We start from the raw sequence: 72,089 nt of genomic DNA on the forward strand, positions 1-72,089 counted from the left end.
TTGAATTAATTTTGTAGTATTGGCATCCGTTTTTCTACCATGCGTTAGTCTTGTAATTGAGATAGAAATACTATTAAAATCTGATAAGAAACTTTACGGATTGGTACCGTATTGTTAATGAATCAAGAATTGATTAAGTCCTATTGCAAACTTTTAGTAAACCTCACATTGTTGATTCAAAGAGCTATGGTTTCAATTAGTACCTAAAGTTATCTTGTCTCCTTGAAACTTGAAGTTCAAATCTGTTTGAAAAGTAAGGAGCTGAAAATTTAGTTTTCAGAAATAATCAAGGTATGAGATATATGTGATATCTAAGACCTTATTGCAAGATGATAGAATATAATTTGGTGAGACTACATAAACTCATAAGTTTTATGGGAATGTATGAAGGTTGAAGACGCCAGGCGTCACAATCCTCCAACTATTGGGGCACTAATAATATTAGCATATCCATTTATTTATCATCCTTAGTATGCACCGTTGCTAAGACTCGATCGTTTGAAGCATCACGTGATGATCGGGTGTGATAGATTCTAAGTTTGCATACAACGGGTCCAAGACACATTTGCACATGCAAATACCAAGGTTAAAAAATTATGAGCCTATCATGTACTGAGACATGGTCTCGAGAAAGTCATCATGATACAATGGATAAAATTATGAGTGAAATTGTTCATCATATTACAAGGTTACTAATAGTGAAATCCGGAACACTTATCATATGATGATCAACTTCAAAGTAAGAACCTCAAGGTTATTGGTATTTGACCAACAAACCTAGAAGTTAATGATGTTGAAGTGTTTTCTGAATAATGTGGAAAGCTAAAAGAGAAAGCGCAAAAGATATTTTGGCAAAAAGAAAAGAAAAGACTAGAAGGTCTAGCTCGGGTGTATATCAATGATATACATGTTATAGATGTATTCCTCGTTTGGTCACACAATGAAATTCTTGGGTATTTGTACCATATTGGTTGGTATGAAGTGTCATACAAAACAACGCAATACAAGAATACAATGGCCTAAGTGGTGACAAGGAATATGATAGGAATGCACGTCTGGAACAAAAATAAAGTGTTATTATGTTCATCGTTGGCATTCTATCTAGCCCTTAGAATTTATAATAAAGAACTTAATAATTGTTATTTTGCTCTTGTCAAATAAAAACAATGAGTTGTTCAAATTATGACATTACTCCATGAAAGATGGATAAGTTATTATAAATTTTAATGGTAAAACACACATACATAACAACGACGCTAAAATGCCGTAAGGCAAATGATTTAATTCCACTTATTTGTGGAACCGCCATTTAGGTCATGTTGGAAAGGAACGCATGAAGAAACTCCATGCAAATGGATTTTTTGAGTCATTTGATTTTTGAATCATTTGGCGCTTGCAAATCTTTTCTAAAGAGAATGATTAAAATACCGTTCATAGGCCAAAAGTTGAACGGGCAACTAACTTAGTGGAAAAATACATGATGATGTATGTGGTTCACTGAGCATAGTTGTGTGCGGGAGATTCTTCTACTTCATGAAAACTTTCAACAATGAATTGAGTATATATATGTGGATATATTCAATAAGGAAGAAGTTTGAAACATTTGAATGGATTCAAATAAATTTCAGCATGAAGTGGAAATCATCGTAATAGAAAAGTCAAATATCTATGATTGGATCATGGTGGAAATATTTGAATTACGAGTTTTAGCGAACATCTAAGAGAGTTATGAAATTGTTCTACAACTCACATTTCTTGGAGTATCATAATGATGATATAGTATCCAAGATATGTATCCAAACCTTGTTGGATTAATGATGAGATAAAAATATTATGACGCCATTATATTTTTGTGGATTATGCTTTAGTGACTACCGCTTTTTACACTAAATAGAGCATCATCATGATCCGTTGAAATGACACCATACGAGTTATGGCATAGGTAAGAAACACGATAGTCTTTTCTTAAATTTTGGTATGCATAGCATAAGTAAATAAGTTTACAACCAAAATCGGATGAATATCTTTGTTGGTTATCCCGAGAGATTTGATTGGGAATTCTTCCCACGAGACAAAGACAAAAGTGTTTGTCAATGTTTCTTATTTCCGAGAAATTGTTTCTAGTGAAGTATTTGAGTGGGAGGACAATATAATTTGATAAGGTTTATGAACCTGAGCATAATGATCAGAGTAGCGCAGCATCGGAATTTGTTTCGGAAGCGGTCACGAGGATCATGGCTCTCATGACTACAAAGTGTTTTAGCCATGGAGATCGAAGTACATATTTGAACCTTGTAGGTATGGTTTACTTTGTGATCAAATAAATGATTTGTGGACAAAGGATTGATTTTGAACAATGATAAACCAACTACAAAACAAAGAAGTTATGATGGGCCCTGACTCCGTTAAAATGGCCATACGCCATGAAATCCATAATAGATGAATACTTTTTGAAAGTAAATGGATCTATAGACTTAGATGAAATATCCTTAAAAGAAGCTCGACTTGTCGAAAAATTGTTTACGACAAAGTTCAAAGAGTTGACTACGATAAGATTAGATCTTCCGTAGTAATGCTTATAGTCTATGTGGATTATTCTAGTAATCACTACATATTTCTTTTATGAGATATGCTAGTAGGATGGCAAAATACACTACTTAACAGAAGTATGTATACAAGATACAACCAATTATTTTGCTAGTCCGTAGAATACTAGATAGGAATACGAACTTCAATTGGATGAAGTGAGTATTACGGAGTTGGAATCTTCACCAGATGAAATAGTCAAAGAGTTTTTGATTTTATCAGAAATGATGAAGAGGCTTGCTGTGGCACCCCGGACCAACTGTCCGAAATACCCGTTATGCATTCACTCATGATCCCATGATCAGTGTAACATGAGCACATAACCGAACTGATAAACAGAGTTACAACATCCATTACATAGTACCGAAATAATAAATAGTCTTACAAACGGTCTTATGACCAAGTCTTACACAAGTGGCCACATCGGGCTGAATTCAAACATCCAAAAGCAGCGGATACAAATCAACTTCGTCGGGCCCAAGTCATGCCTTAAACCCTACAGGCAGCTGACAGGGAAACGTCTAAGTCGCATAGTCGTCCTGATAACCACCATCATCTTCGAAATCCTCCTCATAGTCTGGCCAAGTAAATAGCCAGGGACAAAGCCGTGAGTACATTTTGAATTGTACTCGCAAACCATTTACAAAGTAACATATTAAAGGGAACAAGGTACCGAGAACTAAACTAGGAGATCAAGAGGGAATATCTAATTTCAATTAAGAATATGTCATGTAGGAGAGAAGAAGTGTTTTGGTGGAGTTAGCATCTCAACTTCATGGGCGAAGGAGACACTTAAAGATTCGTCTAAGACATCTCTACATGAATTAATTTAAGAAGACTCTTCACGACATAAACACCTAGGAAGGGTAGACCCAAATTTTATTTCCTTTCCGACCATCTCATCATGGCCCACATTATTTTTCCAGTACTCCACGTACCAACACAAATCCCGTGTTCTTTCCTTAAGCATTTTCATAAACAAAACACATCAGGCTAAGCAACAGCCAATCCAACCGTCCATGACCGCGGACACGGCTATTCGAATAGATTTAACTCTGCAGAGTGTGCGCACTTTCCCCACAAGATCTGATAAATCCGCCGGGATCATCCCCGGGCCATCATACGAAAGTATGTGGGTATCGGATAACCAGTCGAAGCCTTTCGCCCATTCTAAGTAGCAAGAGGTCCTACCCTATGGAGTATGTACCTCCCGGCACCGTGGCAGCTCACCTCCTTTTGAGCGTGGCTCCACCGCCAAGCCAGGAGACCCATAGTGTCTTCCGGACGGGTCAGCCCCGAAGGCCTCCCGTTATACTATTGCCCCAACTTTGACAACCCGGACTCGGGGGTAACCTTACCCTTGTATAGTTATGCGGTGCCTCATGCTAAAGAGAACGAACGTCTAGCTAAGCCCCGTGCCCATGTTGGAGTAATGTGGTTGCGCTAGTTTGTTGTCATGGGTGAGTACTTAGGCGCCAAAGTTTTCATAACATCCCCACCACTTTCTCATTCCCAACATTTTTACCAAAGCCTTTCCTTTCTCAAATTCTCACTTGGGCACAACATTATACCCAAGGTTTTAACAAAAACTTTTACAACAAGGTAAAAACCTTGAGGGTTTTCCCAACCTAAAGTTTATGTGTGAACTAAGATGTACAATAGTATCAAGGTTGCCCTCATACTATAAAGGTGTCAACAACATCCATACTTACATGGAGCATGGATGAAGATAATCAAAAAGTGGAGCAAAAACCATGATGTTAACCCAAAGTTTGAACTAGAATAAGGAGGTGTCAAATGAGTGAGTTTTAATCCACATACTTAGAGTAAGTACGCGAATCTACCGAGAGGGAATAAATACATACTTGGCGGCGAGTATGTCAAAGAAGAGAATTATCCAACCGAAAGACGCAAAGGATCAAGATGGGGAAGAATAAAAGATCTCAACCAAAAACATAGATAATCAAGGAGTCAAGGTAAATGGCTTGCCTTGGCCGGCTAGCCCCTGGTCTTCTTCAACACCTTCTCCAAAATCCTCTCCTTCGGCTTCTCCCACGTTCGTATCTAGCGTCGCGGAAACAAAAGGGCAACATACAATCAACACATAACTCAAGAATCAAGTTTTTGAGAGAATAAGACAAAGCATGCAGGGGTATATGTTGTATTAAAGTGAAAACATGATTTGGCCAAATTTATGATGGAAAAAGGGTTGAGGTGGAAATCAATTAAAAGAACAAGTGCTTAAATGGACAACATTTCATGTGACATAACATTTTTATAAACGATCCAAAATTAATCTTAACGGGGACCAATGGTATTTTTCTGAGATGGGCAACATTAAAACAAGATCATTACAATTGGAATCGGTCAAAAATAATAATTCTACGATTTTAGGAAATTAGTGGAGTATGCAGAATACATAGAGCAAGTTTAATACACTAAAATTCGTATAAAAATCCTAAAAATACTGGGTCAGTGGCATGTGAAAGGTATTAAAAATATCTTTCTAACGCAGTTGGATTCACTAGTTTTCGATTTGTAGAACTCCGGTTATAAGAGATTTGGTTCACTGGTTTTTAGATGCAAAACTGAAAAATTTAAAACGATTTTCAAACGAAAATCTGGGCGGGAAAGGTCTTGGGTCGCGCTGTGTGTGAAACGGGCCGGCCCGGAGTGAATTGCCACGCGGGCGAGAGAAGAAAAAAGGAAGAAAAACAAAAAGAAAAGGGGAGGGCCCGGGGTGGGCCAGGCTGTGCATGGCCACCTGGCCTGCATGGCCCATGCGAGGGCGTCGGATGGGGATCCGATGGCCCATGGCCATCGTCTCCTCCACGCGGCGCGGAACGCGGCCGGGGCGGCCGGACTGGGCGAGAGAAGGGGCGGGGACGGCCATGGGGCTCACCGGCGGTGTCTGCTTCCGGCGGCGAGGTCGAGGTGGTCGGCGGCGTCGCAGAACGGGCGGGCGGCGCCTTCTTCTTCTCCCTGGTCTCCGGCAACACCGTCCTCTTCACGGCGTCCGGCAGCAGGTTGTGGAGCGGCGGCGTCCGAGCGTCTGGCACGGCAAGGGAAAGGTCAGGGCAAACGTAGGAGATGGCAGGGAGGGCTGGGCGAAAGAAGAGAGGACGGCGGCGGTTGGAGCTCTTGCGGCACCTCCCCGTCTTCTCCAACGGCGGTGATCACCGGGGCAGGGCTCCGCCGCTGCAACGAGCAGCAGCCCGAGCAGCGCCCTGGGTGCTCTCCGAGGAGAGTGTGGAGGTGGAGGGGAAGGAGTGGGGTGGTGTGTGGGCGGAGTGGGTGCGGGGGTGGGTTTTTATAGGCCAGGGAGGGCAAGGGACGGGCGACGGGCGGCGGCCGGCCAATCCCGCGAGGGGACGGTGGCAGCGGCGGGAGGGAGTCGAGGGGGCGTGCGGGCTCTCGAGGCGTCAGGGAGGGATACGAGGAGGCGAGCGTTTTCCCGAGGCGAGGGCGGGCGTCGAGGCGTCGCTGCTCGCCTGGTGACTGCGCGCGTGCGGGAGGGTGTCCAGGTTGAGCACGTCCGTGGCCAGAGTTTCGGGTGGGCTTTGTGGCTGGCCTTGGGCCGAGTTGGAGGAAAGGGAAGTCCTGGGAGGGGTGTAGTGCGGGCCAGATTGAGGTGGGCTTGAGGGGTGGGGAGTGGGCACCAAGTGCCGGCCATAAGAGAGACATGGCCTCCCAAACTCGGCCATGCACAAGGGAAGAAAAGAGGGAGGGGTAAGAGAGGGGGTGGTTGCCCTCTAGGGTTTGTCAAAAAGAGAGATCAAAGTGGTGGTGAGAAAAAGAAAGAGAAAATAAGAGGGGTCCATGGCCACGGCCATATGCCAAGAAAAGAGAGGGAGATAAAAAGAATAAAAGAAAAGTGAGGGCTAAGTGTTCCCCCTTCCTAGGGTTTTCTCCAAAAGAGAGAAAGAGTGGGTGTCATGGTGAGTGAAGAGAGGGGAATGTCATGCTAATGCATGTGCACACATGCACCCACATTTTTGATGAAGAGGGAAATTGTTTTTAAAGAGAGAAGTTGGGTGTGGGGGTGTTTTACACTTGGTGTCAAAAGGAGTTTTTTCCCCTATTTAATTTTTTGGTACACAAACTTGTTGCTAGGGGTTTTAGTGTGGGAAGTTGTTTATACACACTCACTACCAACAATCTAAACAAAACTACAAGCTATGCACACCAAGTAGCAAGATAAATAAAAGTTTTTGTTGGCCCAAAATTTTAAAGCTAGAAAATATGCAGGGTTTGAAAAGTGGGTTGTTACAGACCTTCCCCCCTTAATAGAATCTCGTCCCGAGATTCCGGATCTAAGAGCTGAAGAGATAAGGGAACTCGCTCCTAAGATAATCCTCCCGTTCGGTGGCTTCCTCCTCGAATGATTACTCCACTGGACCTTGAAAAACTTGATCTTTCTTCTGCGAGTGACCCTTACGGCCTCTTCCAGGATTCGAAGTGGCTTCTCACGGTAAGTTAAATCCTGGTTTAGGTTGATAGAGCGGTGGTCGATGTTCTTGAACACTTCGGGCTTATCGGGCACTTGGAGGCATTTCCGGAGTTGGGAGACATGGAAGACATCATGAAACTACGACGATTCTGCGGGTAGCTCCAATTGATATGAGACTTCTCCGCGGCGACCAAGGACCTTGAAAGGACCAATGTACCTTGGTGCCAACTTGCCCTTGACGTGGAAACGTTGCATTCCCTTGAGAGGGGTGACACGGAGGTACGCAAAGTCTCCGCTGTTGAATGTCACTTCCACGGCGTTTGGGGTCGGCGTAGCTCTTACGGCGAGATTGGGCAGCCTTCAAGCGATCTCGGATAAGTTGAACTTGTTCTTCCGCTTCACGAAGTATATCAGGTCCGAACACTTGACTTTCTCCGGTCTCGGACCAATTGAGAGGGTGCGACATTTGCGCCCATAGAGTGCTTCAAATGGTGCCATACGGAGGCGGCCTGGTAGCTATTATTATAAGAGAACTCCGCAAAGGGAGACAGTCTTCCCATTTGGCACCATAGGCTAGAACACATGCGCGGAGCATGTCTTCCAGAATCTGATTCACTCGCTCAGTTTGTCCTCCGGTTTGTGGGTGGTAAGCGGTGCTGAAAAAGAGTTTGGTCCCTAAGGCCTCGTGTAACTTGCTCCAGAATCTAGAGGTGAACTGTGTGCCGCGATCAGATACAATCCTCTTGGGAACTCCATGGAGACTGACGATCCGTGAGATATAAAGATCTGCCAAGCGACGTCCATTGAATGTGGTCTTGACGGGAATAAAATGGGCGACCTTGGTAAGGCGATCCACAATTACCCGGATGGAATCGTGTCCGCGACTTGACCGAGGAAGTCCGGTGATAAAATCCATTCCCACTTCGTCCCATTTCCATACGGGAACTTGCGAGAGGTTGGAGTAGTCCATTGGCGTTGATGTTCGGCTTTAACTCGTTGACAAACGTCACATCTAGCAATGAAGAAGGCAATGTCACGTTTCATTCCGTGCCACCAGAAAGTCTCCTTGAGATCTTGATACATCTTTGATCCGCGAGGGTGGATGGAGTAAGGAGTATTATGAGCTTCCTCCATAATCAGGTTCTTCAATTCGGGGATAGTTGGTACACAAAGACGCCCATTGTACCACAAGATTCCTTCTCCGTCCACGGAAAATCCAGCTACTTCCTCTTTGTCCATACGGCGTTTGATACCTTCAATACTCTCATGATCTTTCTGAGCTTCCTTGATTTGATCCCGGAGAGTCGGTTTAACTTCCAAGGTGGCTAGAAAACCATGGCTAACAAGTTCCAGGCCGAACTCTTCAAACTCTTGATATAGCATCGGTTGTTCCATTTTGAGACGGGCATTCAGCGAACATGGTTCTCGACTAAGGGCGTCGGCGACTACATTCGCCTTTCCAGGGTGATAGTGAATACTCAGATCATAGTCCTTTATTAGCTCTATCCACCTTCTTTGTCGCATATTCAACTCCCTCTGAGTGAATATGTACTTGAAACTCTTGTGGTCGGTGTAAATGTCACACCGATTTCCGATGAGATAATGACGCCAAGTCTGAGTGCATGAACTACGGCAGCTAACTCCAGATCATGGGTTGGGTAGTTCATTTCATGTGGCCGCATGTTGTCGAGAGAGGTAGGCGATAACTTTCCCTTCTTGCATCAGAACACTACCAAGTCCGAGCTTGGAAGCGTCGCAATAGATTACAAAGTCTTTGGTGACATCCGGCATGGTGAGGATGGGGGCAGACACAAGACGCTTCTTGAGTTCTTGAAAACTGGCTTCACATTGTTCCGTCCATTCAAATTTCTTACCCTTCTTGAGCAACATGGTCATGGGCTTGGCGATACTTGAGAACCCTTCTACAAACTTACGGTAGTAGCCTGCTAATCCGAGGAAGGATCTCACTTCGGTCGGGTTAGTTGGCGGCTTCCGATCCATGATAGACTTGATGAGAGAGGGGTCGACGGAAACTCCTCCAGCGGACAAAACATGACCAAGAAATCCAACTTCCTTGAGCCAAAACTGACATTTGCTAAATTTAGCATAGAGTTGGTGCTTTCTCAAGGTTCCCAAAACTAGTCGTAGATGCTCTTCATGTTCTTCTTCACTCTTGGAGTAGACTAAGATGTCATCGATAAACACTACGACGAACTTGTCGAGATAATCCATGAAGACTTTGTTCATCGATTCATGAAGTAGGCTGGAGCATTGGTTAAGCCAAAAGACATTACGGTGTACTCAAACAATCCGTAACGGGTGGTGAAGGCTGTTTTGGGGATATCGACTCGCGTACTTTGAGCTGATGGTAACCGATACGGAGATCAATCTTGGAGAAAACTCGGGCTCCATTCATTTGATCAAACAAATCTTCAATCTTGGGAAGGGGATACTTATTCTTGATGGTTACATCATTGAGCCTTGATAATCCACGCACAGGCGGATGGTACCGTCTCGTTTGTCCACAAATATCACGGGAGATCCCCATGGTGAGGCACTAGGTCGGATTAGACCTTTGCTCAACATATCGTCCAACTGTTTCTTGAGTTCTATCAGCTCTTGGGGGTTCATGCGATAAGGCCTCTGCGCTATGGGTGCTGTTAGGGAATAAGTTCGATGATGAACTCGATATCCCTATCGGGGGCATAGGAGCAACTCTTACGGGAAAACATACGGATACTCACAAACGATTGGGACAAGATCGATGGGGGTTCGGCGACACTTTGCTTCTGAAGGCTTTAGATGAAGGCATAGTGGCGGTGTATTTTATTTGGATTCCTTCGCTATTGGTTAAGGTGATAGACTTACGGGCACGATCAATGTGGCCTTGGTACTTGGTCATCCAATCCATTCCCAGAATTACTTCCAATCCTTGGGCTCCTAGGACGATGAGGTCGGCTTGGAAGGGAACACCTAGGATTTCTCACCGGAACTTGTTTACAAGATAAGCGAGTTTTAGCGGTGGATCTGGTATTTGAACTAACATGAGTCTATCCATTAGGGTGGGTGTCATTTCGCTTTTCTTGACAAAGGGTTCGGTAACAAAGGAATGAGATGCACCGGAATCAAAAAGAACTTTGGCGGGGGTGGAGTGGACTAGGAACGTACCCGGCACAATGTCGGGGAGATTCTTGACTTCTTCGGCATTGGCATGATTCAGGTGTCCTCTAACGGTATTAGCCTGCTTCTTAGGTGGGGGCTTCCTTCCGGTTGCGGCCACGAGCTTGGCCTTGATTTGGTCTTGGCGCATTGGTGCGGTGAGCCGGGTTCATCGTAGAGGGGCATTCACGAGAGAAATGTCCAGGCTGTCCACAAGCGAAACATCCTTCTCCTTGAGGGCGAGCATTCGGGTTGTTGCGGGGGTTGTTGTTGAAGTTTCCTCCTCCGATGCGAGGCTGCACATTACGGCGGTTGGTGTTGTTGTTGGAGGGACGATAAGCGAGGAGCTGGCGCTCGGCGAGGCTGGGGCGCCGGCCTTGGTGGAGGCTGGCCGCGGAACCTAGCATTGCTGGGTCCACTCTGCTTATTCTTCTGCTGCATCTTGCGCTTGCGGGTTTCATAAGCTGCCTTGCGCTTGGACTCCACCATGATGGCGGCATCCACCGAGTTTCGGATCAGGGTAAGGAACGGCCACGAGAATACTACGAATCTCTTCATGAAGACCATTAAGGAAGCGGTCCCTCTTCTTCTCATCGGTATCGGTGTCTGAGGTGCATATCGAGCCAAGGTGTTGAACTTGTCCAGGTAGTCAATCACACTACCATTGTTAAGCTTAAGGTTGAAGAACTCATCTCTCTTGATCTTGATTAGTCCAGAAGGGATGTGGGCTTTGCGGAACTTAGTGGTAAATTCCTCCCAAGTGATCACATGGTCAGCAGCTTGCATTGCCTTGATATTCTCCCACCAAGCTCTTGCGGGTCCGGCGAGAAAGTGAGTTGCAAGGACCACCTTCTCATTTTCGCCCACGGCGCGACTTCCAGATTGTTCTCGATTGTACGGAGCCAATCATCCGCATCAAGAGGGGCGGTGCACTTGGTGAATACCGGTGGATTAGTATTACGGAAGTCCCTAAGCTTGGACCTTGGGCCGTCTTCACCATCTCCTCCATTGTTGTTGTATCCCGCGGCAAGCTGCGCAAGGTTCTGCAGACCCGCAATGTACGCTTGGCTTTCAAGCGCGGGCGGCTTGACGGTCTTCCATAAGGATGCGAAGGATTTGAGCCATATTGGGTTCAGGTGGAGGTGGTGGAGGGTCATTGTGCGCGCCTCGGCGAGTGTCAACCATCTGATAAGATGAAGGCGTAAGACAAAAAGGGAACAACTTTGATAGGCGAGTTCTTTCTAAGGGAAGGGTGACATGATGCATAAAAACTTGTTGAAAACAAACTTGAAAGATAAAGAAAGCATGAAAACCAAAAGCATCCATCATCATAACATAAGCATCACCAAAAGCTCAAAGTTCACACATCAAGGTCACCATAGGACCAACATCGTCTACGCGATTACATCAAGGACATCATAACATAACATAGCTAGCGATAGTGCGGTGCTCAAACTAGTCGTCGTCAAGGATGATGGTGTCATCCTTGGTCGGCGGCTCCTCAAGCAGCGGCTCCTCGGGGTCTTCTTCCTCGAACGACTCGCGAGGGGTAGGGGGTGCTGGCTCTTCGGGCTCGTCATTGATGAAATCCATATCATCCTCATCTTCCTCTTCGGATGGGTTGTTCCAATCATACCCTTCCTCATCCATGTAATCATCATCGTCACTAAGGAGGGCAGCGTTCTCCTTGCGGAGATCCTCGCCATCATCCTCCAGCTCCTCTATCTTGGTCTCGGCCTCGCGGAGTGCCGTCTTAAGGTGCTTCACCTTCACCTTAAGCATGTACTTGGCCTCTCTTGCCGGAGCTTGAGCTTCCGGCTGGCGGCTAGCCCTCTTCTTCATCTCCTCAAGGTCTTGCTTGACCTCGCCCAACTCATTCGTCGGCATCTCTTTCTCCATCCTGCGGATGTCGAGGCTGTTACGAGTCTTGCCGAGGAGGAACTCCATACGGCCGGCGTGACGACCGAGGGGGCAAACATAAGGCACAATGGTGGGAAGGCCCTCCTCGTCACGCCGCCCAAAGTGAGCGTAAGGGAGGTTCCTCTCCTCGAGCTCCGCACGGTGGTGGAACGCGAGGTGAGCAAGGGCTGCACAGGTGCGCGAACCAAACCATCCTCCCAAGTGCGCTCGAACAGCTGGATCTCGAACTCCGGGAGCTGCTTGACGTGGGAGCCCCCGGACGGTGCGGACGATCATCCAGGACAAGTCCTCGTTCTCGATATCGTTCATCTGTCCGCCCTTCACCTCGGGGCGGAGGCGACCGACGGTGTTACAAACGTCGATCGGGGCGGTCTCGAAGAGGAACAAGGGCTGCGACTCTCCCACCGGACGGCTCCGGGTGTACATAACTTCCTCCATCTACACAAAATTTTAAAGTTAATATAAGTAGTAATATGACAAGTGTGCAAAATTTTAAGGTACATAATGTAAAACAGTTAAGATTAATGCAAGTAGTTTATCTCTAAGGGGAAAAATTTAGGGGAGAGACTAGGCATTCTTTCAGCTTAGAGTCATCTCGTTTTTGATATTGAAAAATAATTTTATTCTAACCTTAACGTCCATGCTAACTAAGGCTTTCCCTAGAGTCGGGATGGCTCACGATACCAGCTCTGTGGCACCCCGGACCAAGCTGTCCGAAATACCCGTTATGCATTCACTCATGATCCCATGATCGGTGTAACATGAGCACATAACCGAACCGATAAACAGAGTTACAACATCCATTACATAGTACCGAAATAATAAATAGTCTTACAAACGGTCTTATGACCAAGTCTTACACAAATGGCCACATCGGGCTGAATTCAAACATCCAAAAGCAGCGGATACAAATCAACCGTCGGGCCCAAGTCATGCCTTAAACCCTACGGGCAGCTGGCCGGGAAACGTCCTAAGTCGCATAGTCGTCCCGATAACCACCATCATCTTCGAAATCCTCCTCATAGTCTGGCCAAGTAAATAGCCGGGGACAAAGCCGTGAGTACATTTTGAATTGTACTCGCAAACCATTTACAAAGTAACATATTAAAGGGAACAAGGTACCGAGAACTAAACTAGGAGATCAAGAGGGAATATCTAATTTCAATTAAGAATATGTCATGTAGGAGAGAAGAAGTGTTTTGGTGGAGTTAGCATCTCAACTTCATGGGCGAAGGAGACACTTAAAGATTCGTCTAAGACATCTCTACATGAATTAATTTAAGAAGACTCTTCACGACATAAACACCTAGGAAGGGTAGACCCAAATTTTATTTCCTTTCCGACCATCTCATCATGGCCCACATTATTTTCGATTACTCCACGTACCAACACAAATCCCGTGTTCTTTCCTTAAGCATTTTCATAAACAAAACACATCAGGCTAAGCAACAGCCAATCCAACCGTCCATGACCGCGGACACGGCTATTCGAATAGATTTAACTCTGCGAGTGTGCGCACTTTCCCCACAAGATCTGATAAATCCGCCGGGATCATCCCCGGGCCATCATACGAAAGTATGTGGGTATCGGATAACCAGTCGAAGCCTTTCGCCCATTCTAAGTAGCAAGAGGTCCTACCCTATGGAGTATGTACCTCCCCGGCACCGTGGCAGCTCACCTCCTTTTGAGCGTGGCTCCACCGCCAAGCCGGGAGACCCATAGTGTCTTCGGACGGGTCAGCCCCGAAGGCCTCCCGTTATACTATTGCCCCAACTTTGACAACCCGGACTCGGGGGTAACCTTACCCTTGTATAGTTATGCGGTGCCTCATGCTAAAGAGAACGAACGTCTAGCTAAGCCCCGTGCCCATGTTGGAGTAATGTGGTTGCGCTAGTTTGTTGTCATGGGTGAGTACTTAGGCGCCAAAGTTTTCATAACATCCCCACCACTTTCTCATTCCCAACATTTTTACCAAAGCCTTTCCTTTCTCAAATTCTCACTTGGGCACAACATTATACCCAAGGTTTTAACAAAAACTTTTACAACAAGGTAAAAACCTTGAGGGTTTTCCCAACCTAAAGTTTATGTGTGAACTAAGATGTACAATAGTATCAAGGTTGCCCTCATACTATAAAGGTGTCAACAACATCCATACTTACATGGAGCATGGATGAAGATAATCAAAAAGTGGAGCAAAAACCATGATGTTAACCCAAAGTTTGAACTAGAATAAGGAGGTGTCAAATGAGTGAGTTTTAATCCACATACTTAGAGTAAGTGCGAATCTACGAGAGGGAATAAATACATACTTGGCGGCGAGTATGTCAAAGAAGAGAATTATCCAACCGAAAGACGCAAAGGATCAAGATGGGGAAGAATAAAAGATCTCAACCAAAAACATAGATAATCAAGGAGTCAAGGTAAATGGCTTGCCTTGGCCGGCTAGCCCCTGGTCTTCTTCAACACCTTCTCCAAAATCCTCTCCTTCGGCTTCTCCCACGTTCGTATCTAGCGTCGCGGAAACAAAAGGGCAACATACAATCAACACATAACTCAAGAATCAAGTTTTTGAGAGAATAAGACAAAGCATGCAGGGGTATATGTTGTATTAAAGTGAAAACATGATTTGGCCAAATTTATGATGGAAAAAGGGTTGAGGTGGAAATCAATTAAAAGAACAAGTGCTTAAATGGACAACATTTCATGTGACATAACATTTTTATAAACGATCCAAAATTAATCTTAACGGGGACCAATGGTATTTTTCTGAGATGGGCAACATTAAAACAAGATCATTACAATTGGAATCGGTCAAAAATAATAATTCTACGATTTTAGGAAATTAGTGGAGTATGCAGAATACATAGAGCAAGTTTAATACACTAAAATTCGTATAAAAATCCTAAAAATACTGGGTCAGTGGCATGTGAAAGGTATTAAAAATATCTTTCTAACGCAGTTGGATTCACTAGTTTTCGATTTGTAGAACTCCGGTTATAAGAGATTTGGTTCACTGGTTTTTAGATGCAAAACTGAAAAATTTAAAACGATTTTCAAACGAAAATCTGGGCGGGAAAAGGTCTTGGGTCGCTGTGTGTGAAACGGGCCGGCCAGGAGTGAATTGCCACGCGGGCGAGAGAAGAAACAAGGAAGAAAAACAAAAAGAAACGGGGAGGGCCCGGGGTGGGCCAGGCTGTGCATGGCCACCTGGCCTGCATGGCCCATGCAGGCGTCGGATGGGGATCCGATGGCCCATGGCCATCGTCTCCTCCACGCGAGCGCGGAACGCGACCGGGGCGGCCGGACTGGGCAGAGAAGGGGCGGGGACGGCCATGGGGCTCACCGGCGGTGTCTGCTTCCGGCGGCGAGGTCGAGGTGGTCGGCGGCGTCGCGAACGGGCGGGCGGCGCCTTCTTCTTCTCCCTGGTCTCCGGCAACACCGTCCTCTTCACGGCGTCCGGCAGCAGGTTGTGGAGCGGCGGCGTCCGAGCGTCTGGCACGGCAAGGGAAAGGTCAGGGCAAACGTAGGAGATGGCAGGGAGGGCTGGGCGAAAGAAGAGAGGACGGCGGCGGTTGGAGCTCTTGCGGCACCTCCCCGTCTTCTCGAACGGCGTTGATCACCGGGGCAGGGCTCCGCCGCTGCAGCGAGCAGCAGCCCGAGCAGCGCCCTGGGTGCTCTCCGGGGAGAGTGTGGAGGTGGCGGGGACGGTGTGGGGTGGGGTTGGGGGGGTGTGGGTGGGGGGGTGGGTTTTTATAGGCCAGGGAGGGCAAGGGACGGGCGACGGGCGGCGGCCCGGCCAATCCCGCGAGGGGACAGTGGCAGCGGCGGGAGGGAGTCGAGGCGTGCGGGCTCTCGAGGCGTCAGGGAGGGATACGAGGAGCGAGCGTTTTCCCGAGGCGAGGCGGGCGTCGGCGTCGCTGCTCGCACAGTGACTAGCGCGCGTGCGGGAGGGTGTCCGGAGTTGAGCACGTCCGTGGCCAGAGTTTCGGGTGGGCTTTGTGGCTGGCCTTGGGCCGAGTTGGAGGAAAGGGAAGTCCAGGGAGGGGTGTAGTGCGGGCCAGATTGAGGTGGGCTTGAGGGGTGGGGAGTGGGCACCAAGTGCCGGCCATAAGAGAGACATGGCCTCCCAAACTCGGCCATGCACAAGGGAAGAAAAGAGGGAGGGGTAAGAGAGGGGGTGGTTGCCCTCTAGGGTTTGTCAAAAAGAGAGATCAAAGTGGTGGTGAGAAAAAGAAAGAGAAAATAAGAGGGGTCCATGGCCACGGCCATATGCCAAGAAAAGAGAGGGAGATAAAAAGAATAAAAGAAAAGAGAGGGGGAAGTGTTCCCCCTTCCTAGGGTTTTCTCCAAAAGAGAGAAAGAGTGGGTGTCATGGTGAGTGAAGAGAGGGGAATGTCATGCTAATGCATGTGCACACATGCACCCACATTTTTGATGAAGAGGGAAATTGTTTTTAAAGAGAGAAGTTGGGTGTGGGGGTGTTTTACACTTGGTGTCAAAGGAGTTTTTCCCCTATTTAATTTTTTGGTACACAAACTTGTTGCTAGGGGTTTTAGTGTGGGAAGTTGTTTATACACACTCACTACCAACAATCTAAACAAAACTACAAGCTATGCACACCAAGTAGCAAGATAAATAAAAGTTTTTGTTGGCCCAAAATTTTAAAGCTAGAAAATATGCAGGGTTTGAAAAGTGGGTTGTTACACTTGCATTTGCAAGAAATTAAGTGGGAGCGCTGAGACATATTTATAATACTTTATGTAGATGACATATAGTTGGTTATAAATAATGTAATTATATACTTGATTAAAATGTTTCATTGAAAATTAACTTCAATGAAAGGATATGGACTAAAACATATTTAGTGTCAAGATCTATGAAGATAGATTGAAACACATGATAAGTTTAAGTCAAAGTACATAGAATGGATATTGAAATAGTTCAATATAGAAATATTAAGAAAATGTTCTTATCATGTGAAGGTTTAACAAAGACTTGAGTGTATCTGACACTCGATGAGTAAAAACACATGAGTGATTTTAGATCACGAATAAAATGTACAAAATCAGATATCTTGTGCTCTAAAATGTTATGAGCATATACCGGAATGATTCATAAGATGATCATGGGACGACAGTAAGAATATCCTTGAGTACTTTAGAAGAACTAAGGATATATATATATATATTTGTATGACGAAATGACAAACAAATCGCTGTAAGGTGTTACACCGATATTGGTTTTGTCACATATAAAATATAATTTCAATCTCAAATTAGACTAAGTGTTGTTTAAAAGGTAGCACAATGAGCTAGAAGTTGTCTATGCTAGATTTAGAAGAGTTCTAAATATTGTGACGGATTCTACAAAAGAAGGCGAGTATGTCATTGTTTTGACAATGACAAAGGATGTTAAGTCAAGAGGTTCTTTGAGAACATGGTGTAGTTCCGACGGAATCAGAACTTTGAAGCTATATTGTGTATGACAATATTAGTGACATATTTCAGACCGCGGAATTAAGGTTCCACCAGAAGACCAAACATATTTAATGCCGACTCATTTGGAAATGAGTAATGCGTTGAGACGCAAATGAATTACAAAATACATACGTTTACGGCGTGTCAGATCCGTTGACTAAAAACCTCTCCCGTGAGCAATACATGATAAAACACCTGAAGGCCAAGGTGTTATATCTTTACAAATGTAATCTAGATTATTGACTCTAGTGCAAGTGGGAGACTGAAGGAGATATGCCCTAGAGGCAATAATAAAGTGGTTATTATTTATATCTTTATGTTTATGATAAATGTTTATATATCATGCTAGAATTGTATTAACCGAAACATTAGTACATGTGTGATATGTAGACAAACAAGAAGTCCCTAGTATGCCTCTTAAACTAGCTTGTTGATTAATGGATGATTAGTTTCATAATCATGAACATTGGATGTTATTAATAACAAGGTTATGTCATTGTGTGAATGATGTAATGGACACACCCAATTAAGCGTAGCATAAGATCTCGTCATTAAGTTATTTGCTATAAGCTTTCGATACATAGTTACCTAGTCCTTATGACCATGAGATCATGTAAATCACTTATACCGGAAAGGTACTTTGATTACACCAAACACCACTGCGTAAATGGGTGGCTATAAAGGTGGGATTAAGTATCCGGAAAGTATGAGTTGAGGCATATGGATCAACAGTGGGATTTGTCCATCCCGATGACGGATAGATATACTCTGGGCCCTCTCGGTGGAATGTCGTCTAATGTCTTGCAAGCATATGAATGAGTTCATAAGAGACCACATACCACGGTACGAGTAAAGAGTACTTGTCAGGAGACGAGGTTGAACAAGGTATAGAGTGATACCGAAGATCAAACCTCGGACAAGTAAAATATCGCGTGACAAAGGGAATTGGTATTGTATGTGAATGGTTCATTCGATCACTAAAGTCATCGTTGAATATGTGGGAGCCATTATGGATCTCAGGATCCCGCTATTGGTTATTGGTCGGAGTAAGTACTCAACCATGTCCGCATAGTTCACGAACCGTAGGGTGACACACTTAAAGTTGGATGTTGAAATGGTAGAACTTGAATATGGAATGGAGTTCGAATATTTGTTCGGAGTCCGGATGAGACCCGGACATCACGAGGAGTTCCGGAATGGTCAGGAGAATAAGATTCAGGTATAGGAAGTCATATTCCAAGTTTGGAAATGATCCGGTGCATTTATGGCAGGTTCTAGAAGGTTCTAGAAAAGTCCGGAAGAATGGCACTTTGGAAAGTGGAGTCCCGAAGAGACTCCACTTGCATGACCAGCCAACCCTAAAGGGGAGGAGTCCAAGGTGGACTCCCCTAGGGTGGCCGGCCAGCCCACCTCAAGGAAAGGTGGGAGTCCCACCTTGGGTAGGACTCCCTCCTTGAGTAGGTTTCCCACATATGGGAGGTTTTAGTGTTGGGGTCTTATTCGAAGACTTGGACTAGAACTCTTGGGGCTTCCACCTATATAATGAGGGGCATAGAGAGGGGGCTGACCACTTCAAGCCTCAGCCTTGGCCGCACCCCTTAGAGGGCCGGCGCCCAAACCCCCTCTCTCCCCAAACCCTAGCGGTCTCTCTCCTCCACCATATCCCGCACGCTTAAGCGAAGCTCCGCCGGATTTCTCCACCACCACCGACACCACGCCGTCGTCTTTGTCGGATTCAAGAAGGAGCTACTACTTCCGCTGCCCGGCTGGAGCAGGGAGGTGGACGTCGTCTTCATCAACAACCGAACGTGTGACCGAGTACGGAGGTGCTGCCCGTTCGTGGCGCCGGAACCGATCGTGATCAAGATCTTCTACGCGCTTTTGCAAGCGGCAAGTGATCGTCTACCGCAGCAACAAGAGCCTCCTCTTGTAGGCTTTGGAATCTCTTCAAGGGTGAGACTCGATACCCCCTCGTTGCTACCGTCCTCTAGATTGCATCTTGGCTTGGATTGCGTGTTCGCGGTAGGAAAATTTTTGTTTTCTATGCAACGTTATCCTACAGTGGTATCAGAGCCGTGTCTATGCATAGATGGTTGCACGAGTAGAACACAATGGTTTGTGGGCGTTGATGCTCTTGTTATCTTTAGTTTGAGTACTTTGCATCTTTGTGGCATAGTGGGATGAAGCGGCTCGGACTAACTTTACATGATCTCATGGTCATAAGGACTAGGTAACTATGTATCGAAAGCTTATAGCAAATAACTTAATGATGAGATCTTATGCTACGCTTAATTGGGTGTGTCCATTACATCATTCACACAATGACATAACCTTGTTATTAATAACATCCAATGTTCATGATTATGAAACTAATCATCCATTAATCAACAAGCTAGTTTAAGAGGCATACTAGGGACTTCTTGTTTGTCTACATATCACACATGTACTAATGTTTCGGTTAATACAATTCTAGCATGATATATAAACATTTATCATAAACATAAAGATATAAATAATAACCACTTTATTATTGCCTCTAGGGCATATCTCCTTCAGTCTCCCACTTGCACTAGAGTCAATAATCTAGTTTACATTTGTAAAGATATAACACCTTGGCCTTATGGTGCTTTATCATGTATTGCTCATGGGAGAGGTTTTAGTCAACGGATCTGACATGCTCAGAAACGTATGTATTTTGTAATTCATTTGCGTCTTAACGCATCACTCATTTCCAAATGAGTCGGCATTAAATATGTTTGGTCTTCGGTGGAACCTTAATTCAGCGGTCTGAAATATGTCACTAATATTGTCACACACAATATAGCTTCAAAGTTCTGACTCTGTCGGAACTACACCAAGCTCTCAAAGAACCTCTTGACTTAACATCCTTTGTCATTGTCAAAACAATGACATACTCTGCCTTCTTTTGTAGAATCCGTCACGATATTTAGAACTCTTCTAAATCTAGCATAGACAACTTCTAGCTCATTGTGCTACCTTTTAAAACAATACTTAGTCTAATTTGAGATTTGAAATTTTATTTTCATATGTGACAAAACCAATATCGGTGTAACACCTTACAGCGATTTGTTTGTCATTTCTTCATACAAAAATATATATATATATCCTTAGTTCTTCTAAAGTACTCAAGGATATTCTTCTTTATCGTCCCATGATCATCTTATGAATCATTCCGGTATATGCTCATAACATTTTAGAGCACAAGATATCTGATTATGTACATATTATTCATGATCTAAAATCACTCATGTGTTTTTACTCATCGAGTGTCAGATACACTCAAATCTTGTTAAAACTTCACATGATAAGAACATTTTCTTAATATTTCTATATTGAACTACTTCAATATCCATTCTATGTACTTTGACTTAAACTTATTATGTGTTTCAATCTATCTTCATAGATCTTGACACAAAATTTGTTTCGATCCATATCCTTTCATTGAAGTTAATTTCTCAATGAAACCTTTTTAATCAAGTATATAATTACATCATTTATAACCAATTATATGTCATCTACATAAAGTATTATAAATATGTCTCAGCGCTCCCACTTAATTTCTTGCAAATGCAAGCCTCTTCATCGTTTCGATGAAAATAAAAAACTCTTTGACTATTTCATCTGGTGAAGATTCCAACTCCGTGATACTTACTTCATCCAATTGAAGTTTGTATACCTATCTAGTATTCCACAGACCAGCAAAACTCTTGGTTGTATCTTGTATACACCTTTAATACATACTTCTGATAAGTAATGTATTTTGCCATCCTACTAACATATTTCATAAAGGAAATATGTAGTGATTACTAGAATAATCCATATAGACTTTAAGCATTGCTACGGAAGATCTAATCTTGTCGTAGTCAACTCTTTGAACTTTGTCGTAAACAACTTTTCGACAAGTTGAACTTCTTCAAGGATATTTCATCCAAGTCCATCAATTTTATAGATCCTTTTACTTTCAAAAGTATTCATCTATCTTGGATTTCATGGCGAATAGCCATTTTAACTTAGTCGGGGCCCATCATAACTTCTTTGTTTGTAGTTGGTTTATCATTGTTCAAAATCAATCCTTTGTTCACAAATCACTTATTTGATCACAAAGTAAACCATACCTACAAGGTTCAATATGTACTTCGATCTCCATGGCTAAAACACTTTGTAGTCATGGGAGCTATGATCGTTGTGGCCGCTTCCGAAACCAATTCCGATGTTGCGCTACTCTGATCATTATGCTCAGATTCATAAACCTTATCTAATTATATTGTCCTCCCACTCAATAACTTCACTAGAAACAATTTCTCGGAAATTAGAAATATTGACAAACACTTTTGTCTTTGTCTCATGGGAAGAATTCCCAATTAAAACTCTGGGATAACCAACAAAGACATTCATCCGATTTTGGTTGAAAACTCTTAGACCAAAATTTAAAGAAAGGACTATTAAGGTTTATACCTATGCCATAACTCGTATGGTGTCATTTCAACGGATCATGATGATGCTCTATGCAGTGTAAAAGCGGTAGTCACTAAAGCATAATCCACAAAAATATAATGGCGTCATAATATTTTATCTCATCATTAATCCAACAAGGTTTGGATACATATCTCGGAAACTATATCATCATTATGATACTCCAAGAAATGTGAGTTGTAGAACAATTTCATAACTCTCTTAGATGTTCGCTAAAACTCGTAATTCAAATATTTCTGCCATGATCCAATCATAGATATTTGACTTTTCTATTACGATGATTTCCACTTCATGCTGAAATTTATTTGAATCCATTCAAATGTTTCAAACTTCTTCCTTATTGAATATATCCACATATATATACTCAATTCATTGTTGAAAGTTTTCATGAAGTAGAAGAATCTCCCGCGCACAACTATGCTCAGTGAACCACATACATCATCATGTATTTTTCCACTAAGTTAGTTGCCCGTTCAACTTTTGGCCTATGAACGGTATTTTAATCATTCTCTTTAGAAAAGATTTGCAAGCGCCAAATGATTCAAAAATCAAATGACTCAAAAAATCCATTTGCATGGAGTTTCTTCATGCGTTCCTTTCCAACATGACCTAAATGGCGGTTCCACAAATAAGTGGAATTCAAATCATTTGCCTTACGGCATTTTAGCGTCAGTGTTATGTATGTGTGTTTTACCATTAAAATTTATAATAACTTATCCATCGTTCATGGAGTAATGTCATAATTTGAACAACTCATTGTTTTTATTTGACAAGAGCAAAATAACAATTATTAAGTTCTTTATTATAAATTCTAAGGGCTAGATAGAATGCCAACGATGAACATAATAACACTTTATTTTTGTTCCAGACGTGCATTCCTATCATATTCCTTGTCAGTTACTTAGGCCATTGTATTCTTGTATTGCGTTGTTTTGTATGACACTTCATACCAACCAATATGGTACAAATACCCAAGAATTTCATTGTGTGACCAAGCGAGGAATACATCCATAACATGTATATCATTGATATACACCGAGCTAGACTTTCTAGTCTTTTCTTTTCTTTCTGCCAAAATATCTTTTGTAGTTTCTCTTTTTAGCTTTCCTCATTATTCAGAAAAACATTTCAATATCATTAACTTCTAGGTTTGTTGGTCAAATACCAATAACCTTGAGGTTCTTACTTTGAAGTTGATCATCATATGACAAGTGTTTCAGATTTCACTATTAGTAACTTTGTAATATGATGAACAATTTCACTCATAGTTTTATCCATCATATCATGACGACTTTCCGAGACCATGTCTGTACATGCTAGGCTCGTAAAGTTTTAACCTTGGTATTTGCATGTGCAAATCTAGCTTGCACCCGTTGTATGTACACGTAGAATCTATCACACCCGATCATCACGTGATGCTTCGAAACGACGAGTCTTAGCAACGGTGCATATTAAGGATGGTCACTTCATGGATATGTGAATATCGTTAGTGCCCCAATAGTTGGAGGATTGTGACGCCTTGCGTCTTCAACCTTCGTACATTCCCATAAAACTTATGAGTTCATGTAGTCTCACCAAAATATATTCTATCATCTTGCAATAAGGTCTTAGATATCACTTATATCTCATACCTTGATTATTTCTGAAAACTAAATTTTCAGCTCCTTACTTTTCAAACAAATTTGAACTTCAAGTTTCACGGAGACAAGATAACTTTAGGTACTAATTGAAATCATAGCTCTTTGAATCAACAATGTGAGGTTTACTAAAAGTTTGCAATAGGACTTAATCAATTCTTGATTCTTTAACAATACGGTACCAATCCGTAAAGTTTCTTATCAGATTTTAACAGTATTTCTATCTCAATTACAAGACTAGCGCATAGTAGTAAACGGATGCCAAGTGCAAGTGGTATCAGAGCCGTGTCTATGCATAGATGGTTGCACGAGTAGAACACAATGGTTTTGTGGACGTTGATGCTCTCGTTGTCTTTAGTTTGAGTACTTTGCATCTTTGTGGCATAGTGGGATGAAGCGGCTCGGGCTAACTTTACATGACCGCGTTCATGAGACTTGCTCCTCGTTCGACATGCAACTTGTATTGCATAAGAGGCTTTGCGGGTGTCTGTCTCTCCTACTATAGTGAAGATTCAATTTACTCTTCTATTGACAACACTAGTATCACCGTTGTGGTTCATGTTCGTAGGTAGATTAGATCTTACTCGAAAACCCTAAACCACGTAAAATATGCAAACCAAATTAGAGACGTCTAACTTGTTTTTGCAGGGTTTGGTGATGTGATATGGCCATGATGTGATGATGAATATGTATGAGATGATCATTATTGTATTGTGGCAACCGGCAGGAGCCTTATGGTTGTCTTTAAATTTCATGTTGAGTAGTATTTCAAAGTAGTTGTAATAGTTGCTACATGAGGTGAACAACCATGAAGACGGCGCCATGAACCTTGACGCTACGCCGACAATGATGGTGATCATGCCCGTTGATGATGGAGTTCGAATATTTGTTCGGAGTCCCGGATGAGATCCCGGACATCACGAGGAGTTCCGGAATGGTCCGGAGAATAAGATTCATATATAGGAAGTCATATTCCAAGTTTGGAAATGATCCGGTGCATTTATGGCAGGTTCTAGAAGGTTCTAGAAAAGTCCGGAAGAAACGCACTATGGAAGGTGGAGTCCTGGAAGGACTCCACAAGCTTGACCAGCCAAACCCTAAAGGAGGAGTCCCAGGTGGGCTCCACCTAGAGGTGGCCGGCCACCCCACCTCAAGGAAAGGTGGGAATCCCACCTTGAGTGGGACTCCCTCCTTGAGTAGGTTTCCCACATATGGGAGGTTTTAGTGTGGGGGTCTTATTCGAAGACTTGGACTAGAACTCTTGGGGCTTCCACCTATATAATGAGGAGGAGAGGGAGGGGGGCAGCTACTCTTTGGCTCAGCCTTGGCCGCACCCCTTAGAGGGCCGGCGCCCAACCCCCCTCTCTCCCCAAACCCTAGCTTCTTCTCCTCCTCCACTTCTCCCGCATATGCTTAGCGAAGCTCTGCCGGAGATCTCCACCGCCACCGCCACCACGCCGTCGTGCTGCCAGATTCAAGGAGGAGCTACTACTTCCGCTGCCCGCTGGAACGGGGAGGTGGACGTCGTCTTCATCAACAACCGAACGTGTGACCGAGTACGGAGGTGCTGCCCGTTCGTGGCGCCGGAAGGGATCGTGATCAAGATCTTCTACGCGCTTTTGCAAGCGGCAAGTGAACGTCTACCGCAGCAACAAGAGCCTACTCTTGTAGGCTTTGGAATCTCTTCAAGGGTGAGACTCGATAAACCACTCGTTGCTACCATCTTCTAGATTGCATCTTGGCTTGGATTGCGTCTTCGCGGTAGGAAAATTTTTGTTTTCTTTGCAACCTTATCCTTCAGAGCCGTGTTGGATTCTCCACCATAGGGGGCCGGCCACCCCCCACATGGGAGGTGGGAATCCCACCTTTGGGTGGGAGTCCTAGTTGGGCTAGGTTTGCCCCCTCCTATGGAAGGTTTTGGTTTCGGGTCTTATTCGAAGACTTGGACACCAACACTTGGGATCCACCTATATAATGAGGGGCCAAGGGAGGGGGCCGGCCAACCCCAAGACCACAAGCTGGCCGCCCCCCATAGAGTGGCCGGCCACCCCCTCCCAAACCCTAGCCGCCCCCTTCTCCTCCATATCTCCCGCGTAGCTTAGCGAAGCTCCGCCGGACTTCTTCACCGCCACCGACACCACGCCGTCGTGCTGTCGGATTCAAGAGGAGCTACTACTTCCGCTGCCCGCTGGAACGGGGAGGTGGACGTCGTCTTCATCAACAACCGAACGTGTGACCGAGTACGGAGGTGCTGCCCGTTCGTGGCGCCGGAACCGATCGTGATCAAGATCTTCTACGCGCTTTTGCAAGCGGCAAGTGATCGTCTACCGCAGCAACAAGAGCCTCATCTTGTAGGCTTTGGAATCTCTTCAAGGGTGAGACTCGATACCCCTCGTTGCTACCGTCTTCTAGATTGCATCTTGGCTTGGATTGCGTGTTCGCCGTAGGAAATTTTTTTTGTTTTCTATGCAACGTTATCCTACAGTGGTATCAGAGCCGTGTCTATGCATAGATGGTTGCACGAGTAGAACACAATGGTTTGTGGGCGTTGATGCTCTTGTTATTTTTAGTTTGAGTACTTTGCATCTTTATGGCATAGTGGGATGAAGCGGCTCGGACTAACTTTACATGACCGCGTTCATGAGACTTGTTCCTCGTTCGACATGCAACTTGTATTGCATAAGAGGCTTTGCGGGTGTCTGTCTCTCCTACTATAGTAAAGATTCAATTTACTCTTCTATTGACAACATTAGTATCAACGTTGTGGTTCATGTTCGTAGGTAGATTAGATCTATATCGAAAACCCTAAACCACGTAAAATATGCAAACCAAATTAGAGAGCGTCTAACTTGTTTTTGCAGGGTTTGGTGATGTGATATGGCCATAATGTGATGATGAATATGTATGAGATGATCATTATTGTATTGTGGCAACCGGCAGAACCTTATGGTTGTCTTTAATTTTCATGTTGAGTAGTATTTCAAAGTAGTTGTAATAGTTGCTACATGAGGTGAACAACCATGAAGACGGCGCCATGAACCTTGGCGCTACGTCGACGATGATGGAGATCATGCCCGTTGATGATGGAGATCATGTCCGTGCTTTAGAGATGAAGATCGAAGGCGCAAAGACAAAAGGGCCATATCATATCACATATGAACTGCATGTGATGTTAATCCTTTATGCATCTTATTTTGCTTAGATCGCGACGGTAGCATTATAAGATGATCCCTCACATTAATATCAAGATAATAAAGTGTTCTCTCCTCGTATGCACCGTTGTAACAGTTAAGTCGTTTGAAGCATCTCGTGATGATCGGATGTGATAGATTCAACGATTCACATACAACGGGTGTAAGCCATGTTGCACACAGCGGAATACTTGGGTTTGCTTGACGAGCCTAGCATGTCTGAGACATGGCCTCGGGACAACGGAAACCGAAAGGTTGAACACGAGTCATATGGATGATATGATCAACATGTTGATGTTCACCATTGAAGCTACATCATCTCACGTGATGATCGGTTTTGGTGTAGTGGATTTGGATCGTGTACCACTTAACAACTATGAGGGATGTTGTATTAAGTGGGAGTTCATTAGTAATTAGATTAAAACATGAACTAATTATCTTAAACATAGTCTGAGTAGTATTTTGAATTAATTTTTGTAGTATTGGCATCCGTTTTTCTACCATGCGTTAGTCTTGTAATTGAGATAGAAATACTATTAAAATCTGATAAGAAACTTTACGGATTGGTACCGTATTGTTAATGAATCAAGAATTGATTAAGTCCTATTGCAAACTTTTAGTAAACCTCACATTGTTGATTCAAAGAGCTATGGTTTCAATTAGTACCTAAAGTTATCTTGTCTCCTTGAAACTTGAAGTTCAAATCTGTTTGAAAAGTAAGGAGCTGAAAATTTAGTTTTCAGAAATAATCAAGGTATGAGATATATGTGATATCTAAGACCTTATTGCAAGATGATAGAATATAATTTGGTGAGACTACATAAACTCATAAGTTTTATGGGAATGTATGAAGGTTGAAGGCGCCGGGCGTCACAATCCTCCAACTATTGGGGCACTAATAATATTAGCATATCCATGAAGTTATCATCCTTAGTATGCACCGTTGCTAAGACTCGTCGTTTGAAGCATCACGTGATGATCGGGTGTGATAGATTCTACGTGTGCATACAACGGGTGCAAGACAGATTTGCACATGCAAATACCAAGGTTAAAACTTTATGAGCCTAGCATGTACGGACATGGTCTCGAGAAAGTCATCATGATACAATGGATAAAATTATGAGTGAAATTGTTCATCATATTACAAGGTTACTAATAGTGAAATCCGGAACACTTATCATATGATGATCAACTTCAAAGTAAGAACCTCAAGGTTATTGGTATTTGACCAACAAACCTAGAAGTTAATGATGTTGAAGTGTTTTCTGAATAATGTGGAAAGCTAAAAGAGAAGCGCAAAAGATATTTTGGCAAAAGAAAAGAAAAGACTAGAAGGTCTAGCTCGGGTGTATATCAATGATATACATGTTATAGATGTATTCCTCGTTTGGTCACACAATGAAATTCTTGGGTATTTGTACCATATTGGTTGGTATGAAGTGTCATACAAAACAACGCAATACAAGAATACAATGGCCTAAGTGGTGACAAGGAATATGATAGGAATGCACGTGCGGAACAAAAATAAAGTGTTATTATGTTCATCGTTGGCATTCTATCTAGCCCTTAGAATTTATAATAAAGAACTTAATAATTGTTATTTTGCTCTTGTCAAATAAAAACAATGAGTTGTTCAAATTATGACATTACTCCATGAAAGATGGATAAGTTATTATAAATTTTAATGGTAAAACACACATACATAACAACTGACGCTAAAATGCCGTAAGGCAAATGATTTGAATTCCACTTATTTGTGGAACCGCCATTTAGGTCATGTTGGAAAGGAACGCATGAAGAAACTCCATGCAAATGGATTTTTGAGTCATTTGATTTTTGAATCATTTGGCGCTTGCAAATCTTTTCTAAAGAGAATGATTAAAATACCGTTCATAGGCCAAAAGTTGAACGGGCAACTAACTTAGTGGAAAAATACATGATGATGTATGTGGTTCTTGAGCATAGTTGTGTGCGGGAGATTCTTCTACTTCATGAAAACTTTCAACAATGAATTGAGTATATATATGTGGATATATTCAATAAGGAAGAAGTTTGAAACATTTGAATGGATTCAAATAAATTTCAGCATGAAGTGGAAATCATCGTAATAGAAAAGTCAAATATCTATGATTGGATCATGGTGGAAATATTTGAATTACGAGTTTTAGCGAACATCTAAGAGAGTTATGAAATTGTTCTACAACTCACATTTCTTGGAGTATCATAATGATGATATAGTATCCAAGATATGTATCCAAACCTTGTTGGATTAATGATGAGATAAAAATATTATGACGCCATTATATTTTTGTGGATTATGCTTTAGTGACTACCGCTTTTACACTAAATAGAGCATCATCATGATCCGTTGAAATGACACCATACGAGTTATGGCATAGGTAAGAAACCTGATAGTCTTTTCTTAAATTTTGGTATGCATAGCATAAGTAAATAAGTTTACAACCAAAATCGGATGAATATCTTTGTTGGTTATCCCAGAGATTTGATTGGGAATTCTTCCCACGAGACAAAGACAAAAGTGTTTGTCAATGTTTCTTATTTCCGAGAAATTGTTTCTAGTGAAGTATTTGAGTGGGAGGACAATATAATTTGATAAGGTTTATGAACCTGAGCATAATGATCAGAGTAGCGCAGCATCGGAATTTGTTTCGGAAGCGGTCACGAGGATCATGGCTCTCATGACTACAAAGTGTTTTAGCCATGGAGATCGAAGTACATATTTGAACCTTGTAGGTATGGTTTACTTTGTGATCAAATAAATGATTTGTGGACAAAGGATTGATTTTGAACAATGATAAACCAACTACAAAACAAAGAAGTTATGATGGGCCACGACTCCGTTAAAATGGCCATACGCCATGAAATCCATAATAGATGAATACTTTTTGAAAGTAAATGGATCTATAGACTTAGATGAAATATCCTTAAAAGAAGCTCGACTTGTCGAAAAATTGTTTACGACAAAGTTCAAAGAGTTGACTACGATAAGATTAGATCTTCCGTAGTAATGCTTATAGTCTATGTGGATTATTCTAGTAATCACTACATATTTCTTTTATGAGATATGCTAGTAGGATGGCAAAATACACTACTTAACAGAAGTATGTATACAAGATACAACCAATTATTTTGCTAGTCCGTAGAATACTAGATAGGAATACGAACTTCAATTGGATGAAGTGAGTATTACGGAGTTGGAATCTTCACCAGATGAAATAGTCAAAGAGTTTTTGATTTTATCAGAAATGATGAAGAGGCTTGCATTTGCAAGAAATTAAGTGGGAGCGCTGAGACATATTTATAATACTTTATGTAGATGACATATAGTTGGTTATAAATAATGTAATTATATACTTGATTAAAATGTTTCATTGAAAATTAACTTCAATGAAAGGATATGGACTAAAACATATTTAGTGTCAAGATCTATGAAGATAGATTGAAACACATGATAAGTTTAAGTCAAAGTACATAGAATGGATATTGAAATAGTTCAATATAGAAATATTAAGAAAATGTTCTTATCATGTGAAGGTTTAACAAAGACTTGAGTGTATTTGACACTCGATGAGTAAAAACACATGAGTGATTTTAGATCACGAATAAAATGTACAAAATCAGATATCTTGTGCTCTAAAATGTTATGAGCATATACGGAATGATTCATAAGATGATCATGGGACGACGATAGAAGAATATCCTTGAGTACTTTAGAAGAACTAAGGATATATATATATATATTTGTATGTGAAATGACAAACAAATCGTATTTGTAAGGTGTTACACCGATATTGGTTTTGTCACATATAAAATATAATTTCAATCTCAAATTAGACTAAGTGTTGTTTAAAGGTAGCACAATGAGCTAGAAGTTGTCTATGCTAGATTTAGAAGAGTTCTAAATATTGTGACGGATTCTACAAAAGAAGGCAGAGTATGTCATTGTTTTGACAATGACAAAGGATGTTAAGTCAAGAGGTTCTTTGAGAACATGGTGTAGTTCAACGGAATCGAACTTTGAAGCTATATTGTGTATGACAATATTAGTGACATATTTCAGACCGCGGAATTAAGGTTCCACCAGAAGACCAAACATATTTAATGCCGACTCATTTGGAAATGAGTAATGCGTTGAGACGCAAATGAATTACAAAATACATACGTTTACGGCGTGTCGAATCCGTTGACTAAAAACCTCTCCCGTGAGCAATACATGATAAAACAGGAAGGCCAAGGTGTTATATCTTTACAAATGTAATCTAGATTATTGACTCTAGTTCAAGTGGGAGACTGAAGGAGATATGCCCTAGAGGCAATAATAAAGTGGTTATTATTTATATCTTTATGTTTATGATAAATGTTTATATATCATGCTAGAATTGTATTAAGCAAAACCTTTGTACCTGTGTGATAGGTCGACAAACAAGAAGTCCCTAGTATGCCTCTTAAACTAGCTTGTTGATTAATGGATGATTAGTTTCATAATCATGAACATTGGATGTTATTAATAACAAGGTTATATCATTATATGAATGATGTAATGGACACACCCAATTAAAGCGTAGCATAAGATCTCGTCATTAAGTTATTTGCTATAAGCTTTCGATACATAGTTACCTAGTCCTTATGACCATGAGATCATGTAAATCACTTATACCGGAAAGGTACTTTGATTACACCAAACACCACTTTGCGTAAATGGGTGGCTATAAAGGTGGGATTAAGTATCAGGAAAGTATGAGTTGAGGCATATGGATCAACGGTGGGATTTGTCCATCCCGATGACGGATAGATATACTACGGGCCCTCTCGGTGGAATGTCGTCTAATGTCTTGCAAGCATATGAATGAGTTCATAAGAGACCACATACCACGGTGCGAGTAAAGAGTACTTGTCGGGGAGACGAGGTTGAACAAGGTATAGAGTGATACCGAAGATCAAACCTCGGACAAGTAAAATATCGCGAGACAAAGGGAATTGGTAATATATGTGAATGGTTCATTCGATCACTAAAGTCATCGTTGAATATGTGGGAGCCATTATGGATCTCCAGATCCCGCTATTGGTTATTGGTCGGAGTGAGTACTCAACCATGTCCGCATAGTTCTCGAACCGTAGGGTGACACACTTAAAGTTGGATGTTGAAATGGTAGCACTTGAAATATGGAATGGAGTTCGAATATTTGTTCGGAGTCCCGGATGAGATCCCGGACATCACGAGGAGTTAGGAATGGTCGGAGAATAAGATTCATATATAGGATGTCATTTTATGTGAAATAAAATGTCGCGGAAGGTTCTATGGAAGGTTCTAGAAGGTTCTAGAAAAGTCCGGAAGAAACCACCAAGGAAGGTGGAGTCCACAAGGGACTCCACCTCCATGGCCGGCCAGCCCTAGTGGGGGTGGAGTCCCAAGTGGACTCCACCATAGGGGGCCGGCCACCCCCCACATGGGAGGTGGGAATCCCACCTTTGGGTGGGAGTCCTAGTTGGGCTAGGTTTGCCCCCTCCTATGGAAGGTTTTGGTTTCGGGTCTTATTCGAAGACTTGGACACCAACACTTGGGATCCACCTATATAATGAGGGGCCAAGGGAGGGGGCCGGCCAACCCCAAGACCACAAGCTGGCCGCCCCCCATAGAGTGGCCGGCCACCCCCTCCCAAACCCTAGCCGCCCCCTTCTCCTCCATATCTCCCGCGTAGCTTAGCGAAGCTCCGCCGGACTTCTTCACCGCCACCGACACCACGCCGTCGTGCTGTCGGATTCAAGAGGAGCTACTACTTCCGCTGCCCGTGGAACGGGGGAGGTGGACGTCGTCTTCATCAACAACCGAACGTGTGACCGAGTACGGAGGTGCTGCCCGTTCGTGGCGCCGGAACCGATCGTGATCAAGATCTTCTACGCGCTTTTGCAAGCGGCAAGTGATCGTCTACCGCAGCAACAAGAGCCTCATCTTGTAGGCTTTGGAATCTCTTCAAGGGTGAGACTCGATACCCCTCGTTGCTACCGTCTTCTAGATTGCATCTTGGCTTGGATTGCGTGTTCGCCGTAGGAAATTTTTTTTGTTTTCTATGCAACGTTATCCTACAGTGGTATCAGAGCCGTGTCTATGCATAGATGGTTGCACGAGTAGAACACAATGGTTTGTGGGCGTTGATGCTCTTGTTATTTTTAGTTTGAGTACTTTGCATCTTTATGGCATAGTGGGATGAAGCGGCTCGGACTAACTTTACATGACCGCGTTCATGAGACTTGTTCCTCGTTCGACATGCAACTTGTATTGCATAAGAGGCTTTGCGGGTGTCTGTCTCTCCTACTATAGTAAAGATTCAATTTACTCTTCTATTGACAACATTAGTATCAACGTTGTGGTTCATGTTCGTAGGTAGATTAGATCTATATCGAAAACCCTAAACCACGTAAAATATGCAAACCAAATTAGAGAGCGTCTAACTTGTTTTTGCAGGGGTTTGGTGATGTGATATGGCCATAATGTGATGATGAATATGTATGAGATGATCATTATTGTATTGTGGCAACCGGCAGGAGCCTTATGGTTGTCTTTAATTTTCATGTTGAGTAGTATTTCAAAGTAGTTGTAATAGTTGCTACATGAGGTGAACAACCATGAAGACGGCGCCATGAACCTTGACGCTACGTCGACGATGATGGAGATCATGCCCGTTGATGATGGAGATCATGTCCGTGCTTTAGAGATGAAGATCGAAGGCGCAAAGACAAAAGGGCCATATCATATCACATATGAACTGCATGTGATGTTAATCCTTTATGCATCTTATTTTGCTTAGATCGCGACGGTAGCATTATAAGATACCACTGTAGGAGAACGTTGCATAGAAAACAAAAATTTTCCTACGGCGAACACGCAATCCAAGCCAAGATGCAATCTAGAAGACGGTAGCAACGAGGGGGTATCGAGTCTCACCCTTGAAGAGATTCCAAAGCCTACAAGATGAGGCTCTTGTTGCTGCGGTAGACGATCACTTGCCGCTTGCAAAAGCGCGTAGAAGATCTTGATCACGATCGGTTCCGGCGCCACGAACGGGCAGCACCTCCGTACTCGGTCACACGTTCGGTTGTTGATGAAGACGACGTCCACCTCCCCGTTCCAGCGGGCAGCGGAAGTAGTAGCTCCTCTTGAATCCGACAGCACGACGGCGTGGTGTCGGTGGCGGTGTAGAAGTCCGGCGGAGCTTCGCTAAGCTACGCGGGCAATATGGAGTGGAGGAGCAAAGCTAGGGTTTGGGAGGGGGTGGCCGGCCACTCAAGGGGGGCGGCCAGCTTATGGTCTTGGGGTGGCCGGCCCCCTCCCTTGGCCCCTCATTATATAGGTGGATCCCAAGTGTTGGTGTCCAAGTCTTCGAATAAGACCCGAAACCAAAACCTTCCATAGGAGGGGGGAAACCTAGCCCAACTAGGACTCCCACCCAAAGGTGGGATTCCCACCTCCCATGTGGGGGGTGGCCGGCCCCCTATGGTGGAGTCCACTTGGGACTCCACCCCCACTAGGGCTGGCCGGCCATGGAGGTGGAGTCCCTTGTGGACTCCACCTTCCTTGGTGGTTTCTTCCGGACTTTTTGTAATATCCCAGGTAATGGGGTTACAAAAATAGAGGAATCAGATGTGTGCATTGCATTCATGCATAGAAAATCTGGGGAATTTTCGCGCTTTAAAGTAAAACGATCCACGATGGCTGAAGTTTCACTTGACCTTGGTGGAATTGAAGTAGCTCATCAAGTCAAGCACTATAAACCTCAATGTGACTTTGTTAAAACTTTGTTTTGTGAAGAGATGATTTGATCTAAGGGGTTAGATCAAATGGAACTAATAATAAACACAACAACACTTTACTCAATGATCAACTACTTGATCTTATAACAGATCATAATATAGTAATCATTGCAATGACATAAGAACATCTGTTCAATTACAAACCAACTAACAATAAAATGAAGAAAACATTCTTGACTCTTCCATGTCTCTAACAAATAAATATTCCTACCATGAACTTCATGGTAATTCTTGAACTAAACTCTTGAACTTAACATCAACAGAAGCTTATCATTAAACCCTAGAGATGGGAGAGGTATATAACCATCAAAGAGAAAAGAAGCAAACTCTAAATTATTAACACTTAAAAGTTAAGTAACTACCTTGTGGAACAATTGAATTCACTTTAAAAATAAATACCAAATATAGCAAAACACAAGGACCTAAGTGCATAAAAGCCACACATTCTTATTGCAATCCTAACTTATTAAATATGTGGAATATTACAAAACTAAATTCGTTTGCATTACGAATTATAGTTCAAACTATTTGAATAAAATAAACTATGAGTACTTTGAAACTTATATGATCATGCCTTGGGGAAATCAAAATCATCATTCAAAATTGGGGTATAATTCTTATTCTTGACATTTTGATCCCAATTATAATATTAATACAATCACATATGATATAGTGACTCAACCACAAGCATAAAATCATTCCCAAAATGTTTAGTAACAAAAGCCACTTGGCTATCCATAAATAAATCACATGAGAGGATAATACCAATGCCACATAGGATCAAAATATCTACATAGCTTGAATCCTAAGCTATGCCACCTCATGCTTAAAGGATTGCTATGGATGAGAGCATGACAACCAAGCACCTTACTCACCAAATCAAAACAAGAGTCACCATCTATGTGTCATGGTATTAGAGCTTGCTCAAGCCTATAAAAAGGAAGCCTCACACTTCATTCATCCCATCATCTTGCACCATGATGCAAGAAAACCAACACATTGAGACACCCCATAAAATAGTTAGGATCAAGATGAAGCAGCTAGGAGGTGGAGGCATGCCACAAGATGCAGGTTTATCAGATTTCTGAAGAACAAGCTACGAGAAGATAGCAAGGTAGAATTCTTAGGAAAACTATATATTTAGATAATCACATCAGCATTCCTTGAGTAGAACCCTGGATTATAATTAAAGTCCTTGTGGAGTGAGAGGGTAATTGGTACAACCATATCTAAATATTTCTAGTAATACCATAGGAAGCTAAACCTTTGATCATTATAAATTGTGTAGTGATCATAAACCCTAAGAACTAGAAGTAGAAGATATAAGCCCATAAGAACCAAAGTGAGAAACCATCCATCATTATAACCAAAGTTAACTATAAAAAGAAATATAACTACTTTAGTTATCTTAATAACAAGTTAAGGATAATAATAGAAGTTGTTGGTAAAAGATAAAACCAATTCTCAATACCTTAGTAACTAGAGGAGAACATAAAATATTAAGCAAGTAAACCCTTATCATGGTTAGGGGAGATTAAACCCTAGCACATGCAATATGGTGTTATCCCATCTCTATAACCTAGAATTAAATCTCAACCCTAGTTTGAGTATCACTTGGGTGATCATAACTAAAACCTAAGCCACAACTAAGTTCCAAACCATATGTCATTTGGTAAATAACATTAGAACCCTAGTATTGCACACTAATCAATTCTTATGCTTCAATTCTTGAACATAAGAAAAACCATGTGCTACATTATATGGTTCAAACCATATATGTAGTGATCAACTATTTATCCTTGTAACCAAGACCAAGCCATTATGGGGAAGAGATCTACTTTAGACATTTTCAAATATAATAATAGTGTTAAACTCAGAAGGGGGTTAAAATAGAAACTATTAAACCTTAAAAAGTTGGTGATCACACAAAATCAAATGTAAGTCATCCACTTCTCAAATGGGAACCAAGTCTTAATAATAACCTCTGAAATATTTTGAGTTGCAATTATCAACTCTCATAAATCCTGACAGAATTAATTCACAAGAAAAAGAAATTAAAAAAATAAGAATTGAAACCCATGCCTATTTGCTAGTATGAACAACCCACAACTATGCATTATAACCCAATACAAAATATTTGTTTCAAATAAAGAATGAAGTAATTGTCCTTGCACTACATCTCAATTCAATTAACATAACAAGAACCCTGCAATTCAAATTTGAGTTTAAATCAGATTCAAATAGAAAATATAAAACAGAAAATAGAAAATAGAAAAGAGGGGAAAAACTTTACCTGGACTTACCTGGCCGTATAGCCCACCAAGCAGCCCAACAATTGGCCCAACAGCACCAGCCCAACTTAGCCCAGATACCCCTTCATCGAAATATCTCCAAACCAGGTCGTCCTCATCCCTTTCCTCTCGCATGCCGGCCAGCACGAAGCCGTGCTTCGATTCTCCTTGCCGCTGGCGAGCTCTCCTCGTTCGGCGTCGTGACGAGGCATGTCTAGGCGCCATATAAAAGCTTCTGCTTGTCGAACCCTGGCTCGTTTTCTTCCTCCTTGCTCCAATTCTTCCCCAATACCGAAACCCTGGCGCCGCTAAACTCCATTACCGCCGGCGATGGAGGCCTTCCCAAGCCAAGCCGTGACCACCACTGTGATCACCGTTCTCGACTTGATCACCGTGTACAAGGAATTAAGCTGAGGCGTCTTCAATCGACCGTGCCAGGTCGTCTTCTCCGACGACGGCATCAAGCAATCCCGGCGATTGCGACCTCCCTCGCCTCTCCAGACAAGCTCTTCGTGTTACGGGTGAGTCAACGACCTTCTGCGCATCCTAGCCTTCTCGTTCATGCCCAACATCGCCGTAGCACCGATCACTGCGAGCGCCGCCGCTCGGGTCTCTCCGACGAGCTTGCTCCGGCGACCATTAGGAGGCGGCGCTACCATCGATCGATTCCACGCACCGCTGGTTCGAATGATACCGATCGCTAGTCTGGGCGTGGCCGAAATCGTCGTCGCCGGCGACAACTGCCCGCCGGTCACCATGTCCTTTACCACGTTGAAGATTTTGACCCAGTCAACCGCCAACGTGGCAGTTGACGTGGCCAAGGCCCACCTATCAGCGACAGAGAGTAGAATAGCCCGGGTGCATTTAGTAATTCACTGTTTAATTTCAAATCCGATATAATTACTGAAACTTTGTAAATTTGTAGAAAGTTCATAAAAACTTAGAAAAATACAAATAAGATATCAAAATTCTTATAAAAGAAAAATCTATCCAATAAAAATATAAAATGAAAATTATATTTTTATTAATAGTTCAATTACTTAATAATTGTTATTTAAGCCTTATTTATTAATTCTAAATTCAATTAAAATTCAAAATTTAGGAAAAAGGTATAAAATAAATAAAAACCAGTAAATAAATAAAGAAAACATTAAAAGTAAATTTTCTTTATTTATTATTTGTAAATCATTATTAGAGAGATTTAAACCACGATTAATAATTACCTTCATTATTAATTCATTAAAAATAATAAAAAGACAAATTGAATATTATTTTATTTTGAAGTTATTAATAACTTCAACTTTATTATTGAAGTTATTAACTTATGAACTAAATAGTAATTATACAACACTAATTCCTTATGGTAGAAAACTAGGAACTCATCATTTCATGTGAAACCCTAAAACCCTAATTCAATTAGGAACCTTAACTCCACTACTTCATATGAACCCTAAATTATTCCCAAACATGAACCCTAAGTAACATGTGATCATGTTACTTCATTAGTAACCATAGATTCATATTTAGCAACTAAATGCTTATTCAAATCCACATAACATATGGGAACCCTATCACTACTAATTAGCATCCCATGTGTTCATCTTAATCAAACCTAGTTCCTATCACAAGGATCTCATCTTTAATTAACCTTAACTAGCATCACACCATTGGGATGAACTCTAATAGCAACCATGCTAATATTGACATCATATCCCATACACACTAAACCCTATTAGTGTGAGATAATTATTAACATCCTATTTAGGAAATCACCATCCCTTACTTAGTGAATCCAATGGCTAATACAAGATAACCTCAACCTTAATTGCAATACTCCTTATTATTTAAGAAGTATGTTCTTCAAAAGTTATTCTTTTGAAGAAAATGAGGAATCACCACCAACCCTGCTTATAAGGACCTATAAACCCTAACCAGCTATCACTAGCAAGATAAACCAACCTTGACAACAACCTGTATAATGAATTGCTTAGGATACCTAGGCTTATCTTAACCTTACAAGCCCTAGGTGTTGATGAATCCAACTTTGTTGGGATCCATCGAATATTTACTCCAGCAACTACCTGAAACCATAGTCAACCATAGAAACCCAACCTAATTACCATACTTGTTCTTTATTTAAGAACATGTTCTTCAAAGGTTATTCTTTTGAATTATATAATAAGTAATCATCAACCATGTATTATAGGACTTAAAATTGACAACTGCTCTTTACTTATTATACATCTACTATCCCTGGTTGTGTATGATTGTTACTATTCATTTTGCCACTTGCTTATAATTCTAAAACAACACCACCCTGAATAAAAACCTTGTTTGTGAATCACTCTAAAAGTGCAACACACCCTGGACTAATCATTACAACTCACTGATCCTAAATCATCGGGATTAGGTCACGCTTAGAGCGAATTGCATCTCATTCTTATGCATTATTGCATCCTTGCCAATCTTTTAAACATCGTCCTTACCGGACGATGATGCAATTTCAGAATTTGGAGTTATTGCGTATCGAAGACCTTGCCTGCATAATCTTGCAGTCAAGAAAGGCAAGTTCATCACTTGCTCATGTCATTTGAGTATTTCTATCAAATTACTTACAAAATATTATGGTTATCACTATTGCATGAAAATCAAAACCACTACTTTCATAACTATGAATATGACTAAGTGGTGGGCAATGGAACCATGGATTGTGTTGATATGGTGGAGGTTCCATTGCACGGGTTTATATCCATCTAGGATTAAACAACAAATGTACTTGATGATTCTTGTGCCGTAATACCCGTGTTAACCATAAGATCCGGAGTGGGACGGAGTAGTCAAAAGTGTTTCCACCTCTCGTTCATCAACGGATGCGCTTTACCGTAGACACTTGTATCTGTCAGGGCAAGCGGTTGGCTGGGGAAGCCTTAAGTCCCCACGGCATAGTCCGTAGACACTTGTCGCTTGAAGTGCAAGCGGTTGAGTGGGGAAGCCTTAAGTCCCCACGGTATTGCGGTCTATGAGGGATTGTAAGGTGTCGGAACGGTCTATCCATGATGATAGGGGAAGGCATATGAATGCCCGGAACGGTCTCATCATGGATATAGGGGAGGACAATCTACAAAAGGGTGGGTGTTCGAGGTAGCGGAGGAACATGATTGGCTAGACCTTATACCGGGCCTCACACCATAGGAAGTGTGGACGAGCTCGCGGCTCGGTTGGCACCAAGGTTAAGATCTCTTATGGGTAAAGCAACACACCTCTGCATACCGGACGATGTTTAAAAGATTGGCAAGGATGCAATAATGCATAAGAATGAGATGCAATTCGCTCTAAGCGTGACCTAATCCCGATGTTTTAGGATCAGTGAGTTGTAATGATTAGTCCAGGGTGTGTTGCACTTTTAGAGTGATTCACAAACAAGGTTTTTATTCAGGGTGGTGTTGTTTTAGAATTATAAGCAAGTGGCAAAATGAATAGTAACAATCATACACAACCAGGGATAGTAGATGTATAATCAGTAAAGAGCAGTTGTCAATTTTAAGTCCTATAATACATGGTTGATGATTACTTATTATATAATTCAAAAGAATAACCTTTGAAGAACATGTTCTTAAATAAAGAACAAGTATGGTAATTAGGTTGGGTTTCTATGGTTGACTATGGTTTCAGGTAGTTGCTGGAGTAAATATTCGATGGATCCCAACAAAGTTGGATTCATCAACACCTAGGGCTTGTAAGGTGTCCGGAACGGTCTATCCATGATGATAGGGGAAGGCATATGAATGCCCGGAACGGTCTCATCATGGATATAGGGGAGGACAATCTTACAAAAGGGTGGGTGTTCGAGGTAGCGGAGGAACATGATTGGCTAGACCTTATACCGGGCCTCACACCATAGGAAGTGTGGACGAGCTCGCGGCTCGGTTGGCACCAAGGTTAAGATCTCTTATGGGTAAAGCAACACACCTCTGCAGAGTGTAAAGAACCGTGACCTGTCACTCCTGTTCCGGGATATGGAGGCTGACGCGGCAGGGAAAGGAGCTCCATGAAGTTCTAGTAAACCGGTGAAGGGTGACGGACATAGTTCTTCTGAATAAAAGCAACCTTTTGAAGAAATGGTTATGAAAACTTGCATTGGTATTAGACTTTACGGTCTAATGCTGTAGCTAGTGCATTAAACACCTCTTTCCTATAATGAACTTGTTGAGTACGCTCGTACTCATCCCACTCTTAAATCCCCTGCTTAGATATGGAGGCATCGAAGGAGGATCTACAGCGCATCTCGAAGACCAAGAAGTCAACAACTATTTCAAGAGACAGGACCCTGTCAGAGGAGCCAAATACCACATCCAACAAGGAGAAAACCTAGTTTAGCCATAGAAGGGAACTAGCTTCCTAAACCTAGCTCCTATTTAGCTAGAATCTATTCTTAGCCTCTATAGCTAGGTAAATACTCTACAAATAGAGTTCGTGATAGGATTAGACTACGAGTCGTCCTTTTGGAGTTTATTTGCAGATTTACCTCATTGTAAAGTAGGAGGGTTTGTCTTGATCTTATGTAATAGAGTCAGAGTGGTAATTCTATAGACATGCCTTGGACCCGCATATGTTTCTGTTGTACCACTCTGAGCGATATAATACTAGTGGAACGGTGTTTCATTGGTGTTGTATCAGACTTGCATACTACATCATGCAGTGGTATGCCGGGTCACCACACTTTTCTAGAACCTTCTAGAACCTTCCATAGAACCTTCCGCGACATTTTATTTCACATAAAATGACATCCTATATATGAATCTTATTCTCCGGACCATTCCGGAACTCCTCGTGATGTCCGGGATCTCATAAGGGACTCCGAACAAATATTCGAACTCCATTCCATAATTCAAGTGCTACCATTTCAACATCCAACTTTAAGTGTGTCACCCTACGGTTCGAGAACTATGCGGACATGGTTGAGTACTCACTCCGACCAATAACCAATAGCGGGATCTGGAGATCCATAATGGCTCCCACATATTCAACGATGACTTTAGTGATCGAATGAACCATACACATATATTACCAATTCCCTTTGTCTCGCGATATTTTACTTGTCCGAGGTTTGATCTTCGGTATCCTCTATACCTTGTTCAACCTCGTCTCTGACAAAGTACTCTTTACTAAATACCGTGGTATGTGGTCTCTTATGAACTCATTCATATGCTTGCAAGACATTAGACGACATTCCACGAGAGGGCCCAGAGTATATCTATCCGTCATCGGGATGGACAAATCCCACTGTTGATCCATATGCCTCAACTCATACTTTCCGGATACTTAATCCCACCTTTATAGCCACCCATTTACGCAGTGGTGTTTGGTGTAATCAAAGTACCTTTCCGGTATAAGTGATTTACATGATCTCATGGTCATAAGGACTAGGTAACTATGTATCGAAAGCTTATAGCAAATAACTTAATGACGAGATCTTATGCTACGCTTAATTGGGTGTGTCCATTATATCATTCACACAATGACATAACCTTGTTATTAATAACATCCAATGTTCATGATTATGAAACTAATCATCCATTAATCAACAAGCTAGTTTAAGAGGCATACTAGGGACTTCTTGTTTGTCTACATATCACACATGTACTAATGTTTCGATTAATACAATTCTAGCATGATATATAAACATTTATCATAAACATAAAGATATAAATAATAACCACTTTATTATTGCCTCTAGGGCATATCTCCTTGATCTCCCACTTGCACTAGAGTCAATAATCTAGATTACATTGTAATATACCTAACACCCATGGCATTCTGGTGTTGGTCATGCTTTGCCCTAGGGAGAGCTTTAGTCAACGGATCTGCTACATTCGGATCGGTGTGTACTTTGCAAATCTTTACTTCTCCATCTTCGATGTACTCGCGAATCGAGTGGTAACGCAGCTTGATATGCTTTAGCCTCTTGTGTGACCTTGGCTCTTGTGCATTGGCGATGGCACCCATGTTATCACGGTAAATGATTAATGGGTCCAATGCACTAGGAACCATACCGAGCTCTACAATGAACCTCTTCATCCATACCGCTTCGATGAAGCCTCTGAAGCCGCTATGTACTACGATTCTGTTGAAGACTTCGCCACCGTGCCTTGCTTCGAGCTTGCCCAGCTTACGCAGCACCATTCAATATAAACACATACTGATTGTGACTTAGAGTCATCGGGATCGGTGTTCCAACTTGCATCGGTGTAACCGTTTACAACGAGCTCTTGGTCACCTCCATAACAAAGAAACATATCCTTAGTTCTTTTCAAGTACTTCAGGATATTCTTGACCGCTATCCAGTGTTCCATTCTGGATCACTTTGATATCTGCTAGTCAAACTAACGGCATGTGCTATATCCGGTCTAGTACATAGCATGGCATACATGATAGATCCTACTTTGCCGAGGCATAGGGGATGTTACACATCCTTTCTCTTTCTTCTGTAGTAGCCGGTCCTTGATTTTTACTCAATACCTTGCCTGGTAACATAGGTAAGAACCCTTTCTTACTTTCGTCCATTCTAAACTTCTTTAGAATCTTGTCAGATATGTACTCTGTGATAGCCCTATTAGGCGTCTTGATCTATCTCTATAAATCTTGATGCCTAATATATACGATGCTTCACCAAGGTCTTTCATTGAAAAACTATTATTCAAATAACCCTTAACCTTTGCTTAATAGTTCTATATCATTCCCGATCAATAATATGTCATCTACATATAATATCGGGAATGCTACTGAGCTCCCACTCACTTTCTTGTAAATACAGGCCTCTCCATGACCTTTGTATAAACCCGAAGTCTTTGATCACCTTATCAAATCGTCGGTTCCAACTTCTTGATGCTTGCTTTAGTCCATAGATTGAACGCTGAAGTTTGCATACTTTGTCGGCATTTTTAGGATCGACAAAACCTTTGGGTTGTACCATATACAACTCTTCCTCAATGTCTCCATTAAGGAACGCCGTTTTGACATCCATACGCAAATCTCATAATCGAAAAATGCAGCTATTGCTAACAAAATCCTCACAGATTTTAGCTTCGCTACGGTGAGAATGTCTCATCGTAGTCCACTCCTTGAATTTGTCGGAAACCCTTTGCGACAAGTCGAGCTTTATAGACAGTAATATTACCATCAGCATCTGTTTTTCTCTTGAAGATCCATTTATTCTCGACAGCCTTACGGCTATCGGGTAAGTCTACCAAAGTCCATACTTTGTTATCATACATGGATCCCATTTGGATTTCATGGCTTCTTGCCATTTGTTGGAATCTGGGCTCATCATCGCTTCTTCATACGTCGCAGGGTCCTCATCATTGTTATCCACAATCATGACATTTAGACAAGGATCATACCAATCGGGAGTGGCACGTTCCCTTGTCGATCTGCGAGGTTCGGTAGTTTCCTCGTTCGAAGTTTCATGATCATTATCATTAGCTTCCTCTGTTGCCGGTGTAGGCGGTGCAGTACAACTTCCGTCTGCGCTACTGCGATCAACGAGTATAGATTCATCAATCTCATCGAGTTCTACTTTTCTTCCAGTCACTTCTTTAGTGAGAAATTCTTTCTCAAGAAAGGTTCCGTTCTTAGCAACAAATATTTTGCCTTCGGATCTGTGATAGAAAGTGTACCCTATAGTTTCCTTAGGGTATCCTATGAAGACGCATTTCTCCGCTTTGGGTTCTAGCTTGTCCGGTTGTAACTTCTTTACATAGGCTTCGCAACCCCAAACTTTCGAGCAATGACTTAGGTTTCTTATTAAACCATAATTCATACGGTGTCGTTTCTCACGGATTTTGATGGTGCTCTATTTAAAGTGAATGCGGCTGTCTCTAATGCATAACTCCAAAATGATAACGGCAAATCAGTAAGAGACATCATACTACGAACCATATCTAAGAGAGTTCGATTACGACGTTCGGACACACCGTTTCGTTGAGGTGTTCCCGGCGGTGTCAATTGTGAAAGTATTCCGCATTTCTTTAAATGCATGCCAAACTCATAACTTAGATATTCACCTCCACGATCAGATCGTAGAAATTTGATCTTCTTGTTACGTTGATTTTCTACTTCACTTTGAAATTCCTTAAACTTCTCGAAAGTTTCGGATTTATGTTTCATGAAATAGATATACCCATATCTACTCAGATCATCTGTGAAGGTTAGAACATAACGATAACCACCGCGCGATGCTACGCTCATTGGTCCACATACATCTGTATGTATGATTTCCAATAAGTCAGTGGCTCGCTCCATCATACTGAGAAAATGGAGTCTTTGTCATTTTACCCATTAGACATGCTTCGCATTTATCAAGTGACTCAAAGTCAAGTGATTCAAGTAATCCATCGGTATGGAGTTTCTTCATGCGTTTCACTCCAATATGACCAAGGCGACAGTGCCACATATAAGTAGAATTATCATTAAGTTTAATTCGCTTAGCATCAATGTTATGTATATGCGTATCACTACTATCGAGATCTAATAGAAATAAGCCATTCTTTTGTGGTGCTCGACCATAAAAGATATTATTCATAAAAATAGAACAACCATTATTCTCGAGACTTGAATGAATAACCGTCTTGCATTAAACAAGATCCAGATATAATGTTCATGCTCAACGCAGGTACATAATAGCAATTATTTAGGCTTAAAACTAATCCCGAAGGTAGATGTAGAGGAAGTGTGCCATTGCGATCACATTGACCTTGGATCCGTTTCCAACGCGCATCGTCACTTCATCTTTCAGCAGTTGTCGTTTATTCTTTAGTTCTGTTTCGAGTTACAAATATGAGCAACCGAACCGGTATCAAATACCAGGTACTAGAACGAGAACCGGTGAAATGAACATCTATAACATGTATATCAAATATACCTTCTTTCTTCTTCTTGACAAGGCCGCTCTTCAGATCAGCCGGATACTTGGAGCAATTACGCTTCAGTGTCCCTTCTCCTTGCGATAATAGCACTCAGGATCGGGCTTAGGGCCGTTCTTAGGTTTCATAGGAGGCGTGGCAGCTTTCTTGCCACCCTTCTTGAATTTTCCCTTAGACTTGCCCTGTTTCTTGAAAGCTGGTGGTCTTGTTGACCATCAACACTTGGTGCTCTTTCTTGATCTCAATCTCAGCAGCTTTTAGCATGCCAAAGAGTTCAGGTAACTCCTTGTTCATGTTACGCATATTGTAGTTCATCACAAAGTTCTTGTAACTTGGTGGCGGTGATTGAAGGACACGATTAATCCCGGTCTGTTAGGAATCACTATTCCCAAGTCATCGAGTTTCTTCGCATGCCGGTCATGGCGAGCATGTGCTCACTAACGGAGCTGCCTTCTTCCATCATACAGCTGAAGAAATGTTTCGATGCTTCATAGCATTCCACGGCCGCATGAGTCTCGAATATAGCTTTCAGCTCATTCATCAACTCATGAGGATCATGGTGCTCAAAACGTTTTTGAAGATCGGATTCAGTTCGCACGGGATGGCACACCGAACTTGAGAGTACCGAGTTTTCCGAGTCGCGTAAACAGCTTTTACTTCATCGGATTCATCTTCTGCGGGAGGGTCACCTAGCGGTGCATCAAGCACAAATTGCAGATTTCCGCGAGAGAGGAAGATCCTCACATGACGGAACCGATCGGTGAAGTTGCTACCGTTGCTCTTAAGTTTCTCTTTCTCTAGGAAGCTGATTAAAATTGATTGGGGACGCCATCTCTACAACATATATTTGCAATAGTTTAGACTAAGTTTATGACAAATTGAGTTCAAATTTTAATTCAACATAATTAAAAACCTAAGTGAACTCCCACTCAAAACAATATCCCTCGCATTGTCTTAGTGATCACACGAACCAAATCCACCGCACCTAAACCCGATCATCACGAGAAAAGGTGTGATTTCAATGGCGAACACTCAAAGTGTTCATCATATCAACCATATGATTCATGCTCTACCTTTCGGTATCACGTGTTCGAGACCATGTCTGTACATGCTAGGCTCGTCAAGGCCACCTTAGTATCCGCATGTGCAAAGCTGTCTTGCACCCGTCATATGTACTTATTGAATCTATCACACCCGATCATCACGAGGTGCTTGAAACGACAAGACTTGGCAACGGTGCTACTAAGGATGAACACTTTATTATCTTGAGATTTTAGTGAGGGATCATCTTATAATGCTACCGTCGCGATCTAAGCAAAATAAGATGCATAAAAAGGATTAACATCACATGCAGTTCATATGTGATATGATATGGCCCTTTTGTTCTTGCGCCTTTGATCTTCATCTCCAAAGCACGGATATGATCTCCATCATCTTCGGGCATGATCTCCATCATCATCGGCGTAGCGTCAAGGTCAATGGCGCCGTCTTCATGATTGTCCTCCATGTAGCAACTATTACAACTACTTTGAAATACTACTCAACATGAAATTTAAAGACAACCATAAGGCTCCTGCCGGTTGCCACAATACAATAATGATCATCTCATACATATTCATCATCACATTATGGCCATATCACATCACCAAACCCTGCAAAAACAAGTTAGACGTCTCTAATTTGGTTTGCATATTTTACGTGGTTTAGGGTTTCGAGAGAGATCTAATCTACCTACGAACATGAACCACAACGTTGATACTAATGTTTTCAATAGAAGAGTAAATTGAATCTTTACTATAGTAGGAGAGACAGACACCCGCAAAGCCTCTTATGCAATACAAGTTGCATGTCGAACGAGGAACAAGTCTCATGAACGCGGTCATGTAAAGTTAGTCCGAGCCGCTTCATCCCACTATGCCATAAAGATGCAAAGTACTCAAACTAAAGATAACAAGAGCATCAACGCCCACAAACCATTGTGTTCTACTCGTGCAACCATCTATGCATAGACACGGCTCGATACCACTTTGTAGGATAACGTTGCATAGAAAACAAAAATTTTCCTACGGCGAACACGCAATCCAAGCCAAGTTGCAATCTAGAAGACGGTAGCAACGAGGGGTATCGAGTCTCACCCTTGAAGAGATTCCAAAGCCTACAAGATGAGGCTCTTGTTGCTGCGGTAGACGATCACTTGCCGCTTGCAAAAGCACGTAGAAGATCTTGATCACGATCGGTTCCGGCGCCACGAACGGGCAGCACCTCCGTACTCGGTCACACGTTCGGTTGTTGATGAAGACGACGTCCACCTCCCCGTTCCAGCGGGCAGCGGAAGTAGTAGCTCCTCTTGAATCCGACAGCACGACGGCGTGGTGTCGGTGGCGGTGTAGAAGTCCGGCGGAGCTTCGCTAAGCTACGCGGGCAATATGGAGTGGAGGAGCAAAGCTAGGGTTTGGGAGGGGGTGGCCGGCCACTCTAGGGGTGCGGCCAGCTTATGGTCTTGGGGTGGCCGGCCCCCTCCCTTGGCCCCTCATTATATAGGTGGATCCCAAGTGTTGGTGTCCAAGTCTTCGAATAAGACCCGAAACCAAAACCTTCCATAGGAGGGGGCCACCCTAGCCCAACTAGGACTCCCACCCAGTGGTGGGATTCCCACATCCCATGGGGGGGGTCGCCGTCCCCCTATGGTGGAGTCCACGAGGGACTCCAGCCCAACTAGGGCTGGCCGGCCATGGAGGTGGAGTCCCTTGTGGACTCCACCTTCCTTGGTGGTTTCTTCGGACTTTTCTAGAACCTTCTAGAACCTTCCATAGAACCTTCCGCGACATTTTATTTCACATAAAATGACATCCTATATATGAATCTTATTCTCAGGAACAATTCACAACACCTCGTGATGTCCGGGATCTCATCATGGACTCCGAACAAATAATCGAACTCCATTCCATATTTCAAGTGCTACCATTTCAACATCCAACTTTAAGTGTGTCACCCTACGGTTCGAGAACTATGCGGACATGGTTGAGTACTCACTCCGACCAATAACCAATAGCGGGATACGGAGATCCATAATGGCTCCCACATATTCAACGATGACTTTAGTGATCGAATGAACCATTCACATATATTACCAATTCCCTTTGTCTCGCGATATTTTACTTGTCCGAGGTTTGATCTTCGGTATCACTCTATACCTTGTTCAACCTCGTCTCCTGACAAGTACTCTTTACTCGTACCGTGGTATGTGGTCTCTTATGAACTCATTCATATGCTTGCAAGACATTAGACGACATTCCACCGAGAGGGCCCAGAGTATATCTATCCGTCATCGGGATGGACAAATCCCACTGTTGATCCATATGCCTCAACTCATACTTTCCGGATACTTAATCCCACCTTTATAGCCACCCATTTACGCAGTGGTGTTTGGTGTAATCAAAGTACCTTTCCGGTATAAGTGATTTACATGATCTCATGGTCATAAGGACTAGGTAACTATGTATCGAAAGCTTATAGCAAATAACTTAATGACGAGATCTTATGCTACGCTTAATTGGGTGTGTCCATTACATCATTCATATAATGATATAACCTTGTTATTAATAACATCCAATGTTCATGATTATGAAACTAATCATCCATTAATCAACAAGCTAGTTTAAGAGGCATACTAGGGACTTCTTGTTTGTCTACATATCACACATGTACTAATGTTTCGGTTAATACAATTCTAGCATGATATATAAACATTTATCATAAACATAAAGATATAAATAATAACCACTTTATTATTGCCTCTAGGGCATATCTCCTTCAGTCTCCCACTTGAACTAGAGTCAATAATCTAGATTACATTTGTAAAGATATAACACCTTGGCCTTCCGGTGTTTTATCATGTATTGCTCACGGGAGAGGTTTTTAGTCAACGGATCTGACACGCTCAGAAACGTATGTATTTTGTAATTCATTTGCGTCTCAACGCATTACTCATTTCCAAATGAGTCGGCATTAAATATGTTTGGTCTTACTGGTGGAACCTTAATTCCGCGGTCTGAAATATGTCACTAATATTGTCATACACAATATAGCTTCAAAGTTACGATTCCGTCGGAACTACACCATGTTCTCAAAGAACCTCTTGACTTAACATCCTTTGTCATTGTCAAAACAATGACATACTCTGCCTTCTTTTGTAGAATCCGTCACAATATTTAGAACTCTTCTAAATCTAGCATAGACAACTTCTAGCTCATTGTGCTACCTTTTAAACAACACTTAGTCTAATTTGAGATTGAAATTATATTTTATATGTGACAAAACCAATATCGGTGTAACACCTTACAGCGATTTGTTTGTCATTTCGTCATACAAATATATATATATATATCCTTAGTTCTTCTAAAGTACTCAAGGATATTCTTCTTTGTAGATCCCATGATCATCTTATGAATCATTCCGGTATATGCTCATAACATTTTAGAGCACAAGATATCTGATTTTGTACATTTTATTCGTGATCTAAAATCACTCATGTGTTTTTACTCATCGAGTGTCAGATACACTCAAGTCTTTGTTAAACCTTCACATGATAAGAACATTTTCTTAATATTTCTATATTGAACTATTTCAATATCCATTCTATGTACTTTGACTTAAACTTATCATGTGTTTCAATCTATCTTCATAGATCTTGACACTAAATATGTTTTAGTCCATATCCTTTCATTGAAGTTAATTTTCAATGAAACATTTTAATCAAGTATATAATTACATTATTTATAACCAACTATATGTCATCTACATAAAGTATTATAAATATGTCTCAAGCGCTCCCACTTAATTTCTTGCAAATGCAAGCCTCTTCATCATTTCTGATAAAATCAAAAACTCTTTGACTATTTCATCTGGTGAAGATTCCAACTCCGTAATACTCACTTCATCCAATTGAAGTTCGTATTCCTATCTAGTATTCTACGGACTAGCAAAATAATTGGTTGTATCTTGTATACATACTTATGTTAAGTAGTGTATTTTGCCATCCTACTAGCATATCTCATAAAAGAAATATGTAGTGATTACTAGAATAATCCACATAGACTATAAGCATTACTACGGAAGATCTAATCTTATCGTAGTCAACTCTTTGAACTTTGTCGTAAACAATTTTTCGACAAGTCGAGCTTCTTTTAAGGATATTTCATCTAAGTCTATAGATCCATTTACTTTCAAAAAGTATTCATCTATTATGGATTTCATGGCGTATGGCCATTTTAACGGAGTCCGGGCCCATCATAACTTCTTTGTTTTGTAGTTGGTTTATCATTGTTCAAAATCAATCCTTTGTCCACAAATCATTTATTTGATCACAAAGTAAACCATACCTACAAGGTTCAAATATGTACTTCGATCTCCATGGCTAAAACACTTTGTAGTCATGAGAGCCATGATCCTCGTGACCGCTTCCGAAACAAATTCCGATGCTGCGCTACTCTGATCATTATGCTCAGGTTCATAAACCTTATCAAATTATATTGTCCTCCCACTCAAATACTTCACTAGAAACAATTTCTCGGAAATAAGAAACATTGACAAACACTTTTGTCTTTGTCTCGTGGGAAGAATTCCCAATCAAATCTCTGGGATAACCAACAAAGATATTCATCCGATTTTGGTTGTAAACTTATTTACTTATGCTATGCATACCAAAATTTAAGAAAAGACTATCAGGTTTCTTACCTATGCCATAACTCGTATGGTGTCATTTCAACGGATCATGATGATGCTATATTTAGTGATAAAGCGGTAGTCACTAAAGCATAATCCACAAAAATATAATGGCGTCATAATATTTTTATCTCATCATTAATCCAACAAGGTTTGGATACATATCTTGGATACTATATCATCATTATGATACTCCAAGAAATGTGAGTTGTAGAACAATTTCATAACTCTCTTAGATGTTCGCTAAAACTCGTAATTCAAATATTTCCACCATGATCCAATCATAGATATTTGACTTTTCTATTACGATGATTTCCACTTCATGCTGAAATTTATTTGAATCCATTCAAATGTTTCAAACTTCTTCCTTATTGAATATATCCACATATATATACTCAATTCATTGTTGAAAGTTTTCATGAAGTAGAAGAATCTCCCGCACACAACTATGCTCAGTGAACCACATACATCATCATGTATTTTTCCACTAAGTTAGTTGCCCGTTCAACTTTTGGCCTATGAACGGTATTTTAATCATTCTCTTTAGAAAAGATTTGCAAGCGCCAAATGATTCAAAAAATCAAATGACTCAAAAAATCCATTTGCATGGAGTTTATTCATGAGTTCCATTCCATCATGACCTAAATGGCGGTTCCACAAATAATTGGAATTCAAATCATTTGCCTTACGGCATTTTAGCGTCGATGTTATGTATGTGTGTTTTACCATTAAAATTTATAATAACTTATCCATCTTTCATGGAGTAATGTCATAATTTGAACAACTCATTGTTTTTATTTGACAAGAGCAAAATAACAATTATTAAGTTCTTTATTATAAATTCTAAGGGCTAGATAGAATGCCAACGATGAACATAATAACACTTTATTTTTGTTCCAGACGTGCATTCCTATCATATTCCTTGTCGATCACTTAGGCCATTGTATTCTTGTATTGCGTTGTTTTGTATGACACTTCATACCAACCAATATGGTACAAATACCCAAGAATTTCATTGTGTGACCAAACGAGGAATACATCTATAACATGTATATCATTGATATACACCCGAGCTAGACCTTCTAGTCTTTTCTTTTCTTTTGCCAAAATATCTTTTGCAGTTTCTCTTTTAGCTTTCCACATTATTCAGAAAACACTTCAACATCATTAACTTCTAGGTTTGTTGGTCAAATACCAATAACCTTGAGGTTCTTACTTTGAAGTTGATCATCATATGATAAGTGTTCGGATTTCACTATTAGTAACCTTGTAATATGATGAACAATTTCACTCATAATTTTATCCATTGTATCATGATGACTTTACGAGACCATGTACGTACATGCTAGGCTCATAAAGTTTTAACCTTGGTATTTGCATGTGCAAATCTGTCTTGCACCCGTTGTATTCACACGTATAATCTATAACACCCGATCATCACGTGATGCTTCAAACGACGAGTCTTAGCAACGGTGCATACTAAGGATGATAACTTCATGGATATGCGAATATTATTAGTGCCCCAATAGTTGGAGGATTGTGACGCTTTGGCGTCTTCAACCTTCATACATTCCCATAAAACTTATGAGTTTATGTAGTCTCACCAAATTATATTCTATCATCTTGCAATAAGGTCTTAGATATCACATATATCTCATACCTTGATTATTTACGAAAACTAAATTTTCAGCTCCTTACTTTTCAAACAGATTTGAACTTCAAGTTTCAAGGAGACAAGATAACTTTAGGTACTAATTGAAACCATAGCTCTTTGAATCAACAATGTGAGGTTTACTAAAAGTTTGCAATAGGACTTAATCAATTCTTGATTCATTAACAATACGGTACCAATCCGTAAAGTTTCTTATCAGATTTTAATAGTATTTCTATCTCAATTACAAGACTAACGCATGGTAGAAAAACGGATGCCAATACTACAAAATTAATTCAAAATACTACTCGAGACTATGTTTAAGATAATTAGTTCATGTTTTAATCTAATTACTAATGAACTCCCACTTAATACAACATCCCTCATAGTTGTTAAGTGGTACACGATCCAAATCCACTACACCAAAACCGATCATCACGTGAGATGATGTAGCTTCAATGGTGAACATCAACATGTTGATCATATCATCCATATGACTCGTGTTCAACCTTTCGGTTTCCGTTGTCCGAGGCCATGTACGTACATGCTAGGCTCGTCAAGCAAACCCAAGTATTCCGCGTGTGCAACATGGCTTACACCCGTTGTATGTGAATCGTTGAATCTATCACATCCGATCATCACGAGATGCTTCGAAACGACGAACTGTTACAACGGTGCATACGAGGGGAGAACACTTTATTATCTTGATATTAATGTGAGGGATCATCTTATAATGCTACCGTCGCGATCTAAGCAAAATAAGATGCATAAAGGATTAACATCACATGCAGTTCATATGTGATATGATATGGCCCTTTTGTCTTTGCGCCTTCGATCTTCATCTCTAAAGCACGGACATGATCTCCATCATCAACGGGCATGATCTCCATCATCGTCGACGTAGCGTCAAGGTTCATGGCGCCGTCTTCATGGTTGTTCACCTCATGTAGCAACTATTACAACTACTTTGAAATACTACTCAACATGAAAATTAAAGACAACCATAAGGCTCCTGCCGGTTGCCACAATACAATAATGATCATCTCATACATATTCATCATCACATTATGGCCATATCACATCACCAAACCCTGCAAAAACAAGTTAGACGCTCTCTAATTTGGTTTGCATATTTTACGTGGTTTAGGGTTTTCGATATAGATCTAATCTACCTACGAACATGAACCACAACGTTGATACTAATGTTGTCAATAGAAGAGTAAATTGAATCTTTACTATAGTAGGAGAGACAGACACCCGCAAAGCCTCTTATGCAATACAAGTTGCATGTCGAACGAGGAACAAGTCTCATGAACGCGGTCATGTAAAGTTAGTCCGAGCCGCTTCATCCCACTATGCCATAAAGATGCAAAGTACTCAAACTAAAAATAACAAGAGCATCAACGCCCACAAACCATTGTGTTCTACTCGTGCAACCATCTATGCATAGACACGGCTACGATACCATTGTAGGATAACGTTGCATAGAAAACAAAAATTTTCCTACGGCGAACACGCAATCCAAGCCAAGATGCAATCTAGAAGACGGTAGCAACGAGGGGGTATCGAGTCTCACCCTTGAAGAGATTCCAAAGCCTACAAGATGAGGCTCTTGTTGCTGCGGTAGACGATCACTTGCCGCTTGCAAAAGCGCGTAGAAGATCTTGATCACGATCGGTTCCGGCGCCACGAGCGGGCAGCACCTCCGTACTCGGTCACACGTTCGGTTGTTGATGAAGACGACGTCCACCTCCCCGTTCCAGCGGGCAGCGGAAGTAGTAGCTCCTCTTGAATCCGACAGCACGACGGCGTGGTGTCGGTGGCGGTGTAGAAGTCCGGCGGAGCTTCGCTAAGCTACGCGGGCAATATGGAGTGGAGGAGCAAAGCTAGGGTTTGGGAGGGGGTGGCCGGCCACTCAAGGGGGGCGGCCAGCTTATGATCTTGGGGTGGCCGGCCCCCTCCCTTGGCCCCTCATTATATAGGTGGATCCCAAGTGTTGGTGTCCAAGTCTTCGAATAAGACCCGAAACCAAAACCTTCCATAGGAGGGGGGAAACCTAGCCCAACTAGGACTCCCACCCAAAGGTGGGATTCCCACCTCCCATGTGGGGGTGGCCGGCCCCCTATGGTGGAGTCCACTTGGGACTCCACCCCCACTAGGGCTGGCCGGCCATGGAGGTGGAGTCCCTTGTGGACTCCACCTTCCTTGGTGGTTTCTTCCGGACTTTTCTAGAACCTTCTAGAACCTTCCATAGAACCTTCCGCGACATTTTATTTCACATAAAATGACATCCTATATATGAATCTTATTATAAGGACCATTACGGAAATCCTCGTGATGTCCGGATCTCATCGGGACTCCGAACAAATATTCGAACTCCATTCCATATTTCAAGTGCTACCATTTCAACATCCAACTTTAAGTGTGTCACCCTACGGTTCGAGAACTATGCGGACATGGTTGAGTACTCACTCCGACCAATAACCAATAGCGGGATACGGGAGATCCATAATGGCTCCCACATATTCAACGATGACTTTAGTGATCGAATGAACCATACACATATATTACCAATTCCCTTTGTCTCGCGATATTTTACTTGTCCGAGGTTTGATCTTCGGTATCACTCTATACCTTGTTCAACCTCGTCTCTTGACAAGTACTCTTTACTCGTACCGTGGTATGTGGTCTCTTATGAACTTATTCATATGCTTGCAAGACATTAGACGACATTCCACCGAGAGGGCCCAGAGTATATCTATCCGTCATCGGGATGGACAAATCCCACTGTTGATCCATATGCCTCAACTCATACTTTCCGGATACTTAATCCCACCTTTATAACCACCCATTTACGCAGTGGCGTTTGATGTAATCAAAGTACCTTTCCGGTATAAGTGATTTACATGATCTCATGGTCATAAGGACTAGGTAACTATGTATCGAAAGCTTATAGCAAATAACTTAATGACGAGATCTTATGCTACGCTTAATTGGGTGTGTCCATTATATCATTCACACAATGACATAACCTTGTTATTAATAACATCCAATGTTCATGATTATGAAACTAATCATCCATTAATCAACAAGCTAGTTTAAGAGGCATACTAGGGACTTCTTGTTTGTCTACATATCACACATGTACTAATGTTTCGGTTAATACAATTCTAGCATGATATATAAACATTTATCATAAACATAAAGATATAAATAATAACCACTTTATTATTGCCTCTAGGGCAGATCTCCTTCAGTCTCCCACTTGCACTAGAGTCAATAATCTAGATTACATTGTAATATACCTAACACCCATGGCATTCGGTGTTGGTCATGCTTTGCCCTAGGGAGAGCTTTAGTCAACGGATCTGCTACATTCGGATCAGTGTGTACTTTGCAAATCTTTACTTCTCCATCTTCGATGTACTCGCGAATCGAGTGGTAACGCAGCTTGATATGCTTTAGCCTCTTGTGTGACCTTGGCTCTTGTGCATTGGCGATGGCACCCATGTTATCACAGTAAATGATTAATGGGTCCAATGCACTAGGAACCACACCGAGCTCTACAATGAACCTCTTCATCCATACCGCTTACGATGAAGCCTGCGAAGCCGCTATGTACTACGATTCTGTTGAAGACTTCGCCACCGTGCACGCTTCGAGCTTGCCCAGCTTCTCGCAGCACCATTCAATATAAACACATACCTGCATTGTGACTTAGAGTCATCGGGATCGGTGTTCCAACTTGCATCGGTGTAACCGTTTACAACGAGCTCTTGGTCACCTCCATAACAAAGAAACATATCCTTAGTTCTTTTCAAGTACTTCGGGATATTCTTGACCGCTGTCCAGTGTTCCATTCTGGATCACTTTGATATCTGCTAGTCAAACTAACAGCATGTGCTATATCCGGTCTAGTACATAGCATGGCATACATGATAGATCCTACTGCCGAGGCATAGGGGATGTTACACATCCTTTCTCTTTCTTCTGCCGTAGCCGGTCCTTGATTTTTACTCAATACCTTGCCTGGTAACATAGGTAAGAACCCTTTCTTACTTTCGTCCATTCTAAACTTCTTTAGAATCTTGTCCAGATATGTACTCTGTGATAGCCCTATTAGGCGTCTTGATCTATCTCTATAAATCTTGATGCCTAATATATACGATGCTTCACCAAGGTCTTTCATTGAAAAACTATTATTCAAATAACCCTTAACAACTGCTTAATAGTTCTATATCATTCCCGATCAATAATATGTCATCTACATATAATATCGGGAATGCTACGGAGCTCCCACTCACTTTCTTGTAAATACGAGGCCTCTCCATGACCTTTGTATAAACCCGAAGTCTTTGATCACCTTATCAAATCGTCGGTTCCAACTTCTTGATGCTTGCTTTAGTCCATAGATTGAACGCTGAAGTTTGCATACTTTGTCAGCATTTTTAGGATCGACAAAACCTTTGGGTTGTACCATATACAACTCTTCCTCAATGTCTCCATTAAGGAACGCCGTTTTGACATCCATACGCCAAATCTCATAATCGAAAAATGCAGCTATTGCTAACAAAATCCTCACATTTTAGCTTCGCTACGAGGTGAGAATGTCTCATCGTAGTCAACTCCTTGAATTTGTCGGAAACCCTTTGCGACAAGTCGAGCTTTATAGACAGTAATATTACCATCGGCATCTGTTTTTCTCTTGAAGATCCATTTATTCTCGACAGCCTTACGGCTATCGGGTAAGTCTACCAAAGTCCATACTTTGTTATCATACATGGATCCCATTTCGGATTTCATGGCTTCTTGCCATTTGTTGGAATACGGGCTCATCATCGCTTCTTCATACGTCGCAGGGTCCTCATCATTGTTATCCACAATCATGACATTTAGACAAGGATCATACCAATCAGGAGTGGCACGTTCCCTTGTCGATCTGCGAGGTTCGATGGTTTCCTCGTTCGAAGTTTCATGATCATTATCATTAGCTTCCTCTGTTGCCGGTGTACGGTACAACTTCCGCATCTGCGCTACTACGATCAACGAGTATAGATTCATCAATCTCATCGAGTTCTACTTTTCTTCCAGTCACTTCTTTAGTGAGAAATTCTTTCTCAAGAAAGGTTCCGTTCTTAGCAACAAATATTTTGCCTTCGAATCTGTGATAGAAAGTGTACCCTATAGTTTCCTTAGGGTATCCTATGAAGACGCATTTCTCCGCTTTGGGTTCTAGCTTGTCCGGTTGTAACTTCTTTACATAGGCTTCGCAACCCCAAACTTTCAGGAACGATGACTTAGGTTTCTTATTAAACCATAATTCATACGGTGTCGTTTCTACGGATTTTGATGGTGCTCTATTTAAAGTGAATGCGGCTGTCTCTAATGCATAACTCCAAAATGATAACGGCAAATCAGTAAGAGACATCATACTACGAACCATATCTAAGAGAGTTCGATTACGACGTTCGGACACACCGTTTCGTTGAGGTGTTCCCGGCGGTGTCAATTGTGAAAGTATTCCGCATTTCTTTAAATGCATGCCAAACTCATAACTTAGATATTCACCTCCACGATCAGATCGTAGAAATTTGATCTTCTTGTTACGTTGATTTTCTACTTCACTTTGAAATTCCTTAAACTTCTCGAAAGTTTCGGATTTATGTTTCATGAAATAGATATACCCATATCTACTCAGATCATCTGTGAAGGTTAGAACATAACGATAACCACCGCGCGATGCTACGCTCATTGGTCCACATACATCTGTATGTATGATTTCCAATAAGTCGGTGGCTCGCTCCATCATACGAGAAAATGGAGTCTTTGTCATTTTACCCATTAGACATGCTTCGCATCTATCAAGTGACTCAAAGTCAAGTGATTCAAGTAATCCATCAGTATGGAGTTTCTTCATGCGTTTCACTCCAATATGACCAAGGCAGACAGTGCCACATATAAGTAGAATTATCATTAAGTTTAATTCGCTTAGCATCAATGTTATGTATATGCGTATCACTACTATCGAGATCTAATAGAAATAAGCCATTCTTTTGTGGTGCTCGACCATAAAAGATATTATTCATAAAAATAGAACAACCATTATTCTCAGACTTGAATGAATAACCGTCTTGTATTAAACAAGATCCAGATATAATGTTCATGCTCAACGCAGGTACATAATAGCAATTATTTAGGCTTAAAACTAATCCGAAGGTAGATGTAGAGGAAGTGTGCCGACTGCGATCACATTGACCTTGGATCCGTTTCCAACGCGCATCGTCACTTCATCTTTCAGCGGTTGTCGTTTATTCTTTAGTTCCTGTTTGAGTTACAAATATGAGCAACCGAACCGGTATCAAATACCAGGTACTAGAACGAGAACCGGTGAAATGAACATCTATAACATGTATATCAAATATACCTTCTTTCTTCTTCTTGACAAGGCCGCTCTTCAGATCAGCCGAGATACTTGGAGCAATTACGCTTCCGGTGTCCCTTCTCCTTGCGGTAATAGCACTCGGCATCGGGCTTAGGGCCGTTCTTAGGTTTCATAGGAGGCGTGGCAGCTTTCTTGCCACCCTTCTTGAATTTTCCCTTAGACTTGCCCTGTTTCTTGAAGCTGGTGGTCTTGTTGACCATCAACACTTGGTGCTCTTTCTTGATCTCAATCTCGGCAGCTTTTAGCATGCCAAAGAGTTTAGGTAACTCCTTGTTCATGTTCTGCATATTGTAGTTCATCACAAAGTTCTTGTAACTTGGTGGCGGTGATTGAAGGACACGATTAATCCCCGATCTGTTAGGAATCACTATTCCCAAGTCATCGAGTTTCTTCGCATGCCCGGTCATGGCGAGCATGTGCTCACTAACGGAGCTGCCTACTTCCATCATACTGCTGAAGAAATGGTTCGAGGCGTCATAGCCTTCCACGGCCGCATGAGTCTCGAATTTAGCTTTCAGCTCATTCATCAACTCATGAGGATCATGGTGCTCAAAACGTTTTTGAAGATCGGATTCCAGATCGCACGGGATGGCACACCGAACTTGAGAGTACCGAGTTTTCCGAGTCGCGTAAACAGCTTTTACTTCATCGGATTCATCTTCTGCGGGAGGGTCACCTAGCGGTGCATCAAGCACAAATTGCAGATTTCCGCGAGAGAGGAAGATCCTCACATGACGGAACCGATCGGTGAAGTTGCTGCCGTTGCTCTTAAGTTTCTCTTTCTCTAGGAACTGATTAAAATTGATTGGGGACGCCATCTCTACAACATATATTTGCAATAGTTTAGACTAAGTTTATGACAAATTGAGTTCAAATTTTAATTCAACATAATTAAAAACCTAAGTGAACTCCCACTCAAAACAATATCCCTCGCATTGTCTTAGTGATCACACGAACCAAATCCACCGCACCTAAACCCGATCATCACGAGAAAAGGTGTGATTTCAATGGCGAACACTCAAAGTGTTCATCATATCAACCATATGATTCATGCTCTACCTTTCGGTATCACGTGTTCCGAGACCATGTACGTACATGCTAGGCTCGTCAAGGCCACCTTAGTATCCGCATGTGCAAAGCTGTCTTGCACCCGTCATATGTACTTATTGAATCTATCACACCCGATCATCACGAGGTGCTTGAAACGACAAGACTTGGCAACGGTGCTACTAAGGATGAACACTTTATTATCTTGAGATTTTAGTGAGGGATCATCTTATAATGCTACCGTCGCGATCTAAGCAAAATAAGATGCATAAAAAGGATTAACATCACATGCGGTTCATATGTGATATGATATGGCCCTTTTGTTCTTGCGCCTTTGATCTTCATCTCCAAAGCACGGATATGATCTCCATCATCTTCGGGCATGATCTCCATCATCGTCGGCGTAGCGTCAAGGTCAATGGCGCCGTCTTCATGATTGTCCTCCATGTAGCAACTATTACAACTACTTTGAAATACTACTCAACATGAAATTTAAAGACAACCATAAGGCTCCTGCCGGTTGCCACAATACAATAATGATCATCTCATACATATTCATCATCACATTATGGCCATATCACATCACCAAACCACTGCAAAAACAAGTTAGACGTCTCTAATTTGGTTTGCATATTTTACGTGGTTTAGGGTTTCGAGAGAGATCTAATCTACCTACGAACATGAACCACAACGTTGATACTAATGTTTTCAATAGAAGAGTAAATTGAATCTTTACTATAGTAGGAGAGACAGACACCCGCAAAGCCTCTTATGCAATACAAGTTGCATGTCGAACGAGGAACAAGTCTCATGAACGCGGTCATGTAAAGTTAGTCCGAGCCGCTTCATCCCACTATGCCATAAAGATGCAAAGTACTCAAACTAAAGATAACAAGAGCATCAACGCCCACAAACCATTGTGTTCTACTCGTGCAACCATCTATGCATAGACACGGCTCTGATAACTTTAGGTACTAATTGAAATCATAGCTCTTTGAATCAACAATGTGAGGTTTACTAAAAGTTTGCAATAGGACTTAATCAATTCTTGATTCTTTAACAATACGGTACCAATCGTAAAGTTTCTTATCAGATTTTAACAGTATTTCTATCTCAATTACAAGACTAGCGCATAGTAGTAAACGGATGCCAATACTACAAAATTAATTCAAAATACTACTCAGACTATGTTTATGATAATTAGTTTATGTTTTAATCTAATTACTAATGAACTCCCACTTAATACAACATCCCTCATAGTTGTTAAGTGATACACGATCCAAATCCACTACACCAAAACCGATCATCACGTGAGATGATGTAGCTTCAATGGTGAACATCAACATGTTGATCATATCATCCATATGACTCGTGTTCAACCTTTCGGTTTCCGTTGTCCCGAGGCCATGTCTGTACATGCTAGGCTCGTCAAGCAAACCCAAGTATTCCGTGTGCAACATGGCTTACACCCGTTGTATGTGAACGTTGAATCTATCACATCCGATCATCACGAGATGCTTCGAAATGACGAACTGTTACAACGGTGCATACGAGGGGAGAACACTTTATTATCTTGATATTAATGTGAGGGATCATCTTATAATGCTACCGTCGCGATCTAAGCAAAATAAGATGCATAAAAGGATTAACATCACATGCAGTTCATATGTGATATGATATGGCCCTTTTGTCTTTGCGCCTTTGATCTTCATCTCCAAAGCACGGACATGATCTCCATCATCTTCGGGCATGATCTCCATCATCGTCGGCGTAGCGTCAAGGTTCATGGCGCCGTCTTCATGGTTGTTCACCTCATGTAGCAACTATTACAACTACTTTGAAATACTACTCAACATGAAATTTAAAGACAACCATAAGGCTCCTGCCGGTTGCCACAATACAATAATGATCATCTCATACATATTCATCATCACATTATGGCCATATCACATCACCAAACCCTGCAAAAACAAGTTAGACGTCTCTAATTTGGTTTGCATATTTTACGTGGTTTAGGGTTTTCGAGTAAGATCTAATCTACCTACGAACATGAACCACAACGGTGATACTAGTGTTGTCAATAGAAGAGTAAATTGAATCTTCACTATAGCTGGAGAGACAGACACCCGCAAAGCCTCTTATGCAATACAAGTTGCATGTTGAACGAGGAACAAGTCTCATGAACGCGGTCATGTAAAGTTAGTCCGAGCCGCTTCATCCCACTATGCCACAAAGATGCAAAGTACTCAAACTAAAGATAACAAGAGCATCAACGCCCACAAACCATTGTGTTCTACTCGTGCAACCATCTATGCATAGACACGGCTCTGATACCATTTTAAACAACACTTAGTCTAATTTGAGATTGAAATTATATTTTATATGTGACAAAACCAATATCGGTGTAACACCTTACAGCGATTTGTTTGTCATTTCTTCATACAAATATATATATATATCCTTAGTCTTCTAAAGTACTCAAGGATATTCTTCTGTCGTCCAATGATCATCATATGAATCATTACGGTATATGCTCATAACACTTTATAGCACATGATATCTGATTGTGTACATTTTATTCGTGATCTAAAATCACTCATGTGTTTTTACTCATCGAGTGTCAGATACACTCAAGTCTTGTTAAACCTTCACATGACAAGAACATTTTCTTAATATTTCTATATTGAACTACTTCAATATCCATCATATGTACTTTGACTTAAACTTATTTATGTGTTTCAATCTATCTTCATAGATCTTGACACTAAATTTGTTTCAGTCCATATCCTTTTAATCAAGTATATAATTACATCATTTATAACCAACTATATGTCACCTACATAAAGTATTATAAATGTGTCTTAGCGCTCCCACTTAATTTCTTGCAAATGCAAGCCTCTTCATCATTTCTGATGAAATCAAAAACTCTTTGACTATTTCATCTGGTGAAGATTCAAACTCCGCGATACTCACTTCATCCAATTGAAGTTTGTATACCTATCTAGTATTCCATGGATCAGCAAAACTCTTGGTTGTATCTAGTATACACCTTTAATACATACTTCTGATAAGTAATGTATTTTGCCATCCTACTAACATATTTCATAAAGGAAATATGTAGTGATTACTAGAATAATCCATATAGACTTTAAGCATTGCTACGGAAGATCTAATCTTGTCGTAGTCAACTCTTTGAACTTTGTCGTAAACAATTTTTCGACAAGTCGAGCTTCTTTTAAGGATATTCCATCCAAGTCCATCAATTTAATAGATCCATTTACTTTCAACAAAAAGTATTTATCTATCTTGGATTTCATGGCGTATAGCCATTTTAACGGAGTCAGGGCCCATCATAACTTCTTTGTTTGTAGTTGGTTTATCATTGTTCAAAATCAATCCTTTGTCCACAAATCATTTATTTGATCACAAAGTAAACCATACCTACAAGGTTCAATATGTACTTCGATCTCCATGGCTAAAACACTTTTGTAGTCATGGGAGCCATGATCGTCGTGGCCGCTTCTGAAACCAATTCCGATGCTGCGCTACTCTGATCATTATGCTCAGGTTCATAAACTTTATCAAATTATATTGTCCTCCCACTCAAATACTTCACTAGAAACAATTTCTTGGAAATAAGAAACATTGACAAACACTTTTGTCTTTGTCTCCATAGTGAGAAGAATTCCCAATCAATTCTCTGGGATAACCAACAAAGACATTCATCCGATTCTGGTTGTTAACTTTTAGACCAAAATTTAAAGAAAGGACTATTAGGGTTTATACCCATGCCATAACTAGTATGGTGTCATTTCTACGGATCATGATGATGCTCTATTCAGTGTAAAAGCGGTAGTCACTAAAGCATAATCCACAAAAATATAATGGCGTCATAATATTTTATCTCATCATTAATCCAACAAGGCTTGGATACATATCTCGGATACTATATCATCATTATGATACTCTAAGAAATGTGAGTTGTAGAACAATTTCATAACTCTTTTAGATGTTCGCTAAAACTCGTAATTCAAATATTTCCACCATGATTCAATCATAGATATTTGACTTTTCTATTACGATGATTTCCAATTCATGCTGAAATTTATTTGAATCCATTCAAATGTTTCAAACTTCTTCCACATATATATACTCAATTCATTGTTGAAAGTTTTCATGAAGTAGAAGAATCTCCCGCACACAACCATGCCCAGTGAACCACATACATCATCATGTATTTTTCCACTAAGTTAGTTGCCCGTTCAACTTTTGGCCTATGAACGGTATTTTAATCATTCTCTTTAGAAAAGATTTGCAAGCGCCAAACGATTCAAAAATCAAATGACTCCAAAAATCCATTTGCATGGAGTTCCTTCATGCGTTCCTTTCTAACATGACCTAAATGGCGGTTCCACAAATAAGTGGAATTCAAATCATTTGCCTTATGGCATTTTAGCGTCAGTGTTATGTATGTGTGTTTCACCATTAAGATTTATAATAACTTATCCATCGTACATGGAGTAATGTCATAATTTGAACAACTCATTGTTTTCATTTGACCAGAGCAAAATAACAATTATTAAGTTCTTTATTATAAATTCTAAGGGCTAGATAGAATGCCAACGACAAACATAATAACACTTTATTTTTGTTCCAGACGTGCATTCTTATCATATTCCTTGTCAGTCACTTAGGCCATTGTATTCTTGTATTGCGTTGTTTTGTATGACACTTCATACCAACCAATATGGTACAAATACCCAAGAATTTCATTGTGTGACCTAACTAGGAATACAACCATAACATGTATATTATTTATATACACCTGAGCTAGACTTTCTAGTCTTTTCTTTCTTTTTGCCAAAATATCTTTTGCAGTTTCTCTTTTAGCTTTCCTCATTATTCAGAAAAACACTTTAACATCAATAACTTCTAGGTTTGTTGGTCAAATACCAATAACCTTGAGGTTCTTACTTTAAGTGTGTCACCCTACGGTTCGAGAACTATGCGGACATGGTTGAGTACTCACTCCGACCAATAACCAATAGCGGGATCTGGAGATCCATAATGGCTCCCACATATTCAACGATGACTTTAGTGATCGAATGAACCATACACATATATTACTAATTCCCTTTGTCTCGCGATATTTTACTTGTCCGAGGTTTGATCTTCGGTATCACTCTATACCTTGTTCAACCTCGTCTCCTGACAAGTACTCTTTACTCGTACCGTGGTATGTGGTCTCTTATGAACTCATTCATATGCTTGCAAGACATTAGACGACATTCCACCGAGAGGGCCCAGAGTATATCTATCCGTCATCGGGATGGACAAATCCCACTGTTGATCCATATGCCTCAACTCATACTTTCCGGATACTTAATCCCACCTTTATAGCCACCCATTTACGCAGTGGTGTTTGGTGTAATCAAAGTACCTTTCCGGTATAAGTGATTTACATGATCTCATGGTCATAAGGACTAGGTAACTATGTATCGAAAGCTTATAGCAAATAACTTAATGACGAGATCTTATGCTACGCAAAGCCTCTTATGCAATACAACCTGGCTCTGATACCACTGTAGGAGAACGTTGCATAGAAAACAAAAATTTTCCTACGGCGAACACGCAATCCAAGCCAAGATGCAATCTAGAAGACGGTAGCAACGAGGGGGTATCGAGTCTCACCCTTGAAGAGATTCCAAAGCCTACAAGATGAGGCTCTTGTTGCTGCGGTGAACGATCACTTGCCGCTTGCAAGCGCGTAGAAGATCTTGATCACGATCGGTTCCGGCGCCACGAACGGGCAGCACCTCCGTACTCGGTCACACGTTCGGTTGTTGATGAAGACGACGTCCACCTCCCCGTTCCAGCGGGCAGCGGAAGTAGTAGCTCCTCTTGAATCCGACAGCACGACGGCGTGGTGTCGGTGGCGGTGTAGAAGTCCGGCGGAGCTTCGCTAAGCTACGCGGGCAATATGGAGTGGAGGAGCAAAGCTAGGGTTTGGGAGGGGGTGGCCGGCCACTCAAGGGGGGCGGCCAGCTTATGGTCTTGGGGTGGCCGGCCCCCTCCCTTGGCCCCTCATTATATAGGTGGATCCCAAGTGTTGGTGTCCAAGTCTTCGAATAAGACCCGAAACCAAAACCTTCCATAGGAGGGGGGAAACCTAGCCCAACTAGGACTCCCACCCAAAGGTGGGATTCCCACCTCCCATGTGGGGGGTGGCCGGCCCCCTATGGTGGAGTCCACTTGGGACTCCACCCCCACTAGGGCTGGCCGGCCATGGAGGTGGAGTCCCTTGTGGACTCCACCTTCCTTGGTGGTTTCTTCCGGACTTTTCTAGAACCTTCTAGAACCTTCCATAGAACCTTCCGCGACATTTTATTTCACATAAAATGACATCCTATATATGAATCTTATTCTCCGGACCATTCGGAACTCCTCGTGATGTCCGGGATCTCATCGGGACTCACGAACAAATATTCGAACTCCATTCCATAATTCAAGTGCTACCATTTCAACATCCAACTTTAAGTGTGGCACCCTCCGGTGCGAGAACTATGCCGACACGGTTGAGGACTCACTCCGACCAAGAACCACTAGCGGGATCTGGAGATCCATAATGGCTCCCACATATTCAACGATGACTTTAGTGATCGAATGAACCATACACATATATTACCAATTCCCTTTGTCTCGCGATATTTTACTTGTCCGAGGTTTGATCTTCGGTATCACTCTATACCTTGTTCAACCTCGTCTCCTGACAAGTACTCTTTACTCGTACCGTGGTATGTGGTCTCTTATGAACTCATTCATATGCTTGCAAGACATTAGACGACATTCCACCGAGAGGGCCCAGAGTATATCTATCCGTCATCGGGATGGACAAATCCCACTGTTGATCCATATGCCTCAACTCATACTTTCCGGATACTTAATCCCACCTTTATAGCCACCCATTTACGCAGTGGTGTTTGGTGTAATCAAAGTACCTTTCCGGTATAAGTGATTTACATGATCTCATGGTCATAAGGACTAGGTAACTATGTATCGAAAGCTTATAGCAAATAACTTAATGACGAGATCTTATGCTACGCTTAATTGGGTGTGTCCATTATATCATTCACACAATGACATAACCTTGTTATTAATAACATCCAATGTTCATGATTATGAAACTAATCATCCATTAATCAACAAGCTAGTTTAAGAGGCATACTAGGGACTTCTTGTTTGTCTACATATCACACATGTACTAATGTTTCGATTAATACAATTCTAGCATGATATATAAACATTTATCATAAACATAAAGATATAAATAATAACCACTTTATTATTGCCTCTAGGGCATATCTCCTTGATCTCCCACTTGCACTAGAGTCAATAATCTAGATTACATTGTAATATACCTAACACCCATGGCATTCTGGTGTTGGTCATGCTTTGCCCTAGGGAGAGCTTTAGTCAACGGATCTGCTACATTCAGATCAGTGTGTACTTTGCAAATCTTTACTTCTCCATCTTCGATGTACTCGCGAATCGAGTGGTAACGCAGCTTGATATGCTTTAGCCTCTTGTGTGACCTTGGCTCTTGTGCATTGGCGATGGCACCCATGTTATCACAGTAAATGATTAATGGGTCCAATGCACTAGGAACCATACCGAGCTCTACAATGAACCTCTTCATCCATACCGCTTCTGATGAAGCCTCTGAAGCCGCTATGTACTCTGATTCTGTTGAAGACTTCGCCATCGTGCCTTTGCTTCGAGCTTGCCCGACTTTGCGGCACCATTCAATATAAACACATACCCAGATTGTGACTTAGAGTCATCGGGATCGGTGTTCCAACTTGCATCGGTGTAACCGTTTACAACGAGCTCTTGGTCACCTCCATAACAAAGAAACATATCCTTAGTTCTTTTCAAGTACTTCGGGATATTCTTGACCGCTGTCCAGTGTTCCATTCTTTGGATCACTTTGATATCACGCTAGTCAAACTAACGGCCATGTGCTATATCCGGTCTAGTACATAGCATGGCATACATGATAGATCCTCTTTGCCGAGGCATAGGGGATGTTACACATCCTTTCTCTTTCTTCTGCCGTAGCCGGTCCTTGATTTTTACTCAATACCTTGCCTGGTAACATAGGTAAGAACCCTTTCTTACTTTCGTCCATTCTAAACTTCTTTAGAATCTTGTCCAGATATGTACTCTGTGATAGCCCTATTAGGCGTCTTGATCTATCTCTATAAATCTTGATGCCTAATATATACGATGCTTCACCAAGGTCTTTCATTGAAAAACTATTATTCAAATAACCCTTAACAACTTGCTTAATAGTTCTATATCATTCCCGATCAATAATATGTCATCTACATATAATATCGGGAATGCTACTGAGCTCCCACTCACTTTCTTGTAAATACAGGCCTCTCCATGACCTTTGTATAAACCCGAAGTCTTTGATCACCTTATCAAATCGTCGGTTCCAACTTCTTGATGCTTGCTTTAGTCCATAGATTGAACGCTGAAGTTTGCATACTTTGTCGGCATTTTTAGGATCGACAAAACCTTTGGGTTGTACCATATACAACTCTTCCTCAATGTCTCCATTAAGGAACGCCGTTTTGACATCCATCTGCCAAATCTCATAATCGAAAAATGCAGCTATTGCTAACAAAATCCTCATGATTTTAGCTTCGCTACAGGTGAGAATGTCTCATCGTAGTCAACTCCTTGAATTTGTCGGAAACCCTTTGCGACAAGTCGAGCTTTATAGACATGATAATATTACCATCAGCATCTGTTTTTCTCTTGAAGATCCATTTATTCTCGACAGCCTTACGGCTATCAGGTAAGTCTACCAAAGTCCATACTTTGTTATCATACATGGATCCCATTTCGGATTTCATGGCTTCTTGCCATTTGTTGGAATCTGGGCTCATCATCGCTTCTTCATACGTCGCGGGGGTCCTCATCATTGTTATCCACAATCATGACATTTAGACAAGGATCATACCAATCGGGAGTGGCACGTTCCCTTGTCGATCTGCGAGGTTCGGTAGTTTCCTCGTTCGAAGTTTCATGATCATTATCATTAGCTTCCTCTTGTTGCCGGTGTAGGCGATGCAGTACAACTTCGATGCTGCGCTACTCTGATCAACGAGTATAGATTCATCAATCTCATCGAGTTCTACTTTTCTTCCAGTCACTTCTTTAGTGAGAAATTCTTTCTCAAGAAAGGTTCCGTTCTTAGCAACAAATATTTTGCCTTCGGATCTGTGATAGAAAGTGTACCCTATAGTTTCCTTAGGGTATCCTATGAAGACGCATTTCTCCGCTTTGGGTTCTAGCTTGTCCGGTTTGTAACTTCTTTACATAGGCTTCGCAACCCCAAACTTTCGGGAACGACAGCTTAGGTTTCTTATTAAACCATAATTCATACGGTGTCGTTTCTACGGATTTTGATGGTGCTCTATTTAAAGTGAATGCGGCTGTCTCTAATGCATAACTCCAAAATGATAACGGCAAATCGGTAAGAGACATCATACTACGAACCATATCTAAGAGAGTTCGATTACGACGTTCGGACACACCGTTTCGTTGAGGTGTTCCGGCGGTGTCAATTGTGAAAGTATTCCGCATTTCTTTAAATGCATGCCAAACTCATAACTTAGATATTCACCTCCACGATCAGATCGTAGAAATTTGATCTTCTTGTTACGTTGATTTTCTACTTCACTTTGAAATTCCTTAAACTTCTCGAAAGTTTCGGATTTATGTTTCATGAAATAGATATACCCATATCTACTCGAGATCATCTGTGAAGGTTAGAACATAACGATAACCACCGCGCGATGCTACGCTCATTGGTCCACATACATACGTATGTATGATTTCCAATAAGTCGGTAGCTCGCTCCATCATACTGAGAAAATGGAGTCTTTGTCATTTTACCCATTAGACATGCTTCGCATTTATCAAGTGACTCAAAGTCAAGTGATTCAAGTAATCCATCGGTATGGAGTTTCTTCATGCGTTTCACTCCAATATGACCAAGGCAGCGAGTGCCACATATAAGTAGAATTATCATTAAGTTTAATTCGCTTAGCATCAATGTTATGTATATGCGTATCACTACTATCGAGATCTAATAGAAATAAGCCATTCTTTTGTGGTGCTCGACCATAAAAGATATTATGCATAAAAATAGAACAACCATTATTCTCGAGACTTGAATGAATAACCGTCTTGCATTAACAAGATCCAGATATAATGTTCATGCTCAACGCAGGTACATAATAGCAATTATTTAGGCTTAAAACTAATCCGAAGGTAGATGTAGAGGAAGTGTGCCGACTGCGATCACATTGACCTTGGATCCGTTTCCAACGCGCATCGTCACTTCATCTTTCGGCGGTTGTCGTTTATTCTTTAGTTCTGTTTGAGTTACAAATATGAGCAACCGAACCGGTATCAAATACCCAGTGTACTAGAACGAGAACCGGTGAAATGAACATCTATAACATGTATATCAAATATACCTTCTTTCTTCTTCTTGACAAGGCCGCTCTTGAGATCAGCCGAGATACTTGGAGCAATTACGCTTCCGGTGTCCCTTCTCCTTGCGGTAATAGCACTCAGCATCGGGCTTAGGGCCGTTCTTAGGTTTCATAGGAGCGTGGCAGCTTTCTTGCCACCCTTCTTGAATTTTCCCTTAGACTTGCCATTGTTTCTTGAAAGCTGGTGGTCTTGTTGACCATCAACACTTGGTGCTCTTTCTTGATCTCAATCTCGGCAGCTTTTAGCATGCCAAAGAGTTCGGGTAACTCCTTGTTCATGTTACGCATATTGTAGTTCATCACAAAGTTCTTGTAACTTGGTGGCGATGATTGAAGGACACGATTAATCCCGGTCCCGTTAGGAATCACTATTCCCAAGTCATGAGTTTCTTCGCATGCCCGGTCATGGCGAGCATGTGCTCACTAACGGAGCTGCCTTCTTCCATCATACAAGTGAAGAAATGTTTCGATGCTTCATAGCATTCCACGGCCGCATGAGTCTCGAATATAGCTTTCAGCTCATTCATCAACTCATGAGGATCATGGTGCTCAAAACGTTTTTGAAGATCGGATTCAGGCGCACGAGGATGGCACACCGAACTTGAGAGTACCGAGTTTTCCGAGTCGCGTAAACAGCTTTTACTTCATCGGATTCATCTTCTGCAGGAGGGTCACCTAGCGGTGCATCAAGCACA

Source organism: Lolium perenne, chromosome 1, assembly GCF_019359855.2.
Source record: "Lolium perenne isolate Kyuss_39 chromosome 1, Kyuss_2.0, whole genome shotgun sequence".
NCBI classification, from domain to species: Eukaryota; Viridiplantae; Streptophyta; class Magnoliopsida; order Poales; family Poaceae; genus Lolium; species Lolium perenne.